Here is a 72,089-nt window from a genome sequence, read left to right as displayed (position 1 = left end):
TGTGGGCAGGCTGTGCAGTGGAGCGAAGATAAATCCGCTGCTAGGTGAATGTAGCAGAAACACTTTGTCACTGCGTGAATTTGTTTTAATTTAGTGCATTGCTCCAATTAGCTTTAAAAAATGAAATAATTACATAGCTCACCCCACCTGCCCACCTCACGCATGCATGCACACACACACACAGACTCATTCTACCTAAGTTAAAAGCTAAAATTTAAATTCACAATTCTGTCCATAAGATTCCTTGTGGAGAGACAGGCCTGCATTGAGAATGTTTTTTTTTTTTTTTATAGCTAAAAGAATTTCATAGCATTACATAGTTTTGTTTGTTTGTTAGTTTTCTTCAGCAACTTAACTTTTCTGTTAGTCTAATACTTGGGAAAAACTGCCCCAAGCGGTCATCTGTGCAATGTAATTGGGACCTCTGGGCATTCTGTTTGCTTCTGATAATGTAATCAGTCATTTTGCTAGAAAACGCTATACGACATTATGACAGGAGCCTATCTTATGGATTCCTTCTGTTTGCAGATGTCATCAAGGAAAAGGGCTTAGAACATGTGACTGTGGAAGACTTGGTGGCAGAAATCACACCCAAAGGAAGAGGTATTACTTTCTAAGGCATTTATTTGGGTATTTTTATTGATCATGTGCTTTTAATGAAGCTAAATGTTTATAGTTACTTATTTTTTACCAATTCCTAGGTTCCAAGGTTAGCTACCAAGGCCCAGACTATAGGCCCCTTTCATTACTACAACATCATCCATCAGTTTGGGAGAACAGACTAGCATTTGCATCCTGCAGGGCACATGCTGCCACTTCTCACTGTGTAGTTCACTGATTGAGCAGAGTTCTTATTTTACTGAAGGGATGCACTTCCCACACAGAGGAGTTTCGCTTGTTGATTAGACAGGAGCCACCCTATCAACCAAAACCTTCCTTCCCTGGATGACTTTAAGGTTATTTTAGCAGCGCAGTGCCAGACTTTATACCTTTAGTGAGGGGGGATAGTATGGTGATTCACACTTGCATTCAATACTGTTCAATTCTGCAGAAAAGTGCCATTTGTGGTGTTTGTCTTAACCTCTTTTTTTTTTTTTTTTACTTTTAGCTCTTGTACCTGACAGTGTGAAGAAAGAACTTCTACAGAGAATAAGAGCTTTTCTCGCTCAGCATTCCACCCTATGAATGGAAGCGTTACCTTCTTCTTTTCTTTATTTTTGGATCCAAATAGTAATCAAGTACATTTGTTTTGCCTCATTTCTGAAATTAAAGTAATGTGACATTTTATCATGATTTAGACCATTTTTTAATATTGTCTTTCAGAGATAAAATACTAAGTAGTTGTGAATTGTTTTAATGCATTTTTAACAATAAACATTTGGTTACAATTGCTGTTGTTGCTGTATTGAAAAGAAATCAACTTTGTCAAACAAGCAGTCAGAAATGCCCATTTTGGTTTGGCAATTTACTAGAGATCCCAAATGTATATACAGTTTTTTTTTTTTTTTGTTGTTTTAATCCTCTAAATAATTCATGTTGGTGACTTAGCTAAGTGTCAATAAAATAGATGCTTGTAATGTTACAGTAGTTAATCTGTAAGCTACTGGCTAACAAACATTACAAGCAAGCACTGCTCTCATTAACTAGCTAAGTAAAGTTAATGAAGTTATCTTTAACTGGTCAGTTTTATGTTGACAAGCAAGAAATGACAGCTGGCAAGCGAAGTACTGTAGCATCCTAAATACATTACCGTTAATCAGCTTTCTGAGCTGGCTAGATGCCTATGGCGTATGGCAATGTAGGTGTGATTTGCACTTACTATTTTAAAGCTGTTGCAGGCTGTCCAGACCTCTATCTCTTCACTGTCTGCCTGTAAGATCGTATAATAACAAAATGCACAAAGAAATGAGCAATTGTGTTAAATCCTTAATTTTTGTAAAATAAAAAAGTGCAGTTTGTGTATTAAAGATCAAATTTTCAAAATACTTTTAATTTTAATACGTAATTGAGCACAGTACAACTGCAGTACCATCAGCATCTGTTTGGAAAATTTCTTAATACTTCAATTATTTAATATAAATAATATAATTAATTGCTTTCCTACGCCTCTTCTGAATCACCCTTAGGCTGTCATAATGCTCAGCTTAGTGTGATCTTGGAAGGAGGACCACTCATCTTCATCCTGCCCAGTCTGTGACATGGCCCCACCGTTCATGACTACTGTTGGGTACCATGATAGTCCCAAAGCAGGGTTGGGAAAGGGTTAGTAGCATTTTCCCTCTCAGTCTAAAAGGCTCCTGTCGGCTGCCTCACAGTAAAATGTATTCCTACACTATTCTGTGAATATTATTAATATCATTAATATCATTAAGCAATGCTTATCTTCAACTGTTGCCAAATTAAGAACAGCCATAGCTGACACAACAGTTTTCACCTTGTGGGAGAAGAATGTCCGTTCAGCAATGGTCAGTTCTTTTGGTGAAAGTTCTCACTGGGAGACAAATTGCTATGCGATCCACAAAAAGAGCTGAAAACAACCAAATCAAACATGCTAACAGCCTGGAATATCGCAGCTTTTTTGATTTCCAGGAGGCAAACGGAGAGTGTGTTGCCAGACTCGCATTTGTAGGATCTGATTGCAGGCAGGTGGTGGGTGTGATTAATATGCTGTCATTCCTCCTAACAGCTCAACCTTTCAATGAGGCTGACCCATATGGTGGCATGTTGACTGATATGAAATAGAACAGTCTTCTGTTGTCATTCTTGCACTTAGTCAAAAAATGTAGCTAAAATGTCAGATGGCTAAATGTTAGGGCTAATTAAGCAATCAAGGCTGGAAGTTGGCATGAAAGCCATAAACTGATACTGCCCTCATTGCCCACATCTGCTGTAGTGGATGGATACTCAGATTTGGCCCTCAAATCCAAAGCCTTGGTTTACTTTTCTTTCAGGTAATAACTTGAACAATTTGTGCTACTGATTAGCCAGACTGTCTTCCCTCCTGACACTCTATAAAAGGGAGGGTGGAAAACCAACTGTTCTTGGCTCTCAAGCATTGTGATTCAAGTAACAGGGCTCTATAGTTTACAGAAAATGGTGCAATAAACAAAAAACATCCAGTGAGTGGCAGTTTTACGGGCAGCACCTTGTTAATGGGAGCGATCAGAGGCAAATAGGCAAACTCGTTCAAGCTAACAGAACGGCCACAAATGTTGAAGTAACAGCTGTTTACAACAGTGGTGTGCAGAAGGGCATTTCTAAATGCACAGTACATGAGACCTTGAAGCGGATGAGCTCCAACAGCAGAAGACCATGCTGGATTCCACTCCTGTCAGTTCAGATAAGGCTACAGTGGGCATGTGAACACCAAAACCGGATGATTGAGGACTGGAAAAACTCAGTTTACAGTTGGCTACACAGTCCCCAGATCTCAAGAAGTTAACAGCATGAATGTGTGGCCAAAAAATCTGCAGGAACTGCGTGATGCTTTTGTGTAAGCATGCACCAAAATCACAAAGTAAAGTTTTCAGAAATTTTTGTTGAATCCATGCCACAAAGAATTTAGGCTGTTCTGGAGGCAAAAAGTGGTCCTACCCAGTACTAGACAGGTGTACCTAATAAAACGACTACTGAATGTATAGACCTATATACCCTGTATCTGCACTTCATACAACTCACAAATAATCGTGGATGGTTACTGTACTGTGTTTTCTTGTATCATTCTGTATTTAGTGTAATGTTTAATTGTTATTGTCCATATTTATGTGTGCCTCCTAATGCACTTTTTTGTTTTCTTCTCTACAGTATGCCGTTGAAGTTAAGGCAGCTTTTCAATTTGCTAGCGAATATAGCCAAGATGTGCTGATGAAACCAACGGACTCACCGAGTTATCTGCTTTGAGATTTTATTTTTATTTTTTTTCTGAGACTGTTACACAGGGGAAGATAGCACAATAATAAAAATAATAATAATTAAAAAAATAATAATAACAACAACAACAGTTGCAGGCAATTCCTAACCACACAAGACCACTGAGACAAGTGCGTAACAGGTGGCCAAAGATTGTTTGCTCCCGCATCTCCCAGGTATATTTTGTGTCCAGTGTTGAGAATAGTCTAAATATGGCCCCATTGCTGTGTTATGGGTGCATCTGAGAGACTCACCCCTGCAACTCTCTTAAGGGTACTGATTTGATGGTGTATGTTTCCAGTTTAAGTCCTGGTGTATGTGTAAACATGGGTTCCATTCTGCCCGTCATGTAAAAAATAATAATAATAATTTTCAGTGTCCAAGTTTAGCCAAAAATTAAAAAAGGCAGGAAAACAATCCAGATGACAAATATGCCAAAGTGTCCATTAACCAGGTCCATCTCTCAGGTAATTTGAGTGGCAGAAATTACAATCAAATGAAATTTTGTTTTGGTTTTTTCTCCAGAATCAGTTTTACACCTGGATAATAATAATAATAATAATAATAATAATAATACCACAGGTTCCTATCACTGATCTGTAAAAGAACACATTGTTTCCTACCATAGCACACTTCGTGCTTGGAGCCCTAATAAAATCTGGCAGTCCAGCGGACCTCTATAGAAGGGTCCTACTTCTGCAAACGTTCTGCTTCCTTGTCAGTGTAAAGATGGCACTCACAGACCCGTGCAAAGGGTGATGTTCTCTGAAATGAAAATGGACAAGGGAGCAAGGTAGCACATTTGTAATATCCACTGGCTCAGACTGCTGGTGCAGTAGACATGAACTTGACTGAAGACAGTTTATTTACCTCGAAGGCTAAGGAGTGCAGATCCGTTTTATTTGTTGCTTGTTGAATAGTCGAAGTGTGTCGGATCTGGTTAGCTAACGTAGCTAGCTAGTGGTAGCAAAATAGATGCTCGCAAATACTGCGATTCTGTATTGATTTATACGGTGAGTATACTCGCAGGACTCATTGATGGTGTTGGTTTAACCATTGTGTAATGCAAAGGCGCTTAGTTTCGCATTGTGTTCGTGTCAAACAATCTGTCAGTGTCTTGTTGGTTGCTAACCTAACTAGCCAGCTACATTTAAGAGATACAGCCAGTTGACGGAACAGAATAACAAAATGTCTGATTGCGTTATAAACCATAACATACCCACGCGTTTATATTTTGGTTCATGTTGCTTTATTCTCAGTTGTCATAGTTCAGCTCAGCTGGTGCAGTTATTGTGATCGGGCACCTATCTACATTGCTCTGTAGCTATCGATAGCTAGCTTGCCAGATAAACAAATTATATTCGCTTGCGAACAGTCGCTAATTGTTTAGCTAGACTAGCTTGTAACGAAAAACTTTATTTTCGAATAAATTATGTTAGTATATTAGTCAACATTGGCTACTTTTTTTTTTTTAAATGCAACATGTTAAAGCGTATGTTTAACCACTACTAGCTGTCCTTTCCTGTTGGTTCATGCAGCAGTGCATATTCGACCATGGCCATCTCTCAGTTTCGCCTTTTTAAGATCTGCACTTGTCTCGCAACCTTGCTGTCCTTCTTCAAAAGATTGATATGCAGGTAAGAGTTATGATTGTTGGGGCAATTTAATCGTGTATAGCTGGAGGTTTATTTCGAAGCTTGCCTCAGTTTTTTTTGTACTAGAATTATAGATCATTCGAACGATGCATAGCTGCAATTTACTTTAGTTTCTTGCTAAATTAAGGTTTTGCCTGCTGTACAAAACTGCTGGTATTTAAAGATAAAGAATGCACCTGTGTTTACTGCAAAGTTATTTATTCTGGAATGATATTGAACAAGAAGAGGTGTCCTGTGGAGTATTGTTGGTTGAGTAAGTGATGTATCATTCCACAGATCAGGAAGGTTGCGAAAGCTAAGTGGTGACCAGATAACTTTGCCAACTACAGTGGATTTTTCATCGGTTCCCAAACAGGTCAGTGAGGTCCAGCAATCCCATGCTGTGCTTTCTTTTATCAGCAATACTTCACCAGCTTCACGGATTCGTTGTTTTGACGTTGCTTGCAGGAAAGATGGCACGTCTTTCACTTGTTAATCATCACCTGTTTGCTGTGTTTGTACGATTTTTCAGTAATGGTTAATGCAGTGCACTTCATTTTTTTGCAGACAATTTGTTCCCTTGGGCAATAGCGACATCGCTTATTTTGTTCAGACAGATTGTCATTCATTTTTCAATTCAGATACAATGCAGCTCAATCTTCCATTGGAGCTAAAGTAGCCTGTATCATAGATACAGGGGCTGTGGATGTTTCCTGGTGTTTTTGTTTTGATTTTTTCAGTCATACTGTAATCCCACTGGATGTTTATGCTCATTTTGCCCCAGGCTGAGATTGAGGAGTGGAGCTCCTGGGATGAGGAAGCCCCCACAAGTATCAAAATCGAGGGGGGCAATGGCAACCTTCCACCCCCTCAGGATGATGCCGAGGAGGAGGAGCCAGATTACTTCAAGGACATGGCTCCCACCATCAGGAAAACCCAAAAAGTATTACTTCATTTAAGTTAATAATTGTATTCAGAACAAAGTGTGTGCCAAAATTTGAAAGCTGCATACTAACAAAAAAACGGCTATTGACAATAAAGAAATGAGTTGTGCGTTCTGTTTAGTACCAGGCCACCATTTTGGACCATTGTGCCTGTGAGTCTCATTTCATTTTCAGTTGTTATCGTTTAAATGTAATAATTTTTTTTTTAATGTGATAGTGACCTTGTGAAGTTTTAGCAAGTTGATTCTTCGCAGATGTATTTCCATCTTGCGAACATCCTTTTTCCTGCCATGCTGCATTCCCCACTATGTCCTTTGAGCAAGGTTAAAGAATTGGGGAAAGCATTGTCTAGATCAGGGAGCTTGACCACCCTCCTTCTCTTTCTCCCTCCCTCAGATTGTTCTGAAGAAGAGGGAGCCGCTGAATTTCACCATTCCGGACGGAAGTTCGGGATTCTCCAGCCGGCTGGCAGCCACTCAGGATGTGTCATTCACCCAGCCGTCGGTGAGCGCGGCAGCCCGCTCCTCCTGACGGGCCAATCACACACCAGATTGGAGTCGACTTTCCTCCAGAGACTACCGCACAGAGCACTTCGTATATCTTACAGCTGTGAACTTGTGGGGGGGGGGGGGACGGAAAGCACATTAATTAATTTTTATATGGAAACATTGCAGTTTCATTGACACATTAAACAAAATCAAATAATTTGAGCAGTATAACAGAAGTAGAAATAAGATGCAGTTCAATGCAACAATTAGATTAATAGTAGATCCTTTTAATAACTGTTGGTTGAACGGACATTTTTACATACAAGTGAAAGTGATTATTCTTGCTATATTTAGAAACTTTACAGCATGTAGTTAAAGGGGTGTCTACAGCGACAGAGCACCTAGGAATCTTTGGGACAGTTAAGATTGAACTATATTAACCCTCCACCTCCAACCCCCTGCCCCCCACCTTTCCCTTTGTGCTGCAGGCTGAGCTAGGGGAAATGGACACCTGGCAGGAGGACCCCAATGCCTGGGAGGATGAGTCTGAAGCTGCTTGGGAGGCGGAGGAAGTGCTGAGGTACTGCACTCGTCCGTGCTCCACTCCTGCCATTCCTTCTTCTCTCACAGCCGGTTATATGCAAAGTAGAGCCTGATGTGTACGTTCACCCATGCTTTTAACAAGCACGGAAATTCTGATAGGTGTATATCTATGGTGGTGCCCTCAAATAAATGGGGATTTTTTTTCTGTGCTTGGTATATCAGTTTAGCTGACCTTGTTGATGTATTGGCTCTCACTATTTGATAGGCATGGCAGTGAAACTCGCTATGCATGTAGGGTCTCTTGTATGTTCCCTGGATTAGTGGATTCGGAATTGCCATTTCCCTGTGCTGTTTATACTTGCACATGCAGATGATATATGTCTAGTTGTTTTTCTGCTTCTTGCCAGTAGGTGGCAGTGCATGACCTTGGCTTTTTTGTGTGGGTCAGTCTCGTCCTTGAGCACTCTTAGGCTTTTCAGTTTGCAAAATGTCAAAGAATTTTATAATTTCATGGAAAGGTTTGCTTCACCACTGCACACTTTTCATTGGGGACTATATTAAAGGCTCCTTCCTGTGAAAATTGCATTCTTTGATTGAACAGTATAATGACACAAATATTTTTAAGTCTAATTAGAAAATGTCTGATTTATGGGTATTATAGTAAAATTCTCAGTCCAGCTTGCACAAGTATCATAGATGAACTTCCTCACAAAGCTAGTCCTTGATGGCTCCCATCCCTGAATAATGCAAGGTTGTGTCATTGCGTGGCCTCAATCTTAACAGGATTTAAGAGCGCACTTACTGTGTGTAAGTGTGTTCATTCCAATCGCTTATTTTATCCGTCTTTGATTTCCCGGTTTCCGGATTCCGAGTTATCAATTTTTGGTTCATGCTAGCGCTGCATGATATATTGAATCACAGTATTTCTAAGGGTAATCTGAGTAACCGCCACCATAGGCGATCTTTTGTTTTTATTTTATTTTTTTTGTCATACCTGATGCGGTAGTATGCATCCATGCATCAGAGGCCATGTGAAATACTTCAGAGGAAAAAAAAACACTGATATAAATTGGGTGCTGAACATGCAGCCAATCACCAGCAAGGCCTTCTTGCAATCGGAAAAAGCAAATCACATTATCACATGTACTAGCTCGTTGCTGATTGGCTGTCTTATCAACACCCAATAGTTATTAGGGATGTATTTTTAGTGGTTCTTACTAGCGCATCAGGTATGACTGAAAAAAAGACCGAAGGTCACCTATACGCTCCATGAGGAATTCTTATTCTTATTCTTATTACGCTTCAAAAGATCACAATCTGATATATCATGCAGCCATAGCGTGACCTAGAAATAAATTAAGGTCCACCATCTTTAAGGTTGTTCCAGTCTGTTAAATGGAGGAGCGGGGAGATTTCAGTGAGGATATACAAGGGCAGCCTTTGCTTTTCTTTTTTTTTTGGAATGTGTGACATATAATTGATCCGCCTGTGCATCCAGCTGTCCACATCTGCTGCATCTGTAATTGACGTCACTTCAGACTGATGCTTGACTTAAGAAGGACGCTTCATTTGCCTTGATTCCTCCGTTCTCGTATCTCATCCTTTCGTCTCTTCCTCGTGTTCTCCAATGGATGGAGCTAAGGAGTGAGAAAATGATGCAATGAGTGGAAATAAGCGTTTGGAATGACCCCAGCCTGTTCAGAGTGGGTAACACCCACATTGACTTGTATTGTAATGTTCCAGTAATGCCCCAATGCACGATCCACAATGGATGCTTCTGTCAGAAACAAGGTACAGGTTCCACTCGATGGTGGTCTGTAAGCTTACCGTCAGAAAGATTACATATCATCTTTGTAAGCAAGACCTTAGCATGTTGGGACAGCAACAAAAACATTACATTACATTACATTATAGGCATTTAGCAGACGCTCTTATCCAGAGCGACGTACACAACTTTTTACATAGCACTTTACATTGTATCCATTTATACAGCTGGATATATACTGAAGCAATGCAGGTTAAGTACCTTGCTCAAGGGTACAACGGCAGTGTCCTTACCCGGGAATCGAACCTGCGACCTTTCGGTTACAAGCGCAGTTCCTTACCCACTGTGCCACACTCCGGCCTATACATTAATGCTGTATACACCTTGCTTGGCAGACATTCTAGCATGATTTAGTTTTATGCTACATGATACCTTAATTTGTCAGCTGCTTCATAAGACAGTATTGCTGAATAGCTTGAGAATCCACATACACCTTTGTAACTTAGGCTTTTCCATATTGGATATTGCCACTTACGTTATAACAAGGGTGTTTGTTCTGAAAATTGTGCTAAAAGCATTTCAGTGAGAGATGATTTTACATTAAATTAACACCCTGCATACATATATTATTTGTATGCCAGACGGTTCTTGGGAAGAGCAGTATCCGCCTTATGTTACAAGTTGCGTAGATTATGACGTAACCCTTACTTAAACATTCTGTGTCACTGCTGGAGTTACATAAGTGCACTATGCAGTATTCTACACGGTGGTACCACGGTGCACTATACCATGCATGTGGTCAATCAAGCGTGAGGACCTTCTTGTCTTACGTAATGGCAAAAAATAAAACATTTTGCTTTATGAAGGTATACTGAGCATAAATAGCTTATTTACATTATTACGTAAGTAAGTGTCGTTTCATCAGCATTAAAGGTCTAGTAGGCATCTTTATTCAGTCATGTATTGTTAAGTAACCATGGTGAATCTGTAGCTAACAGAGATTTAAATACAGTGAGAGAAATTCAGCTCATCAGATTGTGGTCATGTCTTCAAAATCTTCATTTTAAATTGCAAATTATGTTTGGGCTAAGTCATTATTTGTCAACAGATTCACTGTGACAGTCAAATTTAGGGGCCTGACCAAAGCCTCTCAAATTTTGCTGCCACTAATGTTCAATAGTACAGTCCCAGTGAGAGCCTGCAAGCAAGCAACCTACTCTCATAAAGCCCTGGCATCCTCACTTCTTAGCCAAAAGAAAGGAAGTTGGCAATAGCAAACCAAAGTAATGAATTACCATTAGACAGCATACTTCAAGATGATCATTATCAATGTGGCTGACAAGCTTTTTGGGCTCTAGCTAAAGGCAGTTACTAAATGATAAGATCAGACTTGTAGTCTGATTTCTAGAAAAGTAATCCTGTATGTTTTGATGAGGCTACCTATTGGTTTTATGTAAGGCAAGCTAATCTCCTTGATTGGTAGCTAATCAGTTTATTTAGTTATGAATCAAGTTTGCTAGCTTGCCTTCTAGCCTAATATTTCACAATATTAGGCTGTCATAAGACTTGTCATAAGGCTTCAAGAGATGAGATTTCTTCCTTGTGTTATTTATTGGCTGAGTTTAATAACAAGAAATTACACATGCATTTGAATGGATCAGAAAGAGGAGTTAAACGATCCCAATTTAATTCACGATCGTTTAACTCCTCTTTCTGATCCATTCAAATGCATGTGTAACTCTCTCAATCTCTCCCAACTTGTTAGTTTTATACACGACTTAATACAAAATTACCTGATAATTCTACTCTTACTGGTTTGATTCTAACCAACACTCCTCACAAAGACCCAGCGGGTTTTGTGTTCCCCAATGACTTCAGTGACCATTGTATCATAGTGTGTTTCAGGAATACTGAAATGGCCCACTTAATTTTTTAAATAAATTTTAAGAACCTTTACGAATAGGCATTTGTTCATGATTTACACGTGACTTTTAACAGATTTTATCCCATATGTTCATACTGCTTGGGGTTATTTTAAAATGCACATTCAAGCAGTCGTGAATAAATAAAAGGGATGAGATAAAAGGGAAAGAGAACCCCTGGTTTTCCCCTGATCTCTCAGATATGTCTCATCAGAGAAATATTGCTTTGGCCAAAGCTAGACAGACTCTGACTGATTCTGGGAAGCACAGGGCACAAACTCTGAGTGGATTTCCTGGCACAGAAGGATTCGAAAGGAGTTCAGTGTGATGCAATACATGAGTGTTCATCAACACTCATGCCACCAAACCGAAGTGTGTGGCGTTAGTTTTGAGTAAAACGTTTTACCATGCATGTCTGGGCAACGACTGCAGTTATTTGGTTTGAAGTGGTCCACTTAAGGAATTTGTCATGTGTTTGTAATGATGACCTCTGATAAAACAGTGAGCTGTCTTCAATATTAGGTGAAAAGGTCGGAGAAGTACAGGTTCAGTCACAGTGTTCCTAACTTGCACTTGATTTTGGGCAGGGCTGTCGAACCCTGTCCCTAGAGATTTACCATCCTGTAGGTTTTCATTTCAACCCTAATTTGGCACCCCTGATTCTACCAATTAGCAGCTCAGCGAGATCTCTAGCTGTTGAATGAGGTGTGTTTTGCTGGGGTTGGAGTGAAAACCTACAGGATATTAGATCTTCAGGAACAGGGATTGGGCAACCCTGCTTTTGGGTATCCTGAAACAATGATGAGAACAATTTGTGGCTTTGAATCTTCCCAGGGTGCCCTGAATCTTAGCTTACAAAGCATTAACTGATGCTACTAATAAATTATATACTAATGCTGCATGTTATGTTGCTAGTCTGGAATTGTAGGTGGCAGGGACAAACTGCATAGGATAATAGGACACACTGAATATAGTTTCTGAGTAAGCTTTTTTTCACAGGATTAAATGAAAACCTCAAAATTATTCTCATCTCAGCCCCCTGTGGCAAGCATGTCTTGTTGAAGCTTGTTGAACGATGTGTCGAGACAACCTCTCATTGATATGCACCACAAGTCCAGAAAATTCCAGCTTGTTTTGTAGACCTAATGCATTTGATATAGGGCACAGGTACAGATTACTGTATAATTCTTTGCTGAAAGGGGGGGGGGGGGAACCTTTGTACCTTCAAGATACTCTGAGTTACTCTGGAAAACTGGGGTATTTCTGACGGCTGTTTTGTGCTCTTTCTGAAACAGGCAGCAGAAGCTGGCAGAGAGGGAGAAACGAGCCATGGAGCAGCAGAGGAAGAAACTGGAGAAAGAAGCTCAGAGACTGACGAAAAAAGAACAGAAGATTGCCGTTAAGCTTTCGTAACGTAGAAGGAGCCCTGGGCAACGACATATGCCAGGAAAAAGCTGGACATCCTTCCACACAGTCACCATTTTCATAACAGTTTTTTTTCCCCCTCCCTTTCCAAAGTTAACCCATTCATTTTCAATTTCCTGGTGTACGTCCACCAGCAGCCATTCAAAATATCCGTCTGGTGTCTGTGAATCATTCTGTAGGTCTGTTTTTTTTTTTTTTTTAAATAACAACAAAAAATATGAAAAATATGCTAAATTATTTTTTCCCCTCTGCTGAATCAGGTTGCAGGAACTATTGTAAATAGAATTACAAATGAACATTTGGAGAACTGGGAAGTTTTGTGTAGTGAGGTTAAAATGCACAGCAGAGTGTGATATTCTTAAACTGCTGAATTCATTCTCCAGTAGCTTGGTTCTTTTTTTTGTTTTTTTTTTTTGTTTTTTGGTGGGGGGTGGGGGGTGGGGGGCGGGGTGGAGGGTCTTCATTCAAGATTTGTCACAATACTTTCATCAGTCTGTGTGTGACTCCAAACACTGAATTTGCATAGTACAAACAAGGACCATTGATGTAAATGAAAGTGGCTGTTCTGAGGTTCACTGTAGTTACTGCTAAATGTGGATGTGGGTACAGAGTCCAACTCTTCCAACAGTATCTTTAAAGGACAGGTGAGTTTATTTTGGGATCCCAAAGCAAATTCTACTTTTAATAATCAAACTAGATGCTCTTGGAAGGGCATGTCTTAACATCATGCAGGTGGTACTCTGTAAGATTCTTGCTCTTATTCATATTCCTAATGCTCTTAATAGTAGCTGTTATTTTCACTAAAATGATCGTTTTTTTCATTGAAGAATCAATTAAAACTGAAGTCATTAACACTGACTCTGCATTTAGTATTGCACATACGATGAATGAATCCTATATCTATGATTGGACCTCTTGCAGCAGGGATTTGATGACTGAATGTTACAATATCTGCTGTTAAGGGAAGAACATGTCCACTAGCATTGATATGTTTGAGTGTGCATCTGTCCTGGTACAAGTGATCTTATGCAGCACTTGAGAAACGGAGGCTGGTACAGAGACTCCCACAGAAGATACGCTAACCGGTTTGCATCTGTGCTATAGAACAATGGTGCTTTTCATTTGATGTTGAAGCATTGTAGCTTTGTATCTAAGCATCATTCAAGAGGGAGAGGAGGGTGGGCAGTTTATTCTGGTCCATACTGGGCATAATTTATGAGACCAGATTGGCATGTCATATTGTCATGGAAACCTGGGGTAATTACAGCTTCAGAAAAAAATTGTTGCAGGAGAGCTGTCATTTTTGAACACTGATTTCATATGAGTGAGCAGTCTGACCTGGAATGATTATGTTTCTGTCACCAAAAAAAAACATCTTGTCTCACAGTACATTGGATGTTCTGTAAAAATACTTTTTGGCTGCAAGATGCTCACCTTAGTTTCTTCTTGTGAGGGTTTTCTTTTCTTTTTTTGGGGGGGGGGGGGGGGGGGGTCACAGAGGGAATCGTTTGTGTAGCAGTCTTACTGCATTTTAAAATATCGACTGTATTGCCAAGAGAGCAATCTATAGAGCAGGCTGATGCAATTAACAAATGAGAAATATATAAAACATTTTAAAACTTTTTTATAAACTGGTTTATACATTATTGACCTATTGATAGTATTGTCCAGTGCATGCAGTGTGTAAACAGGAACTTTGGGCCAGGGATATGATGGTTGTAAGAAATTGACATTTTGACCATTTTCATGCCTTTTTTGATATATTTACATTGATTTTCTTTCTTTGCAATGCAGAATGGCTGGTTACTGTCATATTTAATTAGGTGGTGAAAGTTGCATGGTTAATTGTGTGCTCATCAAGAATATTTCATTATTTTGCACATCCCCTGTATGACAGGCAATAAATGTCTAGAGTCTCATTCCGGTGTGTGTATGTGGGGGTGTTGTGTGGTGCAGGTCATCCAGCTGAACACCCAATGGGCAGTCTTAAAGGCAGAACTTAAAATCTTTCTACAGGCTAGTGATTTGTTAGCATAAGTATTAGCAGGACATTATGAAACATCAAAATACTGCTCAGCAGCTTCACTGGTTGTTTTGGCAGAACTTCAGTGGCCGGGGTACTGATTATATTTCAGAGTTTTCGTAATGTCGTTCCTTGCTTCTTCTTAACGCGGATGCTATTAGTGTCCCTTTAGTCCTTCATATACAGAAATAAATAATTTTCTCCTAAAACTGGAGGAAAGAAATGCCCGTTAATTTGTAGAATGTGCATGGCCCTGTTGCAGTTTTAATTTTCTGATCTTATATTGCTTTGTTAACCAATAGGTCTGATTTCTTGGCAGCAATGCAGTTACAAGTGTTCAGCTCTGAACCCACTGGACATCAGTTTGAAACTTGTATGTCACAGTTGCTGTACCCTTCAAGCCACTTTACCTCAGATAGGCTAGACTTTCTATTTGTACAAGCGATCACATTATTTGTGTGTCTGAAATAAATTTAGTGTAATCATATTTTTCGACCGCTGCCTTTTAAATCCAAGGTCAGACTGGTTGCCTCGATAATCGGCACATTTTGATCCTGAAAGCTTGACGTCATAATCACTGTCTGCCACCAGAACATCCCTCTTTGACACAATGGCTGACCCAGTTAAATGGAAAAGGCTTGTTTGTGCTTGGAGAACGGTGAAAGGGAACAAAGCAGACTGGAGTGATATTCCGCTCTCAAACAAGCCCCGCTTATAGTGCTTCCTCTTTGAATGTACAGTATGTGCTTGGAATGATTGGCATGCATACGTCAACTTTTGCAGTTATTTTTATAGCGAGATATTTCATGTTACAGTCACTTTGTCTTTGTCTCTGTGTCCACTGGCCATGTTTTGAGTTTTTGTGTTGTGTTCCTCAGTACTACACTGTAATAACTCATTGTAGTCAGAACTTGGGCCAAGAAAAAAATGTATTTGTTCTCAGTGTTTTATTAGAGTGGACATACGAAATCTATTTAGAAGGGGAAAGTGTGAAGTTGGAGCCATTTACATTTTTTGAATGATAGAAGCGCTCAGACCATCCCATCCACGGAAGGTAATTAATCCCCCACTTTTTGCCAATATGGCCTAGATAATGACAAATGACCACAGACATGATTCAAATTATGGTATATTTGTTCCGTTATGATATTAATTTGAAACTCTTAAGTAAGATGAGAAAGTTGAAAGCAGTGAGGGTTACTTCAGTTTGGCTTTTCTCTAAGGGTATAAATAAGAGCTCACTTCAAACTGGATAAGAATAGTTTTAAACAGATTTTTGCTTTAGAGGTGTTGGCAGTCAAAACATGGAGAGGAATACCATGCCACTGAGAAAATGCTAAATGAAAATGGATGGAACAAGATGCCTAGGGGCATGCTGGGATTGGGCTGGACATGACTGTTGGTGAAATTTGTTCAGCAGCCTGCAGCTGTGTAGTGTCCACTCTCATCTAAGGTGACTTGGAATTCTCATTACAGTTTAACTGGCACCTCAGTGGTGTGAAATCCTCATTGCATCTTGGAATTCTGTAGCCTGTAACCCAGCTGGTTTTTTGTGCAGTCGAGGCAAAACACCCTGCCTATTTGTAGGACTGTCTTGTCACTTAAACTTCAGTTTGAGAGAGCATAAACATGCACACATCACCAAATTATATGTTGGCAGCCACCAGTCTGCAGACTTGCTGTCTTGTCTAACCAGAGGAGTCCTTTCACTATCAGAGGGGGCATACCAATATGTCTGAAGCCCTCTGTCCCAATGTTACACTACAATCAATTATGCACTGCACTACATTGCACCTGCAGGGCTGCCAGCTACTGTCAGCACTGCCTATCCATTCTGTGCCCCACCCTCTTTGGTCATTGTAGTGAGAATGAGTTTTAAGAAGGATGTCCACCTGCTGATAAATGTGTTTGCTTTTAGGCATTCAGTGCAACAGCCTTCCAGTGTATGAGCCTACACATCTGTCGGGGAATTGAGAATTTGTTTAAATTATGACAATTTCCAAATCCAGCAGTTTTAATAGCTAACAACCTAATTTAATGTTTGGCATTCTGAGTACAGAACACAAGTGCATCAACCATTGAAACTCCTCACTTATCCCGACATAAATAGTTTTTTTTAATTATTTGATTCCATTTGTTAATCATTATTAAAGATATCAGTTATCGGTTAAAGTACCAAATGCAGAGCAACCTGTTGGATGAACCTTCATCAAAATGTGCAATTTGCAACCCAATTAACTGTCAACTGGTATCCTCTCTGCCTTCTCTTGAAAGGGTTGTAATCACCAAAACTACAAACTACTTAAATCAGAACAACCTTCTTTACCCAAATCAGTCTGGCTATCCTCTGTAACACAGGTTCTCAGTTCTGCAAAAACAACATCCCTGTTCTCTGTACTAATCCTACGTGATCTCTCTGCTTCATTTGGTGCAGGTCCTTTTGGGAACCCTGAAAGAAATCGCTCTCTCAGACAATGCCTAGAAGTGATTAACTTCATACCATTTTGACCACTCCTATCAGTGCTCACGCATTAGGTTAACGTCATACTTTGACATGGCTGAACTGTCTCCATCTCAAACTCAGTCTTGCCAAAAATTAGGTGCTTGACGTCCAAGCTAAATCCTCATTCCTTGAGGATCTGTCTATCACCCTCGGCAACACAAAGGTATCCTCATCCCAGATTGCCAACAGTGTTGGTGTATTCCTGGATAACAAGATGTCTTTTATGCGCCTACTGCAAAAAACCACTTTAAGCTACTGTTCTACATACTCAAAATTCATCCTTTCCTTACTTCTTCAGGATAATTTGCTATTTGAAATGCTGCATTCCCAGAATCCCTCCTGCACCTATTATGGTGCTTTATGTTGTAGGTTTATTTCATACATTAAAGTAATTAACATTAACTGCTCCTATCATTTGTAACCCTAATGGATTTCCATTGGCTCATGATTGCCTAAACCTTTTTGTATGCACTTATGCAAGTCACTATGGATAAGAGCATCTGCTAAAAGCCTAAATATAAATTTAAATGGGTGTGTTTCTGAACCCTGACAGCCAGTTAGAATAAACAAAGAAAAACATTTTATGAACATCTGATACTGCTTAAGGGGCACTTTTCAAAAAGAAAAAAAAACAGAAGCCGGACTGCGACTATCATGCTTTAATAATAAATATATTATGACATCTCAAGTAAATAATAAAATGGTATTGCACATGATTCAGGCACATAACAAGTGTCAAATGTGCTGTAGCATTAACTTTTTTCCCATGAACAAGTTAACACAGAACTGTAACATAAAAAGCTCTAACACAGAGAAAATACATCTTCACTAAACACAAACAGTGAAGGTCTTTAAAGCTTTGGCTGAAGGTTTAGTAATTTTTTAAACAAACAAGATACAACTCCATATAAACCTTAAATTCTACTGCAACAAACTCATGTTCATCTCTTGATCATCTGTTCTCCCCTCCCCCACCCCTCATAAAAATACCATTTTAAAAAGCAGGGGAATAAATAAATTAAAGCAGCAAACATCATTTAATTACAACACAACCACCTACCCAAATGATCAGTTTAAACAAATCAAGACTTCAACAACTGAATCCTGGGGAGGGAAACCACAACAGAAAATAATTCCCTTTCATTCAACATTTTTCCTCAACCGATGGCAACTGTACACAGTGCAAATTAATAACTTACAGGGTGACAACGAAAATATATATCTATACACAAGTGTAGAAAACACGCTAACGATTCCCAACTCTTTAGGTTCTTTTTCTCTGTCAGTCTTTGCATGCAGTGAGAACATGTTACACAACTGAGCCCAAGGAGACTTGGCGGAGGGAGTGCAGGCCTACAACGCAGCAGCCTCGGATCAGAGCTCCGATGTTGTACACCGGCGCCCCCTGGCCCCTGTGGGTGGAATACAGCCAGGCCACGGTGGGCACCATTGGAGCAGCCAAGGCCACCAGATCCACCAGGAAGCTGTTGCTCCAGTATCGCTTCTCCACTAATGCGGTGCACTGCTGTTTACCTACGTCATTCACAGACGTTTTCATGCAGAAATCGAGCTCCTCAATGAAGCCGTCGCCCTCCATGGGCTCTGAACACTGGCCCGAATCGCCTTCAGAAGCGAGTAGGACGGTGGCTGAAGGGTCAGGTGGAGTCAGGTTTGCTGCTTCAGGTACATCTGGGCTCTTCAACATGGGATGCTCAGGGAGACTGGGGTTCAGGGCACTGTTTCCCTTGGTCTGAAGTTTCAGCAGCTGAAGCAGAAGGTTTTCCAGGTCAGGGGTCTCAGAGATGAAGTCTGTCTGGATGGACTTATCTTGCGTGGCGATCTGTCGTTCACTGATGGGCAGGGTGGGGATCGTTTCCACCGAACTCTGCAGCAGGCTGGACTGCAAGGGGCACAGCTTCGGCTTGCACTCCTGGCTGGAGTCCACCGCTGTCGACATCAGGACGTGTTCCAGGATGTCCGAACGGTTGGCCATCTCATCGCCGGCCAGCAGGCTGCTGTCGGCCATCTTCTCGGCTGCCTGGTCCTCCAGCGCCGGGCCGTCCCCGAGCTCGGCCATGGGCTTACCAGGCGCGGAGTCGCAGAGGAAGTCCAGGGTGGGCTCCTCCGGCAGGGAGCCGTTCTGGGCCATCTCCATGCTGTGCAGCAGCGTCTCCAGCTTCTTGTTCTGGATGTTGATGTCGATGAAGTACTTCTGGATGCCCTTGTCCTTCTCCATCAGGCTATTCTTCATTGTCTCCACCACCTGCCTCAGCTGCTTGATCTCCTTGCGGGCCTCCTTCAGGGCCAGCTGCGCCTCCACGCGGTGGCACTCCTCCTCGATCCAGTCCTCCCGCATTCGTCCTAGCTGTGCCTTCAGCTCTTCCACCTCAGAGTCCCTGCAGAAGGAAAAGAAAATGTGGGCATTTAGAATATGGTGCACAGCCTTTTTATATTAAATTACACTAAGCCTTGTGCCCAGTCCACCAGTGACAAGGGTAATCCATCAGAAAGCTTCATCTTACAGACTTTCTGACATTAGCGGACTTCCTTTATTGAAGGGTTGCTACAAGCTGCTTCTGTTCCCCCAGTGGAAATGAAACGTAGCAAACCTTTGACAGACTCTGCTCTCAGACTCCTTCAGCTTGCTTTTCAGGTGCCTGATGGTCACTTCCTTCTGCTGAAGGGGTGTCAGGTACTGCTCCGGGTTTGGGGGCTTGATGCCATGGTTGTCCCCACAGGAGTGATATCGTCCGGTCTTGGATCTCCTGAAAGACCATTTTCAACATAAAACTTTGTCAGCTCAAACTGAATAAAATTTAGATGCTTTCTTTGTAAAATGATTCATATAAAAATGAAAGCTAAAGACTTTTGTGCCATAATGTTTATATTTTGTAGTCAAATTCTAGCCAATTTCTTTCTAGTTTACTGCTCCCACATTGAAACCCATGGCACCTCTTGACAGACATAGCCAAGTGCAATTTTCGGCTTTTATTACAATGGAACACCAGACACCGATTTGTTTATGCATTCATTGCTGAGTCAAATCTAGTCTTCACAAGTCATATGAAGCTCATCTGCCTGGGCAACTGCTTTTAAAGCAGCTATGGGAGATCCTTGGTGGAATCCATCCAGTAATTGCTCTGTCCAGACAGGCTGGACAATCTCAGATTTTGCACTTCCAGGACATATGGGTCAGTGGAGGCAAGAATTACTGACTGGCGGACACTTAAAACCCATCAGAAGGTGAAAGCCAGCGGGAGTGCAGAGTAAAATCAATGGGTGTGTGAAATCTCTGACCTCTGCCAAAAGGAAGGTAACATTAATGCACAGCACACAAAATAAGCCAGTTTGACTGTGTGCTTCAAGCAAGCAGCAAACAGTAGCTTATTTGCTCCAGACAAGAAGCTGACCAAGTAGCCCAGATTTCAGGCCATCTATAATTCTCAAAGGAGAAACGTGGTCCTGTTGTAGTTAGAGAAGATATGGGTTTTATTCCCTCTGCAGGGCAGGCAATGAATTAGTCTCGATTCAGACTAGGCCCTTGCAGACAAGTGACACAGCTCACAGAATATCCTAGCAACCTGGGTTTTTGCTTTGATGTCAGTGCGACATCTCTGCCAGAAATAGAACAAGCTAGCAGGCAGGAGGAGGTGCATGTTGGATCAAGAACAAGGACATCACGACCCAATCACAGCAAGCAGCACAGAGGCACAGATGCTGCTTCACAACCATTACTGTCCACTTCAAATGGATTTTGAAATACAAAAAAGGGCTTACATAAAAATACAGGCTGCATTCGATATCAACAAAGCAACAAAGACAAACTAAAATGGAGGCAACGCAGAGCATAATCATTTTCATGGAAGGGATCCAGAAAATGGAGAGTGGGCGTTTGGTTTCTCATGCATCCCGCGTGGAGATTGATATTACTGATATTGCAAGGCCAGTTGATATGAAAACCAAGCACCTACACAGAAACGGGAGAGCGTAACCAAAGAAACAGCACACATCAGAGGGAAGCAGAGATACCGAGTGTGTATGAAATATTCATGAGCATTTCCTATCCCCACAAAACAAAGCAGAGAAGTGTCTGCCCCCCTCTCCACCACTCCATTTATTAGTATGCGGCAGAGACTGAAATATTATTTAGGTCAAATACAAAGACACAATACCCCTTCATTCTTAGCATAACCCTACCATGACTATAAAGCCTCTCATTTAGAAGGGAAGACAAAAACATGCCAGCTTGGCACACTGCCTAATCCCCCATGAAAGCGAAGCAGTCGCCAATGTTATCACTACGGTACCTGGCGGTAGGGCTCGAGCCAGAATTGCTGCTGCTGTTGGAGGAAGTGGGGGTGTGGGGGAGTGAGTGATACAGGCCGTAGAGCTCCTTGTCCCGGAGGGCAGCCGGGCTTCCTGCTGCCTTTTGTGCTGGGACGCTGCTCCTGATGTAGGCGCTATGGCTGCATGACAAATTCACATTAACAGTAACACAATTTTCAAGTAATAATTACAAAGATACAGTGTTGAATAATGCTAGTTAGCCACATATGATAATTTGCAGTATAATCCTTCCTGTGCATTACGGACATAATCACCAGCATTATCAAAAACTTGCCAGTCTGTTTGATAAGGTTGGATGGATGCTTTCAGTAACACACACAAAAAAAAAGCTGAGAGAAGCATTTTCATGCAAGGAGCAGGGTTGCTTCTCCCAGCACACAGGCCACCAGGATCAGATAACCTGCCATACCTGCGTGAGAATGAGGACTTCTTCCCTGTAGAGCTGGACAGGGCCTCCCGGGTCTTGATGCTGCCTGCGCTGCTGGAGGAGCTGAAGTCTGCCTCGCTGCCTGCAGAACAAGCACAGACAGCTACCATTTACCCAGGACCCAGAACCCCTCCTCACGCCATCCTGTAACCAGGCAACGTCCACACACTCTGGCACACACCGCTTACATTCCGCGTCCGCCACCCGCTGAAATGCACCCTCCTGAGCCATGTATCTTCTCAACATTTCCACCCGTGCCTTCACATCCTGGAGGCCACAGCTCAGTAAGAAAACTATCCCCTGCAAGGAGGCTGTGTGCCGCACAAGAGCGCTCGCTCCAGCTTCCAGTTGCGTGTGTTTTGAGAGCGAGGTGTCGGTGGCCGGTTCATAGCGCTCCGTCCTGCCGATATCGGGTTACAGACTTTCCATGACTTAACGCTCTCTCCTGCATACTGGGAGACTGTCTGAGGCATGCGACGCCTCATCCTCCGCACAACTGTGGGAACTTTTTCACTCAACACCTGCCTGATTTGACCAGGGCAAAGGATTCTGCCGTCTCCACCCCTCCCTCTAGCCCTCCAATCACTCCTCAGAATGTTCAAACACTGAACAAACGTCTAATGTTGAAAGAACAGCATTATAGGACCCTAAGAGTAGAAACAGTTGCATAGCATGCATTTGCGGTTGCAATTCATTTAAACAATTTTTGGCATGCAGATATGAACAGCGAAATCAGTAGTTCAACAGAAATCCTTATCTGCTCAATGACTGATTGGATTGGATATTTGTGCTGTTCTCAGACCTGCTCTGGCACGAAATCTGTAGCCAGTATACAAAAGACCCGGTTCTAGTTTTGTTGTCTTGCTTTCATGTTCTAATCATATTCCATTAGATTTCTCAGGGTTGACTCAAGAGACGCAGTGAAATAAGTGAGAAAAACACAATGGAGAGAGATGCATCTCATATAGACCACTGACTATCAACTGCCTTTATTCTACTGGACAATAATTTGTACTGAATGCCTGTTCATTTGCAAAACTTTGTACCCAGTACTGGAAACACAACAACTGGCTCGGTTCCACCATGGAGTGGAGTTCCTAAAAGGGTCTACTGAGTTGGCCGGCTATACCTCCATAAATACTGTGCTATTGAAGGAGATAAAAATGTAGCTTTCTGGTTTCATGAAGGAAGCTAAAGGTCAAGCACACTACCATGGCTATGCACTAGGGATTCATAAACTTTCAGAGCATCCAGACTTATACATAATATCACAATATCAAATCAGATATTTTAAGTCTAAATGATACTGCCATTCCCAAAAACTAGGACTGTGAATTGCTCTTTTTTGTTTGTTTGACAGTTCAATTTGATGTACTGCTTCACTGAATTTATTTACAATAACAACTAATAAGAAAACACAGCTTTACTCTACCAAGTAACAGCCTGTCTGCAAATCCCATATTTCATGCATTTTCCACAAGGCACACTTAAGATTTGTTAGCAGAAAATCAATAAAGTTTCCTCAGCAGTAATAATAAAGAAAACTTAAACTACTTACATGAGCGGTACTTGTTTCTGCTTGAAAGAACCATATTATATTATATTATAGTGACTATTCGTGCAATATGTGTCAAACAACCACAGAAACACTGCTAAACAAAAATTTCCCCAAACTGGTGAGTTTGACTGCTGGAGGACACCCACCACCAGTGGGGGGAAAAGTAAACCATGCTAGCCAATTGAACTAATTGGACAGGCATCTGTGTACCCAACATCATTATCACACCAATTAACATGTTTTTTGACAAATGTAGTAACTAATGTTTTTCTCAATCATCTCTTTTCATACAAGCTGCTTTAATTGTGTGGAAAAACATTCAGTTGTTAAGCAAAATAAAGTTCTGGTAGTAGAGAGTGTTAATGAGTATGCTGATGAAACAGGTGCTGTGGACCTTAATCAGGCAAGAGGCGTTGCTTCCATGCGGAAGCGCCTGCTTAATAAAAGCCAGGTCTGCTTCATGTGTGGTATGTTGTCAGCTGTTCATATGCACCAGCTTCAGCTACTTCGTACTTTGATCGATCAGCAAGAGAGATGTGTTCAAAGAGTAATGCTTTCCTTCTTTAAAATGTCTGTGGTCTGCGGTTACCAAAATGAAAGCTTTACTGATTAAACCTCAAGTCATTAACTCAGAGCTGCAAAAAGAGATAAAACAAGCATTGCATTGTTTGTGTGTCCATCCTCTGTGCAGACGAATGCATTTTTCCTCACCTTTGAGCTGTTTGGAGAACCTTTGCTCCCTCTTGTGCCTGGACGGGGGCGCGCTCCACTCCGCCATTACGACGCGTACCCTCTTCACCTTGACCTTGCGATCGCCGGGTGAGGGGGACGCTAGCGGGCTGTTCTCAGAGCCTGAGGGGGATACGGGCTGGCTGCTGGGACACCCGGTGTCATCTGTGCAATTTGTGCACCAGACAGCATGAAAAACAGGCACATCAGTCCAAAGTCAAAGTTCTTCCTGCTATCTGTCAGATAACGTATCCAATAACGACCATGTTCGGAAATCAAACGCTATTATAAGACATTGTCTTGAATCAGTTAATGGTAGTAGGCTACAGCATACCTTTGTTTAAAAAAGAAACAAAGAACACCAAGGTAAATTTTTTTCTGGAATGGAAGAACTAATGGTGGTCATGGTTGAAGTTAAACATTTATTCTGTTATCAGGATGTTAAATTACACATTAAAACATCTTTCGTAAAAGCAGTAGTTTCCGTAACTTAATTTTAGCAACGTTATACTGCAGTAAATAATGTTTAAAACAGTTTGAAGTGTAAAAATACATGAAGAATTTTATGAAGAATTTCAAATACACAAATCATTCGTTTCTCTCGGGGGAAAGAAGTAGCAAAAGCAGTCGGCAAGTTTACATAACGGGATGTAGGCCACTGTTGCAATCACTCAAATCACAGCCGAGAACCAGATTATGTAATCGGCCTGTTAGTGACGTATACGATTACTCCACTCTCTTGGTCTCCCCATACTTTCATTAGTAGCCTACTGACTGAGAAAATTAATGTTCAACACGTATACATTACCGCACCTGAGCAAAAACTGTTTGTGCTAATGGTTCTTTTGGAATGATCAGAGCTGAGGTCGCAGTCTCTGCTCTCCTCTTCGGAAAATGGTGAATCTGACAGCGGCAATCCGTTCAATTTGGGTCTGCAAGGGCGGAAGACTGGACGGGGGATGCGACTGCGGGCGCTCTCCTTCTCTGACGCCTTGTGCTCCTGGAAACCACCAAATCGGACACCGTCACATGTAAATAAGAAACTATCTAGACTAATGCCAAAAGAACTAGCCTACAATATCTGACGTCTGCTCTGGGATCACTATATATCCAGCAGTGCACTGTGGCAATCCTTCCGTAGCTACATTGATACCCAAACTGCGAAGCAGCTGGGTAACTGTCATTAGACAAACACGTTTATGCTAAAATATCCGAATATTTAACTTAAATCCTATAAAGATGTGCGTTCCGAGGCAAACACGCATAATTATAGGTCAGCTAGATTAGCCCACTGAATGTAACACGTGTACGTAGCTACTGTACATTGTGTGCAAGTGAACGAGGGAGCGCAGCAAACATTAACTGACAAGCGAGGAATGCATTAGCAACACTTTAACATTTGCTAGGTAACCACACAGTATAGTCAAAAGAGTAGAAACCGACCTGATAATCCTGGAAAGGACCCATTCTGCTTGAAACAGGAATTATTTGTCGCGGACCTGTCAAGAGAATAAAAGCAAGGTCAGACATTTGTGGCATCTTTGGAAATAAGTAGAACAAAACATGGATTGGGCTATTAACGCTAGATATCTGAAGCGGTCGTCGGTCGAATCTACTAGAATTCAGTTTCCTTGCACGTGGTCATATTGTTAATCACAGTTAACGGTAGCCTAATTAATCTAATAACTGCCATTATTGACTGGTAGGGAGCTGCCCAGGTTATCCATTGTGATAGCTCGTGACCTAATGTTAATTATATTTATTCATAAAATTCAGTTTTCACTGATATTCCCATTCGCAGTGTACATGACACGTTACATTTCATAAATCTGACGAAAAACGTCGCCTAAATTATTTTAGAGTGTAACGCCACGAGCACGTTGTAGCGCTACAGCAACAGTTGCCCGGAGTTTATTTGGTGGCTCATGGTATCTAAATCTGGTAGTAGCCTATTAGTTTGGGTAATTTAGTTTCAAGGTTGCAAATGTTACGTCTAAATGAAAATTATGGGTAGGCCTATAACAACCATTCTCTATTTTTCGTACATTTGGAGATGCACCTTATTTGAGAAAATTCAAGGCTCAGGCTGTTCAGTTTGTTTTTACATGTTTTTAAACCCTGAAGAATTCCAAAACCTCGTTTGAAATACAGAGCATTAACAAAGCAGAATGCGTATGGGAGGGAAATTTGATATTTAATTTGGTCTTTCCTTCTCTGTTTATAATTAATTGTGGCTGTTTTGATTCCATCGTGTTATCTTTTTTATCACTAATTTCTTCAAACATACCTCATGTCAGTTTTGGTACCTTAATTTGACTAAAATCATCATAGGACTTATAGCTACCTAGCACTAGGAGGCCACACGTGGCATCTTCAGAGTAATTTATGAGCAAGACCCATAATCAATCAACCATTGATCTTGCCAAAAGACAGTTTTTGTGTCCCAAATGTCACCAAAGATTCGCTTATAGCTAAATTTCACAGTTCGAGTTATTATTATTTATTTATTTTTTATTATGTACTCCATAATTTTAGATTTGTAATCAAATCATTCATATGTGTAATTCACTTTTCTGTGTGTGTGTGTGTGTGTGTGTGCAATCATGCATGATTACTTTCTCCTCCTTTGCATCAGTTGGGAGGGGGCTGATTATATAAACTGACTTTTTTATAAGAATGATGTCAGAACCTCCCCAAGGTTTGCTTGCTCGCTTCACTGAATTATCTTTTAGCAGATGTTATCTTTACTTGAGGCACACAGTACTACTAAATATTTCACCATCATCAGTGGCCTTCCAAAAGACTTGTGTCTTATCCTTGACTTGCACATTATATCTTTCTATGTGTAGGCTATATTTTGCTGCATTCTGAGGTATAGGTCACCGCACATACTGCTTTATTTTCTTCACATTACATTACAGGCATACACAACTTTCTACATAGCATTTACATGGCATCCAGTTACACAACTGGAAATATACTGAAGCAATGCAGGGTACAATGTAACCTTTAGGTTACAAGACCTGCATCTTACCCATTATACTACACCACCACCCACTGCTGTATTTCACTAGAAATCCTGAGAAGGACTGTACCATGAAAAATTATTTCGCATTATGACAATATGAGACTCAACATTAAGTAAACACTAGCACAAAGTTGTGTATTTTGTATATCAGTCTTCGTTTTATTGGTAAACTTTAAACCTTCACAGTAATGTTTCAGTTATCACTTGAAACTGAATTTTCTTCCTGACTCATACCAAATTTGCAAATAAAATTTAAGATCATCAGATGTTTTGTTCAACTTTATAAACTATTGAACTACATTATGCCAGTCATTTCTTTTTATTATGCACATGATGTACGTGGTGACATATTTCACAAGCCATCAGAAAAATAGGTCATTGAAAATCCCATTACTTTAGTGCAGTCACTTTCCTTTTGTTACTGTCTGTTTCAGAGTGGAATCAGATTATTAGGCTCTGCAGAGCAGCAGAAGCCTTGGCTCTGCCTAGCAACAGACTTAGCAACAGAGGAGAGTGGAGTATGAACAACATTGACTGGATGAGCCTATTACATATACAGGATTTCTGCAGTTTCCATCTGCATTATGGAAATTTATTAAAAGGGGGCCATGTTAACATTTATTCCAAGCTAATGGCTACTTGTAAAGTAGCCAAGGCTGCCACATGACCAGCTGCATGGGGCTGAAAATTCTAAACCATTTGTTTTCTTAATAAACATACTGCAGCGCATATTTTTATTCACATTATCTCTTTATACGGATAGATATTCCTTGCAGCATTAAACATTAATACGTTTTCTTGAGGCTACAACAACAGAGCCACTCCCAGGATCTGGGTTTGGATCTTTGTGTTTTCAATCTAAGTAATTTTAAGCCAACACAACGACTGTTATCATTAGCTGCAAACTATGAAATGATGTAATCTGGTGTTTAATTACCAGTAAATGTTCATATTTGACATATGAACAATATCATACCCTCGTACTGACAATATTGTCTGATGTAAGGGGAAGTGTCTGATTGTTGGTACATATGACTGAACAGCACAATTTTTTAACAAAGATAATACAGTACTTTTCTGGTAAATGTGATCTCTTTAATGATCAGGTACATATAACATCTTAATTTGGTTTGTATCTTGTGTGCCACATGTATGAGCTGAGCTGTGACCAGTCTGCATCACATGAGGTTCCCCAGTGGCTGATTCTATGCCAGTGGGAATGCGTGTCTGTCCCTGAATCTTTTGGAGCTGTCTTTCTCTGGTACCTGTGTCTATCCTGGTCTAAAATGTAGTGCTGCCTTGAGCAGGTGTTTTGTCATTGTGCATGTTCTATCTGCTTCTGTCCCCTGTGGATTACAAGTGCACTGAAAAAAATGCTTCTTCGGATAAACCTATCATTTTTACTTCAATTTGTTACACCTATATTGTTTAGGTGTTCTCATTTGAAAATTTTTAGGTTAATTGGAATGAACAAAATATTTTTTTAATTGAGAAAACCTAAAAAAATATAGGTGTAACAAATGGAAGTAAAATTTTAGGTTTGTCCAATGAAGCATTTTCTCTGTGTGGGTTACAGCACTTTGTCCACTGGACAGTCAGACTAATTATCTCTCCTGTCACAAACATGCTTGGTGACATAATACAGCCACAAGATGCAGCTGACAAGTGCACAATGCCTCATTCACGCCAAAACACCCCCTGTCCCCAGTGTTCTGTGAATGTCATACCCAGACTTCAGAAACATCAGACCTCAAAGCACTGACAGCTTTGGGACTTGAACAGTTGCTTTGTATGTGAAACATTTCTAGAACGCTGTAGATTTGGCGAGTGTACAAGAAGAATCATGGCAGCCCCAATACATCAGTTCTTCAGCATTCATTGGTAGTCCCTTAAAGTGTCAGGTGACCCATTCGCTGTCTCAGCACTGCTCCCAAAGCACAATATAGCAGAGCAGCCAAGGTCAGCTTACTGTCTAATATTTGGAATGCTATTTTATAATGTTCATCAATCCCATTGCTTTATAATTGATGTCAAGTATTCTGGAAGATTCAGTCTTACTACAAAGCACTGTCAATATGAATAACAGAAATTACACAGACATTTTATTTTTGTTGCTTCCCATTTCTTATATTCTTTTTAAATTTTTAGACTGGCAAAATACTAATGATGATTTGAAAGTAAAATAAAGATGAACATTTAGGTTATGGATTAGCCATATTGTGGTTGGATTGAATATTGGCCATAGTCTTTAACAGCTGCATGATAGCATGCATGCTTGCACCGCATGGAAGTCATTCATGCGTTCCACTAGTACTCCCATGCCATGTGTTCTCTTGTACCGTGTTATGCAATGATTCTTCGGCTTTGTTGATGCCACCCTTAAATGTGTGATTCTTGAATTCATTCATAATGACTTGTGTCTGAGTCTCAAAGCCAGTGAGGCTTATCCATCAATCCATTATCTGTCCCCGCTTATTCCTGGTCATGGTCGCGGGAAGTATTGGTGCCTATCCCAGCATGCATTGGACAAGAGGCAGGAATACACCCTGGACAGTTTAGTGAAGTTCATAGGTACAGTTATATAACTCCACTAAACACTCTCATGAGCTACTATGCTCATAACAGACATTATTTATTGAAGACTGAGGACCCCCATAGATGATGCAATAATCGTAAAGTGGTGTGTTGAACCAGCAAGTCCATCATTCTCATAATTCATTCATGACATTAAAACATGCTGTTTTCACTGCATTTTGTGTTCTCTGCATCGAAATGTGAAAATGTGCACCTATCTGTACAGTAAAAATAAAACTTATCGAAGCCATTCCAAGACAGACAATGCATTTCACCACTTGAACACACGAGCAGACTATTGGATGTTTCATTGATTTTAGTAACGTACTCTCTGTTGTCACTGGTTATAAGTTATCCTTTATGTTCCCCTTTAAAAATAAAAAGTGGGCTAACTCTAACATATTCATTTCAATTCTTTAACAAAAAGGTATAGTGCTGATTAAGGCATCATCAGTTATTTATGACTAATCTATAATTCAGCTCAGCCCTGAGTGCTCAAGGGCTATGCATGCCAGTCTCATTAATTATTAAAAACTTTGATTTTGTTTCAGCATATTTGTGCTTCTTGTTGTTCTGTAATTTGGGTTTAAAGTGTAGCCCACTACCGCTGAGTCATGACTTAGCTACATCTCATTTCAGTCATGATTGGGTGCCCCTAATTGTTGAAATGTAAAAACTGTGTGCTAGAAGAAGGTAAAGTAGCTAAAGTGAGTTTACCACAGTTTATAATCAGACTGAATTGTTAATACGTAACATAAATGATCTCACTTGTGCACTTCTGTTAAAACCTTTTGGAGTAAAAAAAAAAGTACATCACATTATGCCTGAAGAAAACGAAATAATAATGTATTGACAATTTATGATATAAAGTCATGTTCATATATAAATTAATATGTTAAGACAGGTTTTTAATATCCCTACAGTCTATTTCAATAAATTGTGGTACTAAATGTACAAAATGCATGATTAACTGACCTATTATTTGTATTGACAGAAGCAATGCACATCACTGAAATATGTTGTTGATGCTGCTGTTGTTTTTACTGTTGTTTTGTTTACTTGTTTGAATGTTGACTACACAATACGTGTTTACAGTGTCTCGAATGTCAATCTGAGCATAATGACACATTCCAAAGACAAGGTCCGTAATAATAGTACCCCTAATATTTTCAAGAAAAAACAAAACGGCACATAATAGGCTACTGGTTTACCACATAAAACCACATATAACTATGAAGCATAGCCGCATACTAAAAAAAATAGTTTAAAGACATTGGCTAATACAGTTCCATCATGTGTAAACAGGGGTAGCACAGTTCGTCCACGATTAGTTAGTAAGCAAAACACTGATGGCATATGTCAAAAAATTAAAGCTTAAAGTAAAAACCTTCCGTTTTAGAAACGATCATTACCTCAAATCCGAGCAAGTATTCAAAACCAGGATGGGACCTACATCGATAATGTGCCGCTGCGAATCATATTTGTGCCCTTGGAAGAAGGCTGTTAAGCACTTCAACTTACCCAGCGTTTCAACCAGCCCCACCTTAACTGTGCAAATTGTAAACAACATACAGGGCACGCCGCAGCACTAACAATGTCATTCTTTTTTTTTCATTACGCGAATCAGGGTAACCAAATCCAGCAGAAGCTGGTTCCCACGCATTGATACATTGCTAGGCTACATCTACAGCCTATTTCGTGTGTAGGCTAGTGTTCAAGCACGCACGGACAAAAACAGTAGCCTACCAAAATGGAGATTATATGAATTGCTAGTTTCCATGTTCTAATTTAATTTTCATCTTTTTTTATTACATTTTATAGCAACGTCTGAATATTTATAAATATACGTACTTGCCGGATTATTGGATGGATGGATGGATGGATGGATATTCCTTCCAGCTAGGTAATCGATAGGCTGCACAGCTGTCCTTCGTGTCCACTTTTTAAACAATTAATAACGTGAGTAGTGCAGGCGTGATGTGTGTCTAAGCCTATGAGATGCACATTTCACAATGGGCAGTCTATACTAGCGTTTCCCGGAATTCGCAAAGGCTCCCCTTTTGATTTCGATGCGCTGTAATGAAAATGTGAGCTGTATGGGATTGGACGAGGAGGCAGCTGCTCAAAGCGATCCAATGACGAGCTATAGACGTAAATAAAAATGTGACTACGGTATGTTATGTAACGCTTTTAACTACTTCCTTTTCCCCCATCAACACTCTTGATTCTTCAAGCATTATTTTAAGCATAGGTGCTATTTTCGCTGATGTTGTTGTTGTTGTTGCCCTAAACCAAGTTTTCCCATTTATTGACCTATTATGTTTGAATTCAGTCGCTTGAATGAAGTTATATTCTCTAGGGTTCTGAGTCGAGACTGTCCGTCACATGCTGTCAACCACACAAGGAGGGGTTGGCTATCCATGGTCCTGAAGTCAGCGGAATGCAACGACCTTAAAATACCATCTTATATGACGCTCGTTGTTTCTATGAGGCATGTTAGATGAAATATATATAACTTATTGAAGTTCCTTTTGGTCGAAGTCACTCATCGCAATAGGCCTAATTCGTGTAATGTCAGTTTTTATTCGGTCACCAAAATATAAAAACAAGTATTCATGTGAATATTACCTGAAGTCTTAGTTACGGATTTGAATGTGAACTTAACCCAGATGCAAGGATGCGGTTTTTGACCCCGAACATGTTTTTGTGTATATCTGTTCAACAAATGCATTTGATCATTTGCGAATTCATATATTATTCAAGTAATTTATTCTGAACACTCACCAACTACTATGATAATTGGCATAGATTCTATAAGTCTCTGGAATTCTACTGGAGCTATGTAACACCATTCTTCCAAAAGATATTCCCTCATTTGGTGTTTTGAGAATGGTGGTTGAGAGTGCTCAACCACCATTGAGCACTCGTCGGTCCAAAATCTCCCGTAGGTATTCAATTGGGTTGAGATCTGGTGACGACGAAGGTCACAGCATAGGATTCACATCATTTTCATACTCAACAAACCATTCAGTGACCCCTCGTGCCCTGTGGATGGGGGCTTTATCATCCTAAAAGAGACCACTCCCATCAGGATATAAATGTTTCATCATAGGATAAAGGTGATTACTCAGAATAACTTTGTATTGATTTACAATGGACCTTCCCTCTAAGGGGACAAGTAGACTCAAACCATGCCAGGAAAATGCCCCCCACAGCATAACAGAGCCACCAGACCCCTCACTGTAGGGGTCAAGCATTCAGGCCTGTACCCTTCTCTTGGTGTACGCCACCCATGCACTAGTCCGCTTGTTGACAATATGGTGAAGGATGATTCATCTGAGCGTATCACTTTTTTCCACATCTCTGTAGACCAGTGCCAATGGTTTTTGGACCATTGAACTCTCAAATGTGCATTTGTCTTTGTAATGAAGGATTTATGCACTGCAACCCTACTATGATATCCCTCGCTATGTGTCATGCATTGACATTCTCAGTCACCTGAAAAATAGTTGCTCTTCTGTTTTTCCTTACGTATCACACTAATGTTGTTTGATGGAGAATTTCCCACTGAGCTTTGAGGCTTTAGTCTACATGCTAATTCATTAAATTATTTGTCATAGGTCTGTGTGTAACACAGTCTAAGTGTGACACAAAAACCAAGATGCTGAATATCTGATCTGATCTGAATAGAATAGACTGATCTGGTAGGTGGTTAGAAAATGATCTGAAATATAAGTTAATCATAAAGTAATGACTTGTCTTTCTGTGTTGCATTGGTGACCAAGGGTTAAGGACAAGGTGATCCACCCGCCCTCTGCTGGTAGAAACATAGTGGTACGCGAGAACCGTGCCCGTGTGTGTAAGCCTGGCCTAAAAGATTACATGCATGTAAATGAGTTCGTAATAATTTACTCATTTTAGGCAGTATGAATGCATAGCGTGTAGAAACTAAATGACTGTTCGCCAGTCAAAATAAATAAATAAGTGAATTAATAAATAAATAAATAAATAAATAAATAAACTATTTCTGCTGTTATTCATTTTTGAATCATTAATTTCTGTAAAATATGTTTATATGTGAAATACATGTGCGTCGTAAAACTGTTTTTCTAGTTGGTATGCCCTTTTCACACTTTGGGCCCCTGTCCCTCACAAGTTTTCTGCATGGCCCTGTTTTAAACATTAAAGGCGATCGCTTCAGTTGTTGACCACACTTAGTGAATAGAAGGTCCAGAGCTAAAGAAAGATTAACTATACTTTTAACCTCTTATTAGAGTATATAATTATTTTAAAAATGATACATTTCAGCAATTTTTATTTCCAAATATTTACATCATCGTTTTTTATGGACCTCCTGGCTTTGAGTAACCTAACCTGTAGAACACAACGCAGAACGTTTTTAAAATTATAAAAACTAGCCACCCTGTGTTCAGATGCCCAGTAGGCCAACAGTCACGATATCCAGCGAAGTTTTTTCACGACAATCATTAAATCATTTCTTCTACTTTTGTCTGTGAACGTAGAAAATGGTAACTAACACGGGACGGAATACAATGCTAAATTTTGTGCATTTGTTACAAAGTGTAATGCTTGAAAATCTAAGATTGGGTGTAATTGACGGGTGATCAACAATCCAAAATACAACCTTAAATAGGACTTAAGATGAACTCAACGATTTTCTTTACTATAAATGATTTTTGTAGTTTTCACAGCAGTATTACTGTATAATGAGCAAATTCTTACTATAAAACCTGTATATATGTATGTAGCTGTAGATCTTTAAAGCATTCTAGTACAAATTTCACATGAAGACCTACGTATCCAACTTAATCCAACAAGACACACATTTGACACAGGAGACCCTCGTAACATCTATTTTCGCACTACTGGAGAGATTTCTCATTGTCAAAATCACGTAAGTAGCCTGTTCAGCCATTTTTTACTTTTGACAAAGTACTTTCATTTGTAACTGTAATTGAAGCATCACTGAATTATCATGGACAAGTTTTAATCACAGCAACTTGTATAATATTTGTAGATACAGTGACGTTTTTTATGTAGGTTGGTTTTATTTTGTCTTGATGGTCACGTTGCCCTGCTATCTTACATTGGTGTTGGGGCAGCACAATGGTGCAGTGGATGTCCCAGGTTCAAATCTTGTGTGGGATTTCTGTGTGGAGTTTCCTGGGTTCACATATTCTTCCCTGGCCAGTCCAAAGACATACAGTTTAGGCTAAATGGAGACTCTAAAGTGCCCCCCCACCCCTCACAACTACAGTACCCATCCCACAGTAAATATATAGTGTTAATATATATTATAGCAACTTCCAAGGACAGTAATTGCTGCCTACAAGTTACTGTAAAATTTACGACATTCCTATCACAGTGTATATACAGTAGGCTATTACAGGTCTTTCTGTATTTATTTTTTTGCTAATGGGTGTTTCAAGTCCTTTGTCAAAGGGTTTCTGGTGTTTTCATGGGCCAGGGAATCGTTTAATATTTTTCTTATTTGATTTTTAAAATTTTCCTCTGGATTAGGCCTACACTGTTCACTACATGGTATATTATTTTGATTTGTTTTGAAGGGATGGTTCCCTCTCCAAGAACAATGTAAAGATTTATATTGACACCCGGCTAGCTCTTTAATAACCTCGCTTCAAAAAAGTCACTCCTGTGCTTTTTAAACTCTGTTTGCCTTGTGATCCCACCTTAATTGATAAAAAATAATTATTTTCAATAGCACGGAGCACTTTATCCGACAAATATTAAACTCATATCGGCTCTCCAGGAATATTGGCTTTCTATGCACTACCTGCAAACTGTTTGGGTATTAAAGCAAACAAAACTAGTGTTCACTTCATAATTATTACTAAATAAGAATTAACTGGTGATTGAGCCTGAACAGTACTAAGGTACGTCTAAACGTCATGGCACCTGTGAGGGACTGCCGAATGTTGCCCATTCATTTCCTGTTCTAAATAATGTTTGATCTTATCACCAAAGGAAGACCTTGTCTTTGTTATACCCTGTAAACACAACAATTGGTTAATAAGTGATCCATATAGGCCTATCCTGTTTTAGCATCTTATCAGTGGCTGAAGATGTTTAGTCTCGACCTCTGTAGGGCATATAGACTATAATTGAAAGATTTTTCGTCACATTATTTGCAATGCGTAGCATTTTTTTAAATCCTAAATGAATTCTTTACGTGGTTATGTCCACAAATAGATGTACCAACGTGCTTTGTCGAATATGTATTTCTCAAGGGTGGTTTGCGTTAAATAGACCTAGTTACCCTATTTAGTAATTAGTGCCATCTCTAATTTCTATGTGTTCCGTATTGTTAAGAAAAGTAGATGTGAATGCGAAATCTGCTAGGCTGCTTGCTGCCGTCGTCGCGTTACAGCGTGCCTTTTTGTGGCAAATCCGCTTGAGGGCAGTATAAGCCGTTAAAATTAAACGATTTTTGCGGCACAGTACCATAGCTAACTTAATCTCGAGGCCGGTAGTTATTTGTTTTATTTTATTTTATTTTATTTTTTGGTTACGATCTATTTATAATAAGAAGTAGCTTCAATATAGTCGCATAGGTCTCATGAACAGAATGTAACTGCTGTGCTCATATTAGTCTCTGAGGAAGTCTTATATCTCAGGTGTCTTATAAATCATATATATATTTCAGTTAGGGAACGCGTGCAGGCTATTTTTGTCATATAAAGTCATACGGTGGGTTGAAAGTTGAAAGTTAATTAACAAAGATAGACAGAAAGAACTGAACACAACATACATTTACAAAGATCAACATGATGGAACATACATACATACATGCATACATGCACACACATACATATTTAAACACTTATGTGGCTGTTTTGGAACTGCAAAGGGTAAACATTATGCGAACACTATAAAAAAGAGGAAAGTTCACAAAAAGATGACCTTGAAGTCGACGGACTTAACAGAACAAAGTTATTTTACTGAGCAAACAAATGACTTGCAGCTCATATTACATCCAGACACTTGAAGTGACATTAGCCTATCTAGGCCTGTTTCGACAATGCGCAGCATGTTATAGCTTAATAAAGCAATGGAAATTGTTCCGTCCCCTTCTAAAATGCTATGCATTTAATGGGCCTCTGAGCTACCATTTACAGGCTATTTTGCACCAGGGCCAGAATGCATGTGAAGATTTTTAGGGACCTGTGCTCTACGTCATTTTCTTTTTTAATTGTTTCAACAAATAAACTGCATATCATAAAACTTATTTACTGGCAGTAATGCATTGTGATTAGTTAAGTCAACTGACCATGCAGTTCATCAGTTCTTTCATTCCTTCATTTAGAATTATTTCCAGTACAAAACCGGCAGTAGGCCAGCATAACCAGTCTTGCTGAATATACCATCCTTTTGTCGAATTTGCAAGGCATTCTTTGGTGATGCTTTCTCTGGAGCAGGGAAACATTGTTCGATGTCCGTTTTCAGAAGTGGACTGAAAGAACAGAGAAAAGTTCTCCAATAAATAGGTCCCACAGGAGCGTATGCGAGTGGGCGTGTCTCTGTTGATGCAGCCGCCGCTGCTCTCCGCATTAGTGGAGAGAGCGCACTTTTCTGGTGGACGAAAAGTCTAGCTCTGGCCACTGTCTTCCTTCGAGCGATTATACCGGCTTCACTGTGGATCTTAAAATTATTTTGGGACAATACTACTATGGATGTATTTCGGGCAGTAGCCTTCTACCTGCTATTTATCTTTCTGTGGGATTTACCGTGTTTCCAGTCAGCTGCTATTTTCTCCCCCTCAGTCTCCAGGAGGAATAAGGGAACCAGGATCCTACATGATGGACAGAAGCCCCCAAAATTCCTTAAAGAAATCTTCGCATCCTCCTCGAGCCAAAGTTATCATCAGGATGAGTTCAAAGACGCAATTGTGCCACACGATTACATGCTCTCCATTTACAGGACGTACTCTGCCGCTGAAAAACTGGGGCTAAACGCAAGTTTGTTCCGGGCGTCCAAATCTGCGAATACCATTACAAGTTTTGTGGACAGAGGAAAAGGTTGGTCAAAAATAATGATAATTTATCATTGTAAGTTGCGCTGAAATCGCCCATACACAATTTAATAGACAGCAGAGGTGAAAGGGTACTTCAACGTGTATTATTCTTTCACACCAAACGGGTCTTTAAAGGAAAAGTTGTTGGTTGAATCTGAGACAGTCGACAGTCTTTATTGCGCACTGACACAGGTAGGCTATCCTAGTGCTTAATTAGTTTACAGCTGTAGGGGTGGGAATGAAACGACGGGTTAACGTAGCAATATTTTAACATATACAAATATATATCGCTGATATATATGACATGTTCGTTAGTATATTTTCATGAAATCATTAGAATATAATATTGTATTAGTTTCTCAGCTTGACATGTTGAACTGGACCCTTTTCTGCAATGTGAACGAAACATTCAGTTTTGTTAGGCTATATCGTATACAGCTTTTTTTAAACTCCAGGGACATACTGAAAAACAATCCGCATTTGCGACACATACAGAGTTAAATTGGCCTCTACTTGCATTGACCTGCAAGTAGCCCGACAATTAAACACTAGTTGAAACGCTTTCCAGATCAAGGCTGTAAATCATTTTCGCCCTCATCGCGTGAGGAGATCGAACCTGCTCCTATCAACCTGACCGTCTCAGTTCATAAAGGTGCGACAGGCGTTGTTCTTCCCAGCAGAGTTAATTAACAGTCGAATCACATTGAACAATTAGGCCACTTCGATATACTTCAACTTTTGAAAGCCATATTTAGTCTCTTGTGTATAATTTTGGAATAGTTTACTCCTGTTTAATCAGGTTCACGAAAAGCATAAATGAATGATAGGCTATGAAAACATTACAGATAACACGGGACAGTGACGCATTTTAACGACCATAATAAACGTAATGTTTGTATTCCTATAAAATAGGAAATAGGGGCCTACTTTGTTAACTTGCCTAAGCATTCCGATGTAGAAAGGGAATATAGCTACAAAATGGTCACATTTCAAATGCTAGACTTATAAAACCAGTAGCCTACAATTAACAGGTAGGCTATAGTATAAAAACTATTGGCGGGGGTGTCATTCAGGAGAGTGTGGTGGTTATGGTTACCTAGCAGTTTAACTGACTGATTTGATAAAATAATCGGGCTAACAATGAAAAGCAAACGCAAACAAACAAAATACACAGACAAGAAGGAGGGCATGTGAGCTGAGTTTACCTTGGTCGGGAAATAAAAGCTATCATTTAACTTCATTGGAATTCTCTCCCGTCAGAAAATAGAACTTAGACTTTAAGCAGTGAATTCTGAACGGGTTTGATTAAAAAAGCCTCACTTTCTCTTCTGATTTTGATTTGATGTGTCACTGGCTATGACCTCTTGCTGGACCTTCTGAGGGTTGCTTAGCATCGAACCGCTGATTGGAGTATTTGAACTCAGTGATCTAATTGAGTGTTCATGTCATAACATATCAAACACTGTCTATTCTCCCATAATGAACTAGCTCAGCCAATGGCACATCACCAAAATAAAAATTAAAGAAAACTTCAGTTCCTATGAAGTAGTTACTACCCACCTCTCTGCATGACCGCCACTTAATTGTGGAAAATAATTTTTCTTCCGTTCGTTTTGCTCAATACGTCTTCTGTCAAAGTTTGTCCAAGCTCATGTGTTGAAAGTTCATTTCTATAAAGAGTATTTCTCACATCACAATGTGTCACTTTTCCCGTTTCCCGTTTTTTGACTTTTGTAGGCCAAATTAAAACTTTAAACTCATGATAATCCGCACATACTAAAGTAAAATAAATAAATAAATAAATAAATGGACGACAGTTTTATGTAGGCCTGTATACGCAGCTTTCCCAAAAGAGTCGTCGTTGGTGGGGATGGCTTTTGTTTAAACTTCACGCTCTTTAAAAACAAACCCATTCAATTTATAGATGTTATCAAGCTGTTTCCACCCAACACATCTTTAAGAAAAATAAACACTTTCCCTCATACTGAAGCAGGAAATTCTTGATGCAAAATAGATCAGAAAACTTAATAGATTTAGGTTCGTTACGGTCGCAAGATCAGACAAGAACTAGCTGAATGTATGAAAATTACTTTTGGCACTTGAAGTAACTCATTAAAACGCAGATGGTGCTTGCTGGCCTCGGGAGCCTCAGTATTACTCTCTCTCTTTCTCCCCCCCCCCCCCCCCTCTCTCTCCCCCCTCCCCCTCTCTCTGCCTCTCTTTCTCTCTCTGTCTTTCTCTCTGAAACACCCCCCCCCCCCCCCCCCCCCCTCTCTCTCGCTAACAGACACACAAACACACAGACACACACACACATATTTTACGGACACACTTGTTTACAGAATATATTTTCCATTAAACATAAAAGAGCAAAGAAAGAAAAAAATATGGTTATACCCATACTGTAACACGCGGAGTTTCAGACTAAATGTCATTGTGATGAGGGTCTGTAATAAAACAGCTGTCGATTAAACATCATTTGGAGACAAAAGAAATATCTGAAGTTCACAATGTTTACACTGCAAATGATAGGCTAAATGTTTCAACCCTGAAAAACAGATCTATTATTTTAAAAATCGCCGCTAAACAACGTTTGCCTTTATAACATGCCCTAATCAAAATCCATAAATTAAATTTTGATATTATGCAAAATATGGCATTCATTTGGCATAATCTTTCATTTATTTGGCATAATCAGTAAGAGCACATTAGTTCTGGGAATGTTATCTCTGGCTGACGGGAAATGAAATATAAGCAGGAAAGTATTCTAATGGGTAAGGAGGGGATTCCTAACTGTTAATTATTTGGTGACCTTGTATTCGATTTGTTCGAGCTCTTATAAACCTCTAACGCAGACCAGACGCGCAAAGCAACCGAAACAAACACACGGTTTCAATTTACTTTTATTATTAAACTTCGTCCGGTTCATCTGCAGAAAAAAAAATACATTAGTAGCTCACAAACAACCGTTTTTTCTTGGATAATTGGCTACATTAATTTACTCGCAGTGTAGTTTAATTATCGAAATAGTAATATGTGTTTGTGTTAAAACGTATTTTCAGCGTCCCTAGCCTAGTGTATTAAATTCAACTCTAGAGTCATATCGAAAAAATGCTAATACAGTGAAACAAGACGCAGTAGATTCGGTTAATTGAGATTAATGGACTTAATTATTTACTGAAACCGCTTCGTTTCATATGAATCCATTTGTCATTTTATTTCTCAAAAACGTGATTTCAGTCTTCAGTCTGTTTTAAACACGTGCGAAAACGAAATTACTGGAAACTCCTGGGATAGTGTCTGGATGCTTAAACAGTTTAAAAATACGTTTAGAGCTCTTCAGTTTGAAATGTGGAGTTGTATTCACGTTAGCATTCTGTGATATATGTAGCATACAAACTATATTGATAAAAAGTGCAATATAATCTCTCGATTTTGTTAAGATGTAACTTTTAGATGTTAATACACGGCTCAGTATCCATTGGTAATGGCCACCTTTGAAATAGACTATAAAATTATTCTGGAAATTGTATCTATGCATATGTAGTCTAGAAGGGCAGAATTATAAATTCACGTTTGTACATAGCCAATAGGCTCGATTTATAGATTTTTAAAATGTGCAAAATTCATTGGATGAGTGCGGTCTTTGCCATCATATTGGGGCACTTGTGTCCACCTCCGTTTCACAGTTATATCTTTTTGGATAATTTGCTTTTTCAAAAAGTAGGCCTAGTGGGGACAGTTGTGGGAGGCGTATAATGTCAGACAGTAAAGCAAAATAGTACATGACTGCTGTTTATTCTAGTACACAGTCACTTAAGTTTGTTGATTTAATCTAAATTCCTTATAGAGACAATAAAGAGAAAATACGGATACAGGTTAAATACAGGTTAAAAATAATGCATGCCTGCACACGTATTTAGATGTATTATTCTAATAATTATATAAGAATGAATGAGAAACACAGTTTTAAAACAAGGGGTTTTGGAGCAGAGGGGATTTGGGTACATTGATCTGAGGCTTTTTAATCATAGGCTGTGCAAGAAACTCCATAACACTTTAGTGAAGTGTATCAGAAATCAGTTTGCCATCTTATTGTGAACTTTTCAGTTAAATGAAAAACGCACAGTAGCCTATAAAATGCGTTCAGTGATAACCATAGTTTGCATTCGTTTCTCGTTGCTTGGTGGGATGTGTAAGTTTTGTGCCTTTCAGAAACTCAACCTCAACTCCGTCAATTCAAAAACCAAAAGGAACTGTACATAATCCGTTTGTATCCATTAATAGCATTGATGTTTTGCTTTAATGTGTCATGTAATCGCTACGGTATGGTTCTCATTAGATAAAATGTCTCGAGGTATATTGTTCAAATTAATATTCAACCTCCCAAATTATACTTCATGCCACATTGTTAGAAGTGTAACATTACCCTCTATTGTGATGAATGGAAAAATGGTTACATTTTTTAACATTGAAATATATGCATGTTTTATTTATTTGTGAGTTTCAAAGCTGTCTAAAAGTTATTCATAATTATGAGTGTGTGAGGTATTTCTTATAGTTTTGTAAGATAAAAAAGCCTACTTTCCTAATCATTATTGGCTTATCCAATAGTTTTGCACAGGGTTACTATGATAACCAACACAGCAATTTCACCTGTAGGTGTTTTGAAGTAATCATCTATAATTAGATCATTAGTCTCATTTTGATTTGTTATTTTGAATACTTTTTATATACTTTTTATTTGGCACAATGGCCTAATCCACAGTGACTTCAAATAGCTCGCACCTTACATATTTTACCCAATTGCACAGGAACCATTTACAAAAATGTCAAATTTGCAACACAGCCCTAAGCGTGTATTCAACCCATGACCTAACAATCCAAAATTCATTGCAATAAGCTCTACATATAATAATTATTATTATTATTACAATTATTAGTAGTAGTAGTAGTGTTGGCAGCAGTAGTAGGAGGAGTAGCAGTATGTTATTTCTGTGGTTATTGTTACATTTTCATACCCTGAGGAGAGCATAATTACAACAAACAAATCCCATCTATACAAAATCAAAGAATGAACATACCATAAGTATAACACCAATGAGGAGTATGCAGCAGCATATTTCAGTGAGATGTGACTAAAGGCCTTTTCATTTTCCCATGATGACATTTATTTAAATAGCTTCACTTGCTAATGAACCCATGGAAACAGATATGACTGTTGCAATTAAACAGCATAACAATAATATACAGTAAAGTTTTCTGTGTTAAATCAACTCTTACTGAGTACATATAGTCCCAGGTGGAATAATAATAATAATAATAATAATAATAATCTGATATTCATGCTTGCAAATCAGAATTTGGCGCACTGTAATCTCTGTGTGGTTAATGGAAACAAGAAGACAAACAAATCGGACTGTGCTGTCAGAGCGTGACCCCACCCCCACTCCCTTCTGAACACTGTACATCCTAAGTGAATCTGACTGCAATTATTTCTTTTATCTTGCAGACGATCTCTTGCACTCTCCTTTGCGAAGACAAAAGTATCTGTTTGATGTCTCAACCCTTTCAGACAAAGAGGAGCTGGTGGGAGCTGAATTAAGGATATTTAGAAAAGTGCCCGGGGATTTCCAAGCGTCTCAGACAGGTCTCTATGGCATTCAATTACTCTCCTGTCGATCAGAGCGGCTACTGGATTCTAAATCTCTTGATCTCCAGGATTCTAGAAAACCAGGATGGGAGGTTTTGGATGTGTGGGAAATGTTTAAAAATCGCCATCATTCTGCACTGGGGAGCCAGCTTTGTGTCCAGCTCAGGGCTACTCATGGTAAATCAGAAACGGAAATAGACTTAAAACGTCTTGGATTTGACAGAAACAGCCGTCACCAGCAAGAGAAGGCTATTTTGGTGGTATTTACAAGGTCCAGAAAGAGGGAGAACCTATTTAATGAGATGAAAGAGAAGATAAAGTCTCGTGGCTTGCGAAAAACTGAGGATGAAGGAGGTCTTCACTTCAAAGCCAGACGCAGACGTAGGACTGTGTTAAACAACCGGCACGGGAAGAGACACGGTAAAAAATCAAAATCGAGATGCAGCAAAAAAGCCCTTCATGTTAATTTTAAAGAACTTGGTTGGGACAACTGGATCATTGCTCCTTTGGATTATGAGGCCTATCATTGTGAGGGCGTGTGCGACTTCCCCCTGAGATCGCACTTAGAACCAACAAACCACGCCATCATTCAAACTCTCATGAATTCAATGGATCCCAATAGCACGCCTCCGAGCTGTTGCGTTCCTACGAAACTTAGTCCCGTTAGCATTCTTTATATTGACTCCGGCAATAACGTTGTGTATAAACAATATGAGGACATGGTCGTGGAACAATGCGGCTGCAGGTAGCATTTTTCTTTCAAATTATTAGGATCTGTGTTTGATTCCATAAACGCAAAACAAACGCTATGGGCCGGTTCAGTGTGAAGAAGCCGTGTCATTTCGTGTCTGAAGGCAGGACTTGCGTTTTGCCACACCACGTGTGCCTCATTAATATTCAAAAGGGATCTCTACATAGAATGCATTATTTGTAATATTGAAACATATTTATTCTGTCAATTTAAGCTCGTTTAACTCTTACATAATAGCCGTAACATTATCGAATTATGTAGGCCTATGTATAATTACTAGTTTAAAGTCATTCAAGTTCAATCGGTCATCTCATGACAGCAAGCAATTTATTTATTTTAAAGATAGATGGTTTCAGATAGATGAGTAGGCTCTACGGTCTTGCTAGGCTACGGTACGGTTCAATATGTCACTAAACTTCTACTGGCAGGTCACCGCTTCCAGTTTACATACCATAATGCAGGATCTGATGCGAAGAACACCATTCTAGCCACGTAGTGCTTGTTAATGTCTGGACAATGGGGAATTTCGTTGCGCCATTCTTTGCCTACGACAGAATGCGCCGACAGGCACCTGTTCAAACGAAGGCCCTCGGAGCTTAGGAAGAAACACCGTTCCAGTTCCTTCCGCGGTCATGCACTTGGAGACCCGACTGAACCGGCTGACTGAAAGTTGCTAGAGTCCAATAAGGCTGATGATGCCGCATCACATGCCTTCATATTATCGACAGGCCTTTACTGTCCCTTTGAAAGGTGAATGTAACTACCAAACATAAAGTGAGACATGATTAGAAAGTTATACGGCTGAATCCCCCTCCCCGCACGCGCACACTGCTTCCCGGCCCTGTAAGTGCGAAAACCAAACTACAGCTGCGAAAGACTTTGGGTAGCTACAGGACTAAATGAAAACTATTGGAAATGTAGAAGAGCAGCGTGGTTTTGGAAAACAAACTTGACATTAAATTTCTTGTTGTGTCTGAACATCATAATTATGCGAAGACATGGCGAAAAAGGCCAGTGGGATCTCATTGTTGCATCATAAAAGCACACGGAAAAACCTGAAGCCTCAATGATTTGTTGACTTTGGTACAACGTCTGCATCTTTACGTACGCACTTCTGCGACAACTGTCCATATCCACGTTGTAAGGTGGAAAGGTCTTCCGAGAGAACTCCACTGTTAGAGACTCGCATGCGAGATATTTAATATGCACATTAGCTTTGAATGCACTGCTGTTCATAATTTGAGCTGTAAATATGTGTATATTTAAACTTTGCAAGTGCAACAATGATGAAATGACCAACCACATTTCTTATTAATGTATATACCTTTATATGCACTCAAATTGTTATAATTTCTATTCTATAATTATTATTTTATTATTTGTGCTGTACAGTTTCATGATAATCATGTATTTCCTACGATGATAAGATTAATTTAAATGTATTCAATCTTCTGTACTGAGGGTGGAAACAAGATTAATGTCTACCTCATAGTTATATAGGCTCTAAGTTCTGAGGTGCATTCAAGTAGAGTGTAAAGTTCTTTTTAATTATATATTTTAACGGATAATATTCCGCACTATTACTGTACCAATAAAACGGAAAATGCACCCTTTCGTGTACTTCTGATGGCTTGATCTCAGTTCTTTCCATGAAGTAAGCTATCAAACGAGAGGACACGATTCTAGTTGAAAAGTGTTTCAGTCATATGTTGATGCAAATCTACTCAAAGTATATAATTCATAATGGTTAATCGATATTAATATTTTGTATTATATTCTAGGCTATATCTTGTTATATTTTGCAAACAAGTAGCCTACAGTTTTGTAGTGTCTTGCATTGGTGGTAAATGATAAAAGATGAAAGTGATTTGTCTTTTAATATAAATGTTTCAGTCTCTATATCACAAAAAGCTAATGTGTATAGGCTATACCATTATCGGTGTATGGTAGGCTACGAATTCTTATTTAATTAAAATCAGATCCTGGTGAATGAGCCATACTGCGTTTAGCATTAACTGTGTCTAAATTGCAATTTAATTGGAAAGGAAGTGTTGGCTTTTATTTATTTTCTGGTCTGCTAGAATGGATGTCACAGGACATTTATTAGTGGTTTTTTTTTTTCATAAATGAACGACTGTGGCCTCCAATTAGGCCTATGTGAAAACGGCTCTTGTTAATAGGCATATTAACAGTGTTAATAAAAAATGATCACCGCTTGCTTACGGTTATAGAACTTTGCAATAATATTGAGCGTGCAATATTGATTTGTACAATCTGATCAATTCCACACGTGTTTTTCATGAGATGTTTGCGTTGTTGATGATGATGTTCTGAAAAGATGCAGGCCTTTCATTGCAACATTTTGTTTAGCTGTGAAATGCATGGTTCATTCAGAACACCGGCAGACTTCTCATTTCTGAACATGTCATATCTTGGCTGCGTGTAGAATAGCAGAATGCACACATATGGGATGCAGGCTAATGCAAAGGTAGAAAGGCTCCATTCAGCATGCGCATATAGACATGATCCACGGTATATTCTGAAGGGCTTTTCTGTTGGCTGGTGACGTTTACTTAACACTGTAATGTTTCTCAATTTGAGATGAAAAGACTTGAAAATGATTGTTTCCATGTAGGCTATCAGCCATGGCCTGGTCATCATTATAGTTCTGCTTTGAAAGGTTATTGAATGTCCAGATTTCATTACAGTATCATGCTAATCCACACATGTTACTCGAACAGTGGACAATACTTTGGCAGCAGTACACATGATTGATACAATTCATTTTAGCATGGCTGTGTTTTCTCTGCAATAATAGAAATGCATTTCTAGTGGGGGCATTCAATGAAATCACAAAGGCACTTTGTCTTTCACAGTGAAAACGAATTTAAGCAACTTTCTTTCTAAATTCTTTCCAAAAAAATAAATAATTTCAACACACATTTATAGTTTTTATAAATTTCAGTAATGGCAAAACTAGGATTAGACACAAAGCACACATAAGATAATGTGTGCTTCATGTCTAATCCTAAATCTGAAGTTATATGCTCAAACAGTAAGATTAAATTCTGTCCTATATTTGTTGTGATTTTAGGTGTAATATAATTTTAGGTCTCTGTTTAATCTAAGCACAATGGACTTTTTGATTAACTATGAGTGATACATTTACAAAAAAAATGTTTATTTCTTTCGTATACATTTCTTGTTCTTTTAGAGTTTGCTGAATTCACATGTAAACAATGTTTAAAATTTTTAACTCAAAGTTGTAGACAAAGTCCATTGTAGTTCAACCTAAAGGATGCCTTTGGCTGTTTCCTCCTTTTAATTTTATATGCCATAAGTAAACAAAATGTGTTACATGTAAAGTGCTATTTTTTGCTACCTACACAACATTATCAGTCGATCAGTCCAAATCTACTCAAAGAGATTTTTTTGAACAACAAATGAATTCCAAATTATCTTTGCAAAGATAATTTACTGGTAGATTACATCTGGCCATATAAATCTGAAGAGACAAGGGGGGGTGAGGGACCCTGGGAGGGCATTCCTTTATATGAGGAGAATACACCCCAATGGCAAATGGCAATGCCTGTATATAATGTTCATGAATCATGATACTAATAAGATGTGGCCTGAATTCAGGAAGGTCTCAAATTCTTCTGATTAGAGCATTGTGTTTATGGAAAGCTATACACTTGTGGTTGGATCTCTTGCCCTTGTAGGTACTTTGTCTCCACATACATGTTTATTGAAGGCCTGTATTGATTCTTCAACAAATACTCTACAATGGAAGTCATTCTGGGGTCACCAGTACAGTGCATTGCTAACATGATCACCAGGTCCCTTTTTCACTTGTGGTCATAAGTTTAAAAGATGATTCTCATTTGTACAATTGTGATTAAAAGTTGAAGTTGGGCAGGTTTCCTCAGATTTCTGGCCCTGACCTCTAGCAACAGATCTCGAGTGTTGCAGCATTATTAGAGACACACTCATTTCTCTGGCCTCTAATCCATCAACCCAGATCAGACCCCCGACCCCCATTCCACCCCCCCCCCCCCCAAACACACACACAGACACACACATACACACATTATGGCACTCCAGCAAAACCAGCTCTTCTTCTTTATAAACCTGCTCTGTCATTCTCACATTCTAGAGTGGGACCAAAACAAAGGCAAAGAGGATCCAGCTCTTTGACCCCCCCCCCCCCCCCCAACTCCCACCCCATATCTCTTGGTGCATTTATCAGCACTGATCATTAACTGCTTTGTCTGGTTTTCATCCTTAAAGGTGAGTCATATGGATGATACCCCCTTCCCTTCCATCTTATTACATCTGTGTCTTAGTTATAATTGAGATTCAATGTTCCCCTTGGACTCACTTTTTCGCCCAGTGTGGTCATTTGCACCTTAATGTCATCTTAGAACTGAGGAACCTCATGTGTGGCTTTGAGAGAACTGAGTTTATTTGAGTTGTGTGTGTGTGTGTGTGTGTGTGTCTGTGCGTGCGTGTGTGTGTGTGTGTGTGTGTGTGTAAGACAACTTACATTTAGCCACCATTTTGGCTATGGCACGAGACAGAGGCTTTCTGAGGAAATTTTTAGAATGTATTATACAAATACTTCTGACACCTCACATCTGTAGGCCACATTGCCTCCACAAAATGCCGTTAAACCTCAAATTCTGGTGCATGGAGTCTGTTGTACACAGTCAGGATTTCAAATGTATTTCCAAGTACAGTGCAGGCAAGTTTCCAATATCTAATGAAAACAGAACATGACTCTGGGGAGGACCGAAATGGTCCTTTTCGTTTTTTATCATTGTTGCCCTTATCAACTGCTGTTGCAAAATAAATACAATATTTGAACTATGCCAATTTTACTTGGTAAACTTAAATCATTTGTCAGCAAATATCAAAAAGATGTGGGTGTTGCAGTAACAATAAAATTATGTATATCTGTGTTAACGAGCTTCTTTATAACCATACGTCTGACCCTATTCGACTTGTGAGTGATTTATCTGAAGATGTCTGTGTCTGAAGATATCTGTGTCTGAAGATGTCTGTGTAATGAATGCAAGCACCTTGCCAGGTTACACTGACAGAATCTCCTACCTGAGGCTGGTGTGAATAGCAGCACCAATGAATAATTCATTCAAAACCTTTTTTTCCCCATCAGAGCTACTTAGTTATAGTGCTGCCTTTCAGGTGTTCTTTCTCCTCATATTTTTAAGTGATGTTGGGTGCCAGACCTTGGACCCAGGTGGGCTCCTTGCCCATTCCCTGTGCTTAACACCAGCCTGACCTCCATGCAGGCCCATACAAGGTGTTTTCCAACTTGGGGGAAAAGGCCTGCAGCCCCAGAGAGACTTAAGCAGGCCCAAGCACTCAATCTGGGCAAGAAGGAACAGACAACACAACTTCTCCTATTTTATGTAAACATATATATCCTTAGGTTTCTATTACAAGCTGACACTCCGGGGCTGAAATATTTTACATTTTCCCCTTCTCGAGTGTGCACTTCGAGGCACGTGCGGTCAAACACACACATTGACAATATTTACTCTGGGCCTTTTTTTCAGCTGGATGATGAAAATGAAGTGGGGGGAAAGTTAGATGGGTGGGGGTAGGGTCAGCGTGCACCTTATTAGGGATGGGGTGAGGTGGGTGTCGGGATGGGGCGACGGTGGTGTGTGTACAGGGGCAGCAGAAGGTGGGGGTGGGGATGGGGCAGGACAGAAGGGCAGTGGTGCACACAGATGGGTGGACGGGAGAGGAGAGGAGCAGCAGATGCCTGGACTGACCCCGATTGCCGGGCAGGTTTGAGCCGCAAACGGCCAGACAAAGGCAGGGGAGGATCCCAACGTTAAGTACACTTGCTGGTGCCGTAAAGCCAGGGGTCAGGCTGTCGGGCTTCTCTTACCAAGCTCATTTTTTGCTGCTGTTTCCGAAGACCGGGTGCCTTAAAAGGTGCACATCCAACGGAGAAGAGAAGATGGTGGGCACCACAAGGTTTGACGTGGAGATGAAGGAGGCCAACCGACAGAGCAGCGTGAACTTTTTTTGTGTTGTCGCTGCTTTCCCCCTGTCTCCACATACACCGTCACCAGGCAACATGAGAGGGTAAGCTATAAAAAGAGGTGGTTGCCCTTGGCAGCTGCTCAGTAAAACAGACAGGATGGAGAGGCAATAGCATAACAAAAGGTAGGGATGTTCTCTCTAATGGGGCATCTGCTGGCCTCTCTTTCTCTGGCCTTGCGGAAGCTTTCAGGCCACCACTGGTTGCTTCCCGGCTGTTCTCGCCTTCCCATTGGCCAGGCCAGGGCACCACATTCTCTCTTTTCCTAGATAATCACATTAAAGGGCCCCTTGGGTTGTTCTCAGAAAAAAGGGCAATACTTCATTTGACAGTTACAGCTTGGAATCTAATGGGAGTTTAAGGTTAATTTTTAAATTCTTACAAAGGATTATTTGGAAATGAAACTCAGGGATAGTGTTGGGTTCAATGCACATGGTTGGTCAGGCTGATTTTGGTCTGTATCAGACATCAGTTAGACAGACATGACAACTGGTATTCATGCCTGTATTTAATTTTTCATTTTTGCACTTTTAATTTTTTGAAAGAGAAAGGGGTTTTCAGGGCCATGCTCTTTGTTTTCTGTCCAGATCAATGCCCCTGACAGAGAAATGTATGTTTTGACCTCCACAACACAGTGAATTATTTAATAACTTTGAATTAACTGAAATTCAGATGTAGCCATTATGGTTTATTTTAGCAAGACAAGGCTTATAATATTATCATAGTCATTTGAAGTGTGTGTGTGTGTGTGTGTGTGTCTGTACATGTTCAAGTGTGTGCATGTGTGAGTGTATTTGTGCATGTGCGCATTCATAATTGATGCCAAATTGCTTGGTAGCTTTGACAATGCAGATGTTGGACAGTAAGGCTAGGACCTGACCTCCCTTTAATTTACATCTGTGATGACAAGTGAGGGGGGAATGCTTTCAGCTGCTTTGTACCCCCAAGGAATTAATTCTAAGCATTTTACATCTCTTCATGATTAAAAATATATGCCGATGTGTTGCCTCTGAACCCAACATAACAATCAACAATTCACTGTGGCATACTGCAACCAATCATAAAATTGATGACTGTTGTACATGTATAAAAGTATATAAATGTATATATATATATACAGTTGACATACATATAATACAATATAACAAGACCTTCAATTGTGAATTATTACATGAGCGCTTTCTGCCTTATTGTATGCAAAGGCTTTTCCTTATAAACAGCAGAAGGAAACAACATTATTGATCCTCATGGTACATTAATCGTAAACTGCCACAGATTATTTGTCTTTAATTTGAGCCATACTATGGTTGACCTCAATTACGCTTATTACAAGGTGCGGGAGATGTGACCAGGGGTTTCAGGGCAGCCAGATATTAATAATGTAATATCAGATCAGATGAGCCATCTATTATCGAAGGCAAACTTGGGTTAGAAAAAAGGAAAAGAAGAACAGATTGTGTTTCACACTCGCAAAGGCACCATGACTATGCCACAGCGGTAAGTTGTGATTCTGATGAAGAGCCTAGGCATACCATTATTGATTCTCTCACAAAAGAGCACCACGCTTGTCCTGCCCCTTCACAGTAAAGATCCTATCAAGGATGGTGGCAGACGAAACAGGTACAGATGTTCTATGTGGAATCTTTTTTTATTTTTAATTTATTTTTCTTTAACAAGAGAACGATGAGTGTGATTTAGGTCTTCTTTTCATGCATCCCAAAAAACCAGCAGGAAGGCCCTCAGCAGGCAAGAAATGCCAGATGTGCCACCTCAGCTTCTGCCTGGGTGTTGGCCGGCAAGATGCTTGTGAGATGCCATGTACAGGCAAATTGGTGTGGGAGGGTGTCGATGAATGATGTAATTGCTTGTCTAAATTTACAAGTTGGACAGGTGTAAATCAGTGGAATTGGCAGTGTTCAATGCTTCACAAATTAGTCGCTTTTTAAAATTGAGGATGTCATGCTTGGCAATGACAGATTTGTCCATAGTTGATGGAATCAAAATACTTGAGTACTTGAGTGTTCTGAGAATCTGAGTGATGGTATGACAAACCCTAAATGCTTACTCCCTCTAGTCAAGGTTTAATATAGAACCAGATTTTGGCCTCTGACTCCCCAGAGTGTGTCTAACTTCTATTGGATGGTAAACAAAACCACAAAAGCACAGATCAAATGAAAACGTGAAAATGAATAAAAAGTTTTGGTTTCAATGAAAATGTTTGCACTGAACACAAGGAGAACAACATGAATAACAAAACTGGCATTCAGAACTTCGGTCTGTTATCGTTTGGTTATTATCACGAGTGGCATTCCCTTCCCAAACCACAGCAATTCCATAGACAGAAGCTATTATTTCAATGGGGTTGCAAAGGAGTTAGGGATTTCAATGGGGTTGCAAAGGAGTTAGGGATTTTAATGGGGTTGCAAAGGAGTTTGGGACCAGGACTAAACTAGAAGTTAATTCATTTGACCATGTGTCAACATTCAAATTATTTTGCATAAGTGCAAGAAATAGGAATAATTGTTGCATTATTTATGTCTTGTCCTATGCTTGCACAGCTTTAAATGTGGGTCTGTGGCAAACATATCTAATGTTATAGACCAGGCTGTGCATGTGCGTGTGTGCGTCCGTACACATTCTTAACGTACACATAGCTTTAATCCGCAGTAAAAGGTCCAGCTGCGTTTGTGCGTGTTTGCTGGCATTGTCATTAGGCTCCTGCCATTGACAGGATGACCTAATATTTGATTACTTCTGTAAACACGGAAGGGTTGGCACACGCAGCACTCCCCAGGGATGCATTCCTGCTGGGGAAGTCCTTCGCTCTAAGGGTCTGGTCTGCACAGAAGAACCCGGCTCTGCCAGCAGACCCAGCACTCTTAGGTGAACAGGCTCCCAGCATAAAGGGTTAGGTTAGACTCTAAAAACATAAAATGGTACCTCTTTGGCCTTCTGGTAAGTCATTGATGTGTTGGATGCCTTTGTGCCAATTCCTGTGGTTTCTCACTGCCTTTTTTGTTGTGGTGTACATAAAATGGACATCAATCAATATTGAGGGTGTTCATTCAATATTGGAGGCTCATATTCCTGACAAAATGTCTTAACTAAATTTGTAAATGAGCAAAGGAATAGTTGGGTCCTTTTAAAAGAGGCAACTGGCAAGACGTGTGGCACGGTTCACAGTCCACAGCCGACAGTCAAGCCATGTGTATTCTCCTGCCATGGCACCTTCTTAGCTGTGGTCCCTTCTCTTTCCTTTACCCTCTTTACATTCTACCTGGCTGAATAAAGCTAGTCATATCAAAGGAGGGAATATTCTGCTCTCCTTTCAGTGAAAAAGAGATGCATCCTATTAGTTCAGCATTCACTACATTATGAAAAAAGAGGACTTCTTTCAATACAAAATTCAGCATCTATCTTTTTATTTTGTTTTCTTAAGTAATGTCATTTTACAAAATGCTAATAAATATGCAATGCTATTTAAATATTTCAAAAAGTAGCTGAAGCTGTCAGGTACAAGTCTTTTAATAACTGAGGTCAATTAAGGAGCGATCATCATTAATCATTTAACCGCTGTGACACAAAGAGGATTGGTGGGAATGGATAGCCTAGAGGAGTCTGTGTGACCTCAACATGTCCCCATCATGTTACTACCAACCACAGAGACATTTGTGACACCAGGCAAATTAATCAAATCTTTCCAAATAATTGAGTGCTACAATCGTTGACATTCAAGACACAAAGGATTTGGTTTGAGAATGTGACCAGCCATCAGAGATGGCTGACAGAAATTTTTTGGCCACTTGCATGTACAGTACTCTCAAGTTGTCAAATCACAATAATGGAACAAACAAGATTATTTTTATCTCACAGTGAATGCAGTCCAGCACAGGTGTATGTGTGCAGTTCTGAGGAATCACCCACAATGCTTTAAATTCTTAAATGACACCCTTTTTTTAAAAGCATCTATTAACTTTCAGTGAGATGGAATTTTTTTCACCAGGTGTAACTTTATCACTTACTCAAACTGTTTTCCTAGTGTCTTTCACATTGGCTAGGGCACGAAAGTGAGCTCTCCACACACAATATCTCTGTTTGCTCTTGTCTGACCTCATGGTGAACTGCTGTTAAGTGAAAGGTACTTTCAGCCAAGGAGTCAAATGGCAGTATCCATATGCCTTTCAACCAATACAAAGGTAGACAAAAAAGGGGTGTGCATGGTAGGGTGAAAAGGAAAGTGTTGCATCTCTTTGTGCAGGACGGGGGACAGAGGACAGCGGTTGGGGGGGGGGGGGGGGGGGCTGTGTTGGCTGGACGTGCTGCAGGACGGGGGGTTGGTTGCTATACCAAGGAGATAGCAGTCTTTCATGGCTGAGCGCAGTCAGCAAATAGCCTTCTTCTCAAGTGGAGGGTCTCGGGTTCCATCTGTAATCAGGCTTTTCAGGCCTCCTTTTAGCAACTATGTTTTTTAACATTTCCCATTTGACCTATTTTGGCCAGTACGTCAACTGAGAACTCAATATGAATTTTCATTGACAATATGGGGAAACTAAATGGGTAGTGAATGCAATGGATTGCATAGTCAAACAGATGCAAGGGGGAAAATAGGTGGTCATATGTTAATAAATTAAAATGTGTAAATTGACTAGTACAATGAGGTTAACATTCCTGCTCATTTGAAAAGTTCTATAGGATCTTGTCACAATTATTTTGTGTGGAGCATAAGCAAAGCTAGCCACAGAAATCCCCAAATGCACTTGCAGTTGTCAGCACTGGTCCTCTCTCCATTACTACTATGGGTAGCGCATTGTATTCACAATCAGCCAGGTAACATGAATCTAAAAAATAATAAGTCAATTAAACTGTGAAATATTCCTGTGATTCATTTTAAATGAGGTTTTATTTGCAATTTTAGTCTGTGATTGTTAAAAGGTGTTTGTCATGAACATTCTACATTTGTGCTGAAGAATATTTGAGGAAAGCACAAGTATGTTGTCTTATTTAATTTTATGCTTTACCAATATTTGTCATTTATAACATGAATACTGACCGCACAATAACGCACACATCAAACAATAAATGTATTGCAGTAATGAAGAAACCAAACATATTGAAAACACCCACAACACAGTATGCTACATTCTGATCCAAGCAGAAAAAAACACCTTTGTTCTTATATGCTTGGCTTTTAACAATTATTTTATATACCTTTTGGGGTAAAAACATTGGAAAGCTTGCAAAACCTGAAATGTTGTCATTTGGAAGTTACAAGAGAAAATATTGCACTGTGTATCAAAATAATTTTATTGCAACAGAAGCATCTATTCATTCGTCTTTTGACTTTGAAGAACCGGTCGGCCTGGGTAAATGTTTCCAGAAATTCAACATTTCCTTGGAATCTAAGAAGGGTCTTACGACCACTCATCCTTTCATGTTTGATTCTGATTTTCAAGATTATATGATAAACAGACTAGGGGAAGCAATGTATACCACAGTTTCACCACTACAGGATCCAGATGCTGTAAGAAATTAGCTTCTTGTCTAGTTCAGAGGGACAAAACGGGCTGAGTAAGATCTGGAATTTCTCTTCAAACTTCTAGGATTGCCAGGATAGTACACTGATTCAAATTAATTTTGTTTTAACCCCTCAAACCCCCCTGAAATGTACACCCCTTTTATGTCAGACACTTAACAGATGCTGCAGAATTGCTATGCATGAAAACTATTTGCATCATGGGAAAATAAAATGACTTCCCCAAAAGAATGTTGGTAAAACTAGCGTGTGTGCCCTCAGTTGTAACTGAGAATGATGTGTACAATCACTTAATCTGTTTTCATTGACCTATTTTAACACGCAGGACAGTACAAGGCTTAACTGTTCAAAACGAGCAAAGCTTTTGAATGTGTCACTAGAGACATTCAGTTCTGGCATAGAGAGTATATTTTTTCTATGTTCTTTCTGTGCTTGTGTCTGTTTAGTATTCTTCATTTAGTAACACTTGCAAACATCTTGATCTGTTTATTTTGACAGATTACAATGTTGAACAGCTTAGCATCACTGGAAAATCAGCACCAATTAGAGAAAAATCATGTAAAAATGTCAACAAAGGCACAGAGGACTTAATCATTGTAGCTGACTTGCAATTGGGAAAATTTAAATCTTGTAAAAAAATTCTGACAATTCTGCATTCTACTGACTATTAGGAGTAGGGACTTCAAATAAGCCAAATAAGGGCATCATTAGACTAAGAGAAATATCTGATATGGTATCTAGATTTGGCAAAAGCCACGGTCCTCAAAATACTCATTTATATTGGAGATGTTCAGGCAACATCTGAAGTAGCATATTTGAAGCATATTGCAAGATTAAAAATACCAGAGAAAAATACTTTCTTCAGAGACCATCCACCAAGGTGTAATTTAGCAGTCATTTTTCGTTCTTACCTTTCTCACAGATTTATTTGATAAACATATATTTTTACAACAGAATTATATATCTTCATTTACCTTTTATCTTTGTCCTCCATTAATTTAAAGAATATTGAGGATGTACAGTCCCATTGATCTACCTGTTCCTGAGAAACCACTAAAGTTTGTTTGCTAGCTTTGAGTGTGACGCAGTATACAGATAAAGGCACGATTTACCTCTGTAGTATAGTCTGCACCATACTTTGAAATAGTAACAGTTCCAATGATGGGTATACTGGAGAAATTTTGTATGGGGGTAAGGGGGCAAAGATTGAGATTGCACAAAACAAGAGGGAACCAATCAAAACTCAAGGACACCCAGGACCCCAGCTTGCTGCCACCAGTGCTTTTAGTGATTCTCTAATTTTCTCTAATTTTCAGCAAAAATAATAATTCAGTGTGAGTGAAATAAGATAAAGCTTTGGAAATATGTGCCAGTGGATTATGTAGATAATTGACATGCTTGTTTCAAGTAAAAATACATTTTGATAGAATAAAGTATTACATGATTTTGGAGATCCAAGAACACATTTAATTTGTAGTATAAAGATTGCTTAAGATGGCCACAATACGGAAATTAATATTTGACTTTCCTGTGTAATCCTCCACAATCATTACAATAAAATCATTTTAATTAATATAACTTTGAAATGATGATGGCTGTGTTAATGTGTTTTCTTTTCAATGATGAAATTAAAACAAAAGCAGCCAATTTATGCTCATCTGTAAGCGAAACCTGTGATGGAGGCAAAGTGTGATAGATTTATGATAGCATGAGCTGGCATTGCCTGTGCGGTGACTGACTGCACCCCCATGTAATCAAGAAACAAGACCAGGGCTGCGTCTGAATAGTCTTTTTTGCTTAGGAAGGTTCCTAACTGAGTGAAATGACCTGGAAGTATCTAAGTGGCAGCCCTGATAAGAGCTGGTCGAATTCTCTAAATGCTAAGGAAAGGTGCTTCAATGCTTCCTTTCTTATCTCCTTTAGCATAGGGTACTGGACCGTCCTTTACGAAAGGAAAGGAGATAATGCCGTCCCACAATTCCTTGAGGCAACAACATTTAAAGCAACGCACCATTTGGTAACCTTGGTAATGAAGTAATATTTTTCACCGGGTTGTCCACGTTTATATAGCCTACATGAAAAAACACGGTAAGAACGCACGGGGCGAAGTATCTAAGATGCGCTTTTAATAGTCCATCTTCGGGACATTGTAGTTTCACCACGACAGACCCACGTCAATAATATCCGCCGTCGCATAATTACGTAGCCGAGTGTAAGTGCAGTCGGATTCTCTTAGCATTGTGGTTGTCTTTTCCTAAATCCTTATGAATTCTCCTTCACATCTTTCCTTGACCTCATGACGTTTTCCATCGAGGTCAAGGAAAAGTGGTTAGGAAAAGACATAGGACGTAATTTTTTGACTATTCAGACGCAGCCCAGGTCAAAACCTAGTATATTGTTGGACCGGCTGACCAATGATGTAACTTCATAACTCGGCCGACCAATGGTGTAACTTCATCACTCAGTCACTCAGTCACAGACATTCGCGTTTGTAGGGCTGGCCCCGCTGTTGCGGTCCAGCCAAAAATACCCCGGGATGGCACTGTTTCCATTATCTACTCAGATTGCAGATGAAAAGGCACAAAAGGTCTGCGTATGGTTAATTTGTCCTGTAAGACATATGGTAGGCACGTATGTATAATACGTACTATCATGGGGTGGGTACACAAAGCCATTAAAAACTGAGAATTCTCCAACCATGATATCTACTGTATAGCTTTGTCATAGTGGGACCTATTGTACTGATTTGGAAAGGGGGAGACGTTAAAGCTCATCTACCAGGGAAATGCCACCTCATTTGACCATGCTCTTCAGGAACTGACCAATTAATTTAAATGGTAATGGTAAATGGACTGCATTTATATAGCGCTTTTATCCAAAGCGCTTTACAATTGATGCCTCTCATTCGCCAGAGCAGTTAGAGGTTAGGAGTTAGGTGTCTTGCTCAAGGACACTTCGACATGCCCAGGGCGGGGTTTGAACCGGCAACCCTCCGACTGCCAGACAATCGGTCTTACCTCCTGAGCTATATCGCCCGTAATTTACCATAATATTAAAAAAGGATTCGTACAGGATAGTTCAGCTAATGCAGAAAGTATGTTTTAAGTTCATGTTAGGTCATGCAAGCAGGTTTCCCATGCCACTGTTGCTGGAAAAGCAGAAATCTGTGATGCAGGCTGCCCAAAATTTGGGGGTGCCTCAGAGTACTATTTGAGCAGGTGGCCCTTTGGCCACATAGCCTGTTTGCTGATTTCTCCCCTGGAGCATTCCTCTCCAAGGTTCTTTTCGAAACTCAAGTATCCAGAGTATTTCTTTATCAATGGAGCAATAAAAGGGGCTCTCGGAATACAGAGCATTTCCACCTGAATTCCGGAAGTGAAGCAATAGTGCAACAATTAAGCGTATGTAAACGAAATCAAGAGCTTGTAAAAATGAAATCATAAAAATACCAGAACAGTAGTGAAACATCTTTTCATAATTCATAATAAAACCAAACAGGCAGCAGTAATGGGTAGGGTTTCATAACACTGCACCCATAAAACATTTTTTAAGTGGTGCAGGATGCAGCTTGGCCTACCTCTCCACCACAGTAGGCATTTGTTGCACAATAAAACTCTGGTAGCTATTCATGAAATATGAATATGATCCTCTCAGCTGGTATGTACTGGAAGCCGCTAAAAGCCAAGGGGAAGAAGCCAGAATTGAAAGGTAATATTGTGATGGCAGCCTTGCTGTTATACATACATAAAGAAAACAAACCCTGCTTTTAAAAGCGTCAGAAAGAACACATTTTGAATCTTCATCAAATAGATGTCATTTCCTCTCTACCTGCCCAGCCCACCCTCCCTGAAGGAGGAAGCAGGGTTGCTGCTAAACTGCGTAAGATAAATCCTCCCAGCGGAGAGGAGTTACTCTGTTAATATGGGGCCTGATGCCTTTAGCCTACAGTGAAGAGGAGATCCTGATGGATAAGAGTGCACACTGTCATCGACTGAGCTAAGTGCCACCTATATATAAACATACACACACGCATACATGCACACACTCACACACACACACACACACACACACAAACACATACACACACACATACCAGTGCGAACAGCTATTTATACAATGTAACTCTATTATAGCACATAAGATTAAAATACATTAATAAATCCTGCATAATGCGTCATTACAAGAACCCATTGGCTTTCCTTTCCAGAGGAAAACAAGCAAGCAAACAAACAAACAGGCCTGCGCACTCCCTAAGGCTAAAGTTCCCAGAACCCAGCTGCTCCTTGGTGATGTGCCGGGCATGGAGTTCCTGAGGAGTTTGGTATGAGGGAGACATTCCAGCGTTCCAGCCTGGCTGCTGGGTGATTGCTGGTTCTCCCTTCCCTCCAAGGCAATGTACTCCTCTTGCCAGCAGGGTGCCCAGTGACTGGCAAATCTCATTAATCCACAGGAGAGAGAAATGGAGGGAGGGAGAGGGATGAAGAGGGAGCAAAAGCAACAGAGATAGGAAAAGAGAGGGGTATGGAAAGAGAAGAAGAATGGAAAAGAAAGAGAGACCCAGAGAGAGAGAGAGACAGAGAGGGCTAGGAGGGGATGGGTTGTTAAGTCTGCTCTGTTGAGGACAGAGCACTAGTCTTTAACAGATATATAGGCACATAGCTATATGGAAGAACAGACATGTTTTACTCCACAAAGCAGCAGGAACATGCTGCGTTGGAAATCTGTGCTAAGAATTTTTGAGACTTTCCAACAAACACACTGGTTGAGGGAAGCTCCTAACTTTACTGTCAGTCTACAAGTCCCACACTCAAGTGAGAACTGAAAAATAGCTATTCATATTTATACAATTCCACAGTAACAGTAAAGCAGCAACTACACTCTACTAATATTTGTAAATGTCACCCTTATTGGGTAGGCTTTTCTTGTCTTAGTTACCTTGAGAAAAACCTTCACCCAATACTCCTTGCAATTCTTACCAAAATGCAGCAAACTTGGCTAAAATGTCAAACTATATTGGAAATAGGGCAGAACACAAAGGCTCTACTGCATTCAGCTGGTGTCAATAAAATAGCTGATTTACAGACATATAAATTTAATGATTCACCAGCCTGAAGACCAACGCCATCCATTCACTGCGGCCCAGCCACATAAAATGGCCTAAGTGTTTATGCTTTACAGCCAGTGGCGTGTATCTGTTCTAAGTCACGGTGGGTTCTGCGTGACATGTTTGCCTGTAGGATTCTGCATGAGGAAAGAAACCACCGCTATCAACTTTTGGGGGGGTAGGAGGTTATGAGGGGGGGTGCATGAGGAAGTGTATATAGGGGGTGGGACATAGAGGTGGAGAGGGTAAATTAGACTCAGTTTCAATGACAGCGATGGATCAGTGGTGTTTTATGTTTGGCCCACATTGGAAATGTGGAACAGATGAGCCCGCAATGAGTAACTACCCTGTAATTAAATGTGCCTGCTGCCTTTTTGGAACTAAATGAGATCACAGATCATTTTTGCTCATATGTACATCAGAGCAAAATTACACAGGAGCAGAAGACAAACTATTAGTGAGGATAATTTCTCAAATATGGCAGAGGTTTCTTGAGAGGTTGATTGCTTGCAGATCTCATTTTCTTTCTTCCCTTAAAGATCAGCGACCCAGAGTTGTGAAAGGGAGCCGCTGAAGACTGTGGCTGTTTTTTTTTTTTTGCTCTCGGTCGTACCCCGGTCCTGTGGTAAACCATCTTGTGGTATCCTGCTGGGGGGAACTGGGTCAAATGGCAGGTTTTTTGTGGGAACCACTGTCCTAACTGCCTGCTCACAGAGCCATGTGGAGCCTTTGAGGAGAGAGACCCTGGCACTCTACCCCCCTCCCTGAACTGCACGTGTAAGTGGGAGCACAGAGAAAAACCAGAAGTAATGCACCTCCTCGCCAAGCGTGTGACTGGATAAATAAACAGTGTTACATTAAAAGCTCTGAATTTTCCATCGCGTCTTTGAACTGGTGCATTAGGCTGTACAAACAAACACTTGTAAATAGGTGTTAGTGATGCTGCACACGCCAGCTCGCTGGTGGTCATCCTCTGTCTTCTGAACAACTTTTTATGTGTGAGAAACTATGCACTTAAATAAACTCCAAGCACGGCAATGCTAATCACTAACCCTGCTATAACCAGGCCATTCTGAACTCTGTTATCTGTAGTAGTTAATCCTAATGTTCAGTAAGTTCAATATTATGAGATAAGTTCTGGACAAGCTCTTCTGCTTGATGGGCCATCAAAACATGATGAATTTATAACTTATGTATGTACTTGACAGGGATTGTGATCCAGAGTGATTTAACTATCTTGCATATATATAATTGCATATAATTTGTACAGCTGTATAATTTAATGACACATCTCATGTTGAATACCTGTCTTGAGGGAAACACAGGAATGCCCCACCCAGGAATTGAACCTGCAGTCTTCCAGCCAGAAGTTCTCAGTACCTTTACTGGCGCATTATACGAGCCTCTTTTTCTTTCTGTTAAGTGATGAAAGAATGTGACTCATTTTTATAAACACTGAGCAGTTTCTACTGACTGCAGGCCATACTACATGCTGCCATTAGGAAAAAAAACTTACTGCTGGCCCACTCCAAGCTATGAAGCTGCAGTAAAATCATTTTTCATTTGAATTTACTGGAATATATCAGCGACCGCCTTGGAAGTTTTGACTCAATGGAAGGGTGATTTAAGGGTCCAATTCTCAGGGAATTGAACTGCTGACCACATCATTAGCCCTTAATGTTGACAAACAGGCACATAGTACTGTATACATATTCTTACGCTCTGTGTAATAATGTTTGCCCCAGTAATAGGTTCTCCACATTCGACTCATATTATTTTCGCCTAGAGGTAGACAACAGGGGTTCCTATACTTAGTTTCCTGTAAAAGTTACCTCCACATTAGCAGCCTAATTAATCCAAAGGTATACCCAAGATCCCAATAAAATCACACAAGACCAATTTCCTGACAGCTCACTTGCTACACATGCTTTTGGTTCCTCGTATGAGTTTCCCTCCAACTGGAAAGATTTAGGTTATTTTTTTCCATCTTCCCCTGGAAAGATTTAGACTTCATAATTTGATAGTGAAGGTTACATTTTCTGTCCACTGCACCAAAACAAAACAAGAGGATTCCCCAGAAAGGGGTGATCTCTGGTGGAGTGTCTCTGGTGGTTTTGACGTTCAGAAACATCTGGCTCATTTTTGCTTCAAGATATAGACTTATATTTTAGGGTAATGCGATCATATGAAGGAAAAAATATGCACTTTACATTACATTACAGGCATTTGGCAGATGCTCTTATCCAGAGCGACGTACAACAAACTTGATCACATATATGCATGTCCATTGAATTTACAAACACTTTAACATGCTCCAACTACAATAAAAAACATAAATATCTATTTTTTCTGATTATGCCTATTAAACTTTGTGGTCAAATAAAACACCAAACACTGAAACACCAAACAAACTGCTACACTGTAGCACTATGACACTGGAAAATGACATAATTATCACAATGCATTGCATACAAGAAAAACAGAAGCTGGTTTAATATAAATCATTCAATGTAATGACTATTTTGATCTGACACAGGTTGTATCAATTAATACATTTTGTGGATTCAAACAAGCATTTCCCACACTTTAATTGTTGGGAAGACAGTGAATTTCAATACCCTTTTTTGAATGTCTGTGTTTGTTATCATCGACATGTATACATGTCCAGTTTTGACCAACCAACAATGTTAAAACATAACCCCCATTGTGATGAACAGCAGTACGCGTTAATGTTTCTGGTCATTTGGAAGGCCATGTCCATATTGTGATAGACAGGTAGGGGTCATGATTTATGACTTGGTAAGGTCTGGTTCAATCTGAGACCCAGCATACAACATGAACACTCACATCCCTCCCCCACCAGCCCCCTGCAAAAAGACAGGCTCCATGGCCAGCAACCTGGCCCTTAGAGTACCGTAAGTCACAAATTTCACACACATATACACACACACACACGGAAGGGGCTGTCTAGTGGGGCCTGCTGGTCTTTATCTTAAGATAACCTTGCAGTGCCTTGGTGACTTCAGAACTGCACAAGGCCATGGATCCCCCAGTGAGGGATCAAAGCCTCTGAGATATGGCAGTTCAGAGGGACATCACTGGGCAAGGTCAGTAGTTCCACACCATCACACCAATGGATATCAAGTCCAGTGAATATGAGGCATAGCCTCAAATGAGTATAAACCAGCACTGGCGCCTTACACAGGAAGGGGGGGAGGGGGGGGCGAAGGGAGGGAGAGTGAAGACCAGCATAACAGGTTGAAGTTTAAGGGCAAACACATTCTCACAAGCTAAATAAAGAAATAGATGTAAGCTTTTTTATTATAGGATACCTGTGAGATCACAGAACGTTTGAGCCTACTCACACAGCCATGTGTAATAATTTGTGGTCTTCTCCTAAAAGCTCAACTTAAAAAAACAACTACATTCACACGTCTGCCAGTTGGGATTGAAAGGTCAAATAATCATTTGATCATATAATAATTTTTACCAAACTATAGATGTGACGCAATTTTAGTTGTTTCAGCACTGTACTCCAGCACATTGGATTTGAAATAAAACAATGAATATGGCATTAAAGTGTAGACTGACCACTTTAATTTGAGGGTATTTACACCTATATCAGGTGATCCATGTAGGAACGCTGTTTTGTAGGTAGCTGGGTGTCGTTGCATAATTATTAATGCACAAGAATGCTAAAAGAGTCTGTTGCCCTAGTCTCTCAGCATGAGGACCAAATTCACATAAAACACACATGCACATGTTCATTGACACACACAAATGCACAAAATGCATATAAACACATGCAAAGACGCATGTAACACACACATACACACACACTGACATTATCTGCTGATCTGTCTGAGATGGTCTGATGGAAGAGCTGTTCACTTTGGTCCATTACCACCTGACATGGAGATACCCAAAATCCTTTCATGTGTCCATCGGGGGTACGACCCCGGACCATTCAGCGGCGATAGCATCGCCTGAGTTTCTTTTTTCTTTTCTCTCAACCAGGTAAGGAAGTCCACATCTGTCTGGAGTCTGTGGACCTGAGGAGCTGAAAACTTCACAGATCAGAGGTCCGACAGAAACACACACCCACATATATGTATGGGACTGTGGCACGCACGAAGGCTGGAGGGATGAGGGGGGCTATTGAAAGCCCCACAATGCAAGGTGAGAGGTCAGATATTTCAGAAGCCTTTAATCATGAAGTGTTCTCCATTTTCTCCATTCATGTAGCCTTTCTCACCTCCCACTGTAAGTCTAGACAAACACTGTACACTTCAGCTCTTTAATCTTCCACGCTTATTAGCATTGCAAATTAAAAAGAAATATGTGGGAGTGACAATATTACGAGGGTGGTGGGGGGATACTCGAATTACAGGCCAATAAATATCAGCGATACGTTTATTGGTTTTGAAGCTATTTGCCCTCGTTGAGAAACACAAAACCTGGAAATTTCTGCCGAAGTAGTGGGGTGGGCTCTTTTCTGGGTCACTGAAAGCAGGGAGGAAATCCACTTTGACGTTAACAGGCTGCTATAGGAAGTGTTGTTGGATTAAATTAAAGGGGGGGTTCAGGGATGGGGGCTGGTGAGGGGTGGTGGGGGCTGGGGAAGTTTGGGTGGGGGGGGTTGGGTAGAGGTTTGGATTGAGCTAGGTTGTTGCACTTTTTCGCTGTCTGAGAGGGCAGAGAGATCACCTCACCGACAGGGGTCCCTCAGTGCGCGAACAGCCTTGTGGGCGAGGCTGCATTCTCCCTCTTTTGCAGCCTAATTACACCCCAGCACAGGCGGGTCACAGACACGATGCTGAACGGGAATCGCTGGAGGCCTCAGGCCAAAGCTCACTGTTGTTTTCTTTGAGACAACAGCAGTGTTGCTTCATCCCTGTCAGGCCCTTTCAGGGCACCTAGGGCTGACTCAGTCTCATTTACTTACTAATTACTCCTAGGCTTGCATATCTAAATGGAACGTGATAAGCTGTCTGAAGGGTGTCAGTGAGCAGTTGACAGCAGTGCCAGGATAAAGTGTTGATGCTGATGGGTGTACCCAGGCCCTGTGATGCTGTTTTGTAGGTACTGTACTTGGCACATCAAACCAGGATAATTTTTCCTCATTGAACCACTCCAGGGGCTTTTTACCTCATGAAGAGCCGGTAAGCACGGGGAGGCATTCAGTTTAAATTGGGCAAAGTCAAAACAGTGGAGAAAAACCTGTCACCGAATTTAATGAACAGAAATGCATATCTAAGCCGTTAGTTGGCTTATCCATTCAGACTTATTGATGTCACCACTCAAAATATACGCCTCTCCTGTGTTCCCGTGAGGTGATTCTCCATAATGTTCATTGCTTGCAGGCACAAATCAAAGAGGCTGGTCCTACAGACTGGAAGCCACCCTCTCTGCTTGCCTCAGAAGGACAGAGAGCATCTCCAATACCTTACAAAACTCTGCAGTTAGCATTAAGCATTCCTCGCCGTGACACGCCGCATGCGGTCATGCCCGCGCATGCCCCCATTCCGTCCCCCGTCCTCCTCCCTCCCCTCCCTCCCTCACCTTGAAGAAGAGGCACTTGGAGGAGCCTGCGACACATCCAGCTCCGCAGGCGAGAATCCTCCCCCCTGTTTTCGGAGATAAAGATAAACCGTGACTCAAATTATAGGCCTGTCTGCTGTTACAGTGCTGCAAGAGAGGTGGGTAAGAGAAGGGCAAGCTCAGGTCATTGACAGTATTTACTTCTGAAGCTTCAAGCACAGGCCAGTGGAACATTCTGTCCCTCTCACCCTGATAAATCCCTATTTATCATGCTGTTAGCTTAATTTTCTGTGGAATTTATCCTTCCCAATTTATCAGTTGCTCTAATCATTACAAATAATTAAGATGTTTAAGCCAGCAATGAAAGAATGGACTTATGTTCCATATAATTGATTTTGTTATCGTTAGGTAGATAAGACCTTCAGCGCCCTGTGTTGGTCATGCCATAAATTCCCATGTGCTAGCCCATGCTAGTTATGCTATAGCAATAATGCTGACATATGCAGCTGTTATTCCTGTATGTAGGGTCCTCCTCATGTGCTCAAAGAGGTCAGCTCTTTGCTGGCCATGAGGAAAGGATCTTGGTGCTCTTTCAAAGCTGATGGTTCGGATTGTAATTCTAACTTCAAAGGCTTCCAATATTATCTTAAAAACATGACTTGCTCCTTAGCTTTCCATTTTGAAAAATGGGCAGTATTTTTTTGTGGGTACGTGCGTGCGAGTGTGTGTGTGTGTGTGCGTCCTGCATATTCAGTGTATACCTCCAGCATACCCAAAGCCTCACCAGAAAATGTGGAGCAGGAACTTCAGTGGCTCTGAGTCATATCCCATGCAATGTGCACAGGGTATCTCAGGTTTCCATAATCAGGCTGAAAAATTGTCCAGGGGTCCCCACAGTACGACACAAAGGCAGGAATGTTTGGGAGGGAAGTTTAGAGGATATCTAAGAAAGACCCCCCTCTCCTCCCTCCCCCAGTCCCTGTACCCCCACCCCCAACCACAAAACACAAAGGTGAAGATTACAGTTGATAAAGAGACCCCAGAAAGGAAAGGAGTCGGGGTGGCCATTTCTCATAGCTGTCCCTCATCACAGCCGCTGACCCCCCAGGAAGCTTGGACAGCCGAGCAGGTTTTATAACTTTTCTATCGGGGCTAATCCCCAGATAAGAGGAGGAGAAAGTGTAAACAGAGTACCATGCCCTGGAATCCATTCGCAGGGTCCATTTCTCACAGCGAGAGGGACTTATTTACGGCTCGCCTTACGGTTCAAGGAAGTGTGTTACAGCTTCAGTCGTGGGCACTTCCTCTTTCAGAAGCCCAGCATGACCTGGAGTTTAGTGTTTGATTGATCCAAAAAGGTTGGTTACATCCTGACTTGTAGCTGATTTCCTGTGCTTAAATACCACACTGGAGTATATCATGGGTCACTTGTCATGCTTGTGTATATTTCTAGAGATCAGGGCAAGGGAGAGAGAGAAAAGGCATGAGAAAAAATACTCTTTAGTATTGGGGCTCTGTAAGGATATATCTTGACCAAATTTAATGAATGCAGCTAGAGCAGTACTGCCAAAAAAGTCTATAAAAATAATCTCTGATAATCTAGATGTCTGGAAAATGTACGAAAAATATGTTTTCTTTGACAACAACTTTATGACATTAAGATTATTGAGATAGAAAAATGCTGTACTCATCCCTTATGTAGTTTGCTTCTGTAGGTCTGATACTATAGCTTGCTGATTCATAACATCAAACAACCAGTTGTCAAAAGGCTATAAATATTGAAGGGCACTTAGTGGTGATTAACATTTGTTATTTTTCAATGTTCCTGGTTAACTCGTCATTATGATGTGTGCTTCCTTTGGGCTGTGTGAGTCACAGAATCATTGCTACAGTGATTCGTTTGAGCTTCTAGACATTGCCTGGATGTATAAAAACACCCACTTTTAGTTAGCTCAATGTGTTCTTTGTCACTGTTGTAACGTTGATTCAAATATATTTCCTGTGCCCCTTGATGTTCTGAAAAACATTGCTAGTTCTTGCAGTTCACTTCTGCTATTATTTTGTTAATATTACAATATAAAAAATAAAATGATTATTAAAATAAACTATCAAAACTAAAATGAACTTCAGGATCAGAACTATAACAGCATAGAATTTAACTGACTATATTTATATATACCTGAACAAAAACCTGTCCCATAGTAATTTCACAGAATCTCCAGACAGGTCTCATTTTTTAATATAGGACAGCTCGCTGGTCTGACAGCCTGTCACCTGGTAGAAATGTACAGCTATTGTAATGATTTTATTTGAGAGTGCTATGGAAAAGCCCCCATTAGTCCACTTGATGTGTTTGTCCGTTATAGCCTTCCTCTGTGTACCTTTTAACGGGGTTAGGTTAGAGTCCTTTTTGTGGCATTTCTTAGATATCACAGGAATAGAGTAATCGCTTTGGCTAGAGAAGATCTCCCTTGTAATTATCTGTGGCCACTTTACAGAGCAAGTTTCATGGTTTCTGCTCCTTTCATCTCCACTCACACCTTATTCTTAGCTCCAATGGTGCGAATTTGAGGCTACACTTACACAAAATGACATGCCATGGAAGTGAGGCTTTTACACGCTACATTTTATGTAATACTGCAGGCTTTGACCTTGTTACCATCTTCTGAGGCATACGTGAGCGCAACCCAACCCAGTTGTCACTGGTGACTCACTGCGGACAGGTTCAAGCCTCTGGATGATTTATTTGTTGATTGAAAAATCAAGATTGCATATAATTCTTTACTTCTTTTTCTGACAGAGAAAAGGCATTTTTTCCATAATGAAAAAAGCTTCATAGAGCAATAGAATGCTGAATTACTGATGTATGTTCAAGTCAGGTTTAGATCAATGGCAGTAAAATTTGAAAATACTGCTACAGATCACCCGGAAAAAGAAAGTTCAATGCAACATTTCAATGCAAAATGTACAGACATCTGAAAGAAGTTTGTTCAGAATGTTGTTAAAAACAGATGTCAGTAATCTGCTGGATTTTAATGGTGGCTAAAGGGTTAAAATGTTTTAAATAATTTTTAAAAAATTTAACTGACATAATTCACCTTGTCTACAACCTGAATTTGAGGGTGACATGGATTTGACAAAAAATACAGCATTTACTGAAATTATACTTTATAAAAAATATTTTGTCGTTGCTGAGGTGCTGGTAGGGGAATTTTATTTTGACAAGCTTTTGAAACGGTATTTTTGAAGCTGTGTATTCTCCAGGTAATCTGAGATTCAGGCGAGGCTATTGTCCAGCTGACTGCTAGACGGGTGGGCAGGTGGGGATTCAGTGCTCTCTGTGCACCTTTAAAGTCCAGACTAGAAAGCAAGTCTTTTCTTTCCTGAAGTGAATAAAATACAAGGCGTTTTCTGGCATACAGGGTGAACATATGATAAATGTTAGACTGTGAATGACGCCTAAACCTTATGGGCGTGATGTCATATGAGCAAATTGTGTTCGTGCTTTTAATTTTTACAGTGCCTAGACGCAAATGTGTCAATGGCACAACAGTGATTTTTGGGGGTGAAGTAGAATAAAGCCAAAGCTATGCAACTGACCTGAGCTCTGAGGTTCAGAGGTAACATCTGACCTATGTTTAGGTAGGCATCTTGTGCTACAGGTGAATCTCTGTGTTGAACAGTTGGGCAGCGCTGAAACACAGCCTAAGAACTCCATTCATAATATGAGTGGGGTGAGTGGGGAGCAGCCTGGATAGACGGTCAGATATTCTGGTTTATTAGAGTGGAGGGAGCCCTGTCATGCACCCATGTGTCACACCTAAACCACCAGGCCTCAGTGCCTCTCTGAGCGGCGCCTGTCCCAACATCTGCTGATTCCTGCTTAACCATGAGCTCACTGGTGAAAGGGAGGCTGGGAGCCTGCACGGAGATCAGGGCCAGCAGGCCTAGGCCTTTCTCGGCCAAAATCCGAGAGTTTCCCATGCTCCAAGGCCAACAGCGGTCCCTGCAGCAGTGCGCACAACCTTTGACCCACCGAACGCCCAGGGCCCCGGCCCATTTGAGCTCACTTATGAGGCAATCTGTACGCAGCGGAAGCCGGGGAACAGCCGCACCCCTCTCTGCCTCTCTCTGTCTGTCACTCTCACCCTCTCATGGCCTACCGGAAACACGACATGGTGCTGACGCACACTGGAAATGCAGGGTGTCATTTGTTGCTTGGACCATCCCACCCGTGCATATCCTGGGTAAGTGAGCCATGCTTAGAGGCTGTAGGGAATAGCTCAGTGACATCATCTGTTCTAGCTCATCACAGGAATATCACCTTCTCTGATCGATAAAAAAAACCCTGCATTTCCAACAGTGCAGTCTTGTTCAGAATACTACAGAATACCTATTGTCTCACTCCCAACATCTGTGTGGTATATTTCTCTTTTGAAACATGGTCCAACAACTTTAAAAAATATATATTTATCAATGATTTGAATATCACTAAAATATCTCAAATATTTGAAAGCAGCAGCAGGATTTCCTTCCTCTTTTTCAAATAAACTGAAGGATGCTGTCCGGGCCCCCGGGGCCCCATCCCCCCCCCACCCTTCCTGTGACAACATGCTGGAGGGATGACCATCCCTTATTAGCTCAACAAGTCCCGCAGGTTGGGCTGGGAGCAGACTCGCAGCTCACGCTGGTTTGTAGGGGATCCACCTCTTGCCACAGCCCACCGGGCCCGACCACCAGACTCACTCGCTCCACGTTTGACTGAATCCAGATCCAGGCCCCTGCTCCCAGGGGAGGCAGACCCATTCATCAGATCCATGGGAGCCCCCGCCCTCTCGGTAAATGCTACAATTAAGGACGTGCGGCCTGGATTACATCATACCGATCTCTGTAATTGTCGCGGAATATTACGGGCCTGATTTATAAACAGACTTGGGATACAAAAAACCGTTAGTTTTCAATGGATTGCCGTACGTGATTCTATGACCCTTATGTGGATGTGTGTGTGCGCATGTGTGTGTGTACCCCTCATTATTAAATTTAGTCTGTCAAGTTCCAACATGTAAATGTAGTGAACTGATATTTTCATATTCTTGGGACTGCATTTAATTCAATCAAAGCATAAAAGGAGAGCATGCAAAGGCAATGGGATTGAAACAAATCCAGCTCCATAGTACCCAGTTACAAATATGTATATGTAAGTATGTGCATGAAATAGTTCACCTAAAATGTTCATTTTTAAAGATCTTTTCTGTGTGGATTGCATGTTGTTTCTCAAGATGTGCATGACCACCTGTTTGCATACAGGCGGGAAAAATTCCATATGCTTGCTATTACATATCCTCTCTTCAGTCTCCCTCTGTAGCTGCAGCTCTGCTCTTTATCAGGTGTCTGTCCTTATAGCCTCTTCGTCTCATTATGCCTCTCATTTGGCGTATTTAAGCACTGTAAATCATTGCTGCCATACTGGGATTATGTCCTCGGAGGTCAGGGTGCAGGGCTACATCGTCTCAATAATTCTGCTGAATAACCGACAACTGCCCCTCCTCCCCACCTCGC

At 40.4% G+C, this 72,089-nt stretch overlaps 4 protein-coding genes across 10 annotated transcripts in view; 3 read left to right on the top strand and 1 right to left on the bottom strand.

The window, feature by feature from the left end:
• Positions 1-1,390, top strand: part of eny2 (ENY2 transcription and export complex 2 subunit) — a 5,580-nt gene extending 4,190 nt beyond the window's left edge. For all 4 annotated transcript variants that reach the window (XM_035380052.1, XM_035380036.1, XM_035380043.1 and 1 more), the window contains exons 4-5: positions 529-603; positions 1,109-1,390. In XM_035380052.1, coding sequence (XP_035235943.1) covers positions 529-603; positions 1,109-1,185 — 152 coding nt within the window. In that variant the 3' untranslated portion in view covers positions 1,186-1,390. The remainder of the gene's footprint in view (positions 1-528; positions 604-1,108) is intronic.
• Positions 1,391-4,579: 3,189 nt separating this feature from the next.
• Positions 4,580-13,015, top strand: ebag9 (estrogen receptor binding site associated antigen 9). Of its 2 annotated transcripts, none has more exons than XM_035380020.1 (7): positions 4,580-4,702; positions 5,448-5,546; positions 5,841-5,919; positions 6,328-6,486; positions 6,884-6,991; positions 7,464-7,555; positions 12,501-13,015. In XM_035380020.1, the coding sequence occupies exons 1-7, from the start codon at positions 4,668-4,670 to the stop codon at positions 12,616-12,618; spliced, it is 690 nt and encodes a 229-aa protein (XP_035235911.1). In that variant the 5' UTR covers positions 4,580-4,667; the 3' UTR covers positions 12,619-13,015. The 2 variants fall into 2 exon arrangements, with proteins under 2 accessions (XP_035235911.1, XP_035235919.1); XM_035380028.1 differs by having other exon boundaries at positions 4,597-4,922.
• Positions 13,016-17,800: 4,785 nt separating this feature from the next.
• On the bottom strand, positions 17,801-31,934 carry sybu (syntabulin (syntaxin-interacting)). 3 transcript variants are annotated; one of them, XM_035395112.1, is made up of 8 exons: positions 31,671-31,934; positions 25,661-25,716; positions 25,031-25,217; positions 24,200-24,382; positions 21,913-22,012; positions 21,464-21,622; positions 19,766-19,921; positions 17,801-19,552 (listed from the first exon to the last, which is right to left on the bottom strand). In XM_035395112.1, exons 2-8 carry the CDS (start codon positions 25,682-25,684, stop codon positions 18,466-18,468), a joined length of 1,896 nt encoding a protein of 631 aa, XP_035251003.1. In that variant the 5' UTR covers positions 25,685-25,716; positions 31,671-31,934; the 3' UTR covers positions 17,801-18,465. The 3 variants fall into 3 exon arrangements, with proteins under 3 accessions (XP_035251003.1, XP_035251011.1, XP_035251020.1); XM_035395120.1 differs by having other exon boundaries at positions 31,675-31,934; XM_035395129.1 differs by lacking the exons at positions 24,200-24,382; positions 25,031-25,217; positions 25,661-25,716; positions 31,671-31,934 and adding an exon at positions 23,489-23,639.
• A 5,505-nt stretch (positions 31,935-37,439) lies between these two features.
• On the top strand, positions 37,440-45,896 carry gdf6a (growth differentiation factor 6a). The gene is made up of 2 exons (XM_035412002.1): positions 37,440-37,876; positions 43,385-45,896. Exons 1-2 carry the CDS (start codon positions 37,528-37,530, stop codon positions 44,272-44,274), a joined length of 1,239 nt encoding a protein of 412 aa, XP_035267893.1. The 5' UTR covers positions 37,440-37,527; the 3' UTR covers positions 44,275-45,896.
• Positions 45,897-72,089: the final 26,193 nt, after the last annotated feature.

This window comes from Anguilla anguilla, chromosome 1 (genome assembly GCF_013347855.1).
Source record: "Anguilla anguilla isolate fAngAng1 chromosome 1, fAngAng1.pri, whole genome shotgun sequence".
NCBI classification, from domain to species: Eukaryota; Metazoa; Chordata; class Actinopteri; order Anguilliformes; family Anguillidae; genus Anguilla; species Anguilla anguilla.
This window is presented reverse-complemented; position numbering and strand designations above follow the sequence as displayed.

Excerpts from the sequence above, each read along its gene's own strand:
- ebag9 (XM_035380020.1), top strand. The coding sequence starts at position 4,668 with ATGTTCTCTGAAATGAAAATGGACAAGGGAGCAAG. Across the intron at positions 4,703-5,447 it reads AAAATGGACAAGGGAGCAAG|CAGTGCATATTCGACCATGG; the intron begins GTAGCACATTTG and ends TGGTTCATGCAG. Across the intron at positions 6,487-6,883 it reads CCATCAGGAAAACCCAAAAA|ATTGTTCTGAAGAAGAGGGA; the intron begins GTATTACTTCAT and ends TCCCTCCCTCAG.
- sybu (XM_035395112.1), bottom strand. The coding sequence starts at position 25,684 with ATGGGTCCTTTCCAGGATTATCAG. Across the intron at positions 21,623-21,912 it reads AAGTCCTCATTCTCACGCAG|CCATAGCGCCTACATCAGGA; the intron begins GTATGGCAGGTT and ends TTTGTCATGCAG. Across the intron at positions 19,553-19,765 it reads GAGAGCAGAGTCTGTCAAAG|GGACTCTGAGGTGGAAGAGC; the intron begins GTTTGCTACGTT and ends TTCCTTCTGCAG.
- gdf6a (XM_035412002.1), top strand. The coding sequence starts at position 37,528 with ATGGATGTATTTCGGGCAGTAGCCTTCTACCTGCTATTTATCTTTCTG. Across the intron at positions 37,877-43,384 it reads TTTTGTGGACAGAGGAAAAG|ACGATCTCTTGCACTCTCCT; the intron begins GTTGGTCAAAAA and ends TTTATCTTGCAG.